At 35.4% G+C, this 72,089-nt stretch overlaps 1 protein-coding gene, 1 non-coding gene and 2 pseudogenes across 2 annotated transcripts; all 4 read right to left on the reverse strand.

Annotated features, from left to right (window-relative positions):
- Window positions 1-12,170: 12,170 nt before the first annotated feature.
- Window positions 12,171-17,292, reverse strand: LOC114164659 (annotated as a pseudogene).
- A 13,534-nt stretch (window positions 17,293-30,826) lies between these two features.
- Window positions 30,827-31,453, reverse strand: LOC114163465. Its single transcript, XM_028047775.1, has one exon. It carries the CDS (start codon window positions 31,451-31,453, stop codon window positions 30,827-30,829), a length of 627 nt encoding a protein of 208 aa, XP_027903576.1.
- Window positions 31,454-38,493: 7,040 nt separating this feature from the next.
- On the reverse strand, window positions 38,494-38,600 carry LOC114164909. Its single transcript, XR_003599644.1, has one exon. It is a non-coding gene; the product is annotated as a small nucleolar RNA R71 (small nucleolar RNA).
- A 17,779-nt stretch (window positions 38,601-56,379) lies between these two features.
- Window positions 56,380-58,577, reverse strand: LOC114162336 (annotated as a pseudogene).
- Window positions 58,578-72,089: the final 13,512 nt, after the last annotated feature.

Genomic DNA, 72,089 nt, shown 5'->3' on the forward strand with positions numbered 1-72,089 from the left:
CAAGTCGATATACATTGATTGATGGCAATTTATTTAGGTATGGGTTTTCTCGACCTTTGTTAATTTGTGTAGATATGAAGGAAGCATCTCGAATTATGACCGAGCTCCACGAGGCATATGTGGAAGTCATATCGGTGGAAGAGCATTAATGTTGAGAATTATGTGTGGGGGGTTTTTCTGGACCACTATGAAGCATGATTGCATGGAGTATGTAAGGAAATGTGAGTCATGTCAGAAGCATGCAGACTGGAACAATGCTCCACCTGAGGTGTTGCATTCTATTAATGCATTGTGGCCGTTTCACACTTGGGGAATAGACATTTTAGGCCTGTTCCCTAAAGGAGTGAGACAACTAAAATTTTTTATTGTCGTTGTTGAATACTTTACAAAGTGGATTGAAGTTGAGCCTGTAGCTGTGATTTCTGGTAGTTGAGTTCGGGAATTTATCTGGAAGAATATAATATGTAGATTCGGTGTTCCGCACCGGATTATCTCGGATAATGGGACTCAATTTACATGCTCACAAGTAAGGCAGTTATGTGAAGAAGTTGGAGTTAAACAGGTCTTTTCCCCTGTGGAGCATCCTCAAACGAATGGTCAGGTAGAGGCAGCTAATAAAGTGATACTTAGGTGTGTTAAACGAAGATTGGCGGCAACCAAAGGGGAATGGCCAAATGAGATACACCGAGTACTATGAGCATATCATACCACACCTCAGTCATCTACCTGAGAGACTCCTTTTAGTTTTGTATATGGCACTGATGCTATGATACTTGTGGAGGTTGTAGAAAATACTGGAAGAGTAAGGTCATTCGCCGAAGAGGTTTCTGAAGTAGGGCTTCGTGCAAACCTTGACGTCATAGAAGAAGTTAGGGAATTAGCTCGGATTTCGGGAGAGGCAATAAAAAGGAGATTAGAAAGAAGGTACAAGACTAAGGTGATACCTAGAAGATTCCAGACAGAAGATTTAGTATTAAGAAAGGCCCAATTAATTCAGATAGATAGCAAATTGGCACCAAAATGGAGAGGTCCTTATCGCATTACGGAGGTGCTAGGAGAAGGAGCTTACAAATTGGAAACATTAGATGGTAAGGAGATACCACGAACATGGAATGTAGCGAATTTACGTTTTTATTTTAGTTAGGAAGATAACCTTGTTTTGTAAATTATTTTTATATTTTAGCTGAGTTGCTTGATGTATAAAAAGAGCCTTCGTGTTCTATTCCAAGCCGAGTTGCTTGATGTATAAAAGAGCCTTTGTGTTCTATTCCAAGCCGAGTTGCTTGATGTATAAAAGAGCCTTTGTGTTCTATTCCAAGCCGAGTTGCTTGATGTATAAAAAGAGCCTTCGTGTTCTATTCCAAGCCGAGTTGCTTGATGTATAAAAGAGCCTTCGTGTTCTATTCCAAGCCGAGTTGCTTGATGTATAAAAGAGCCTTCGTGTTCTATTCCAAGCCGAGGAGCTTGATGTATAAAAAGAGCCTTCGTGTTCTATTCCAAGCCGAGTTGCTTGATGTATAAAAGAGCCTTCGTGTTCTATTCCGAACCAAGTTGCTTGATGTATAAAAAGATCCTTTGTGTTCTATTCCAAGCTGCTTGATGTATAAAAGAGCCTTTGAGTTCTATTCTAAGCCAAGGAGGTTGATGTATAAATAGAGCCTTCGTGTTCTATCCCAAGCCGAGTTGCTTGATGTATAAAAGAGCCTTTGTGTTCTATTCCAAGTCGAGTTGCTTGATGTATAAAAGAGCCTTTGAGTTCTATTCCAAGTCGAGGTGCTTGATGTATAAAAAGAGCCTTCGTGTTCTATTCCAAGCCGAGTTGCTTGATGTATAAAAGAGTCTTTGTGTTCTATTCCAAGCCGAGTTGCTTGATGTATAAAATAGCCTTTGAGTTCTATTCCAAGCCAAGTTAATTAAACATTAAAAAAAACTGAGAGCTCGATGAAAAACCGAGGTACGAAAGTTAGGTGGTGTGGGTAGGAAAGCTAGTTGGTGTTAATTAAACATTAGAAAAACTGAGAGCTCGGTGAAAAACTGAGGTAGGAAAGCTAGGCGGTGTTAATTACATTACAAAACTGAGAGCTCGGTGAAAAACCGAGGTAGGAAAGCTAGTTGGTGTTAATTAAACATTACAAAACTGAGAACTCGGTGAAAAAACCGAGGTAGGAAAGTTGGGTGGTGTTAGTTAAACATTACAAAACTGAGAGCTCGGTGAAAAACTGTGGTAGGAAAGCTAATTGGTGTTAATTAAACATTAAAAAATTGAGAGCTCGGTGAAAAACCGAGGTAGGAAGGGTAGGTGGTGTTTAAAACTGAGAGCTTGGCGAACAAGAAATACTAATAGTAGGAAACATTAGAATTTTATAAAAACTTTGAAAGTATTCTTAGCATAGGGAAAATGTTAACATAAATGATAAGATAGGAAATAGTAAAATGTTAAAAGTGAGGCACAATAGATAGTACAAAACAGAATGCCAGACTACAAAAAGGGACCTAAAAAATTAAAAAGATTCTAGTCGTTGGTTTCAACAAGCTGCCCGTCGACAACGAATTTGGAGATGTCTGCTTGGGATAAATCTGCATCGGGGCAGAGAATACGAACTTGATCAAGTGCGAGTTGAAATCCATATTTAATGAAGAACTGATTTGGTCTTTAAGAAGTTCTGAGCTTTTAAGGAGATATTTCTCTTTAAGGATCCAGGCTTGTTTCTCGGTTTCCAGTTTTGTCAGTTGGTCGTTTAAGTCCGATAGTAGTTCATCTTTCTTCTTTACCGGAGTTGCTAGCTCGGCGACTTCGGCAATTAGGCGAGAGTTTTCGGTCTGAGAAAAGACCAAAGATTGCTCTTTCTGTTCTAGGTCTGGGGTCTTCTGAGCAGACAGGTTGGTGAACTGGTCCATCAGCATAAAGCTGGACACTTCAACTTTATGGAGATTTGCTAGAATACTTTCGTGAAGAGTCTTGAGGTCTTGAGTCTTTAAGAGGTTGGCATCATGGCGGAGAAAGTTGTGTTTGCGGCCGTGCTGGGAATGGTGGAATTGTGGATGCCAGAAACTTATTTCAGTATCATCCACTGTTTGCTGAGGGGCAAGTTGAACCTGGGAAGTTGAGTGTTACGAGGTGGCTTCAATTATCTTCTTACCTCGAGGTTTGAATTTTCTAGTAAGGGGCTCGGGATTGGGCTCCGATATTTTTTCATGGAGATCGGCACGAGGAGGAGGTGCAGAGGGGCTAGCACCAACTATTGTAGTTTTTTGTTTTATAAGTTGTCGAGCTCGTTTTAGCATATCCTTTTGAGACATTGCCATTAGGCTTTCTGCAAAAGACGATAATTTGGATAAATAAAGAGGAATAACAAATACAGAGTAATAAAGAAGATAATAGTAAAAGTAAGTACCGATGTGGAATTTTAGATCCACCACTCGGAATTCCAGCTCTAATAATTTTCGAGTATCAAAAATAACATCCATTTGTTCCAGCATCAAGCAGTCTTTTTTCTCGGAAGGGTCCAGGTCTTCTAATTGTCGGGGAATTTGTAGGTTAGTAAACTAACACTGATATAAGGGGAATCCTTCTAAGAGGGAAGGGTTGTGTTCAAGGGCTACTATTTTTATGAAAATACCTTTAAAGCCTTTGTAGGACGAGTTGTATAAAGTCAATAGACCTCGGCCACTGACTCCACTAAGGGATGCCCACAGTTGTTTATGTGGGGCTCTTAATTCGAAAAGGTAAAGAAACATATTGGTTGACGGAGTGATGCCGAAGTGGGTGCATAAGATTTGGAAGGCATGTATGAAGGCCCAGCTATTAGGGTGTAATTGACATGGGGAAACTTTTAAAATGGTAAGGAGTTCTTTTTCAAAGGTATTAAAAGGGAGCCTTAAACCTAATTTTGTGAATAAAGTAACATACATATAGGTGAACTTCTGAGGGGGGACAGGGAATAAGGTACCGTCTCTACAAATAGGTTTATCACTATCACAAGTAGTAACGGCTACATCAGTCTCATTGCTTTTACACAAAGTTTGATGGCGTCTAAAGGCTCTGATCCTAGTTAAGGTGGTCATAGACGAGGTTTCCTTTCGTAAAGCAAGAGGAGCCCAAGAGTAGAGGGAGTTATAGTAGATACTCATAGTGGCCAGTTGCAATGTGGTAGGAGGGATTTAAACAGAATAAATTAAGGATAATCAGGGGAAGAGGAAATGGCAATCGCAATGCTAAACAGAGTGCAGAAACAAAGACAATGCATAAGAGGCAGTCATTGGGGACATTGGGATAAGCATAAAAATGGGAAAATCGAAGGATGTGATCGAAAAAAGGGAAAGAAGAAGAATACCTGGAGGAAGGAAGCAACAGACGAGAAAAAATGGAGGAGGCAGAAGAAGCATGGAAAGTGAGAAGTTGAGTGGTTATTTAGGGTTGTGCATTTGAGAAGGTCAAGAGGGAAGGGAGTTATGCTGATTGAAATTTAAAAAAAAAAAGATTGTTTGATGGATTACACGTGGCCGCAAATGTCTGAAAGGTAATTATGGTTTCATGGAAAGTGGTGAGGGACAGTTACTGAAAAGACAACTCCTACTTTCCTCGTTCTTGAGAAGAGGAAATGCATAAGTTGGAGAGCTATGTATCTGTCTGGGAATAGCATTTCGTCATTATGCCGAGGCATCGAGAAAGTAACTTTAGTCATGGGACGAGGTGATGGTTAAAGGGGTTCGGTATAAAGGCGAGATGACGAATACATGAGGAGATCGATGCGAGTCTGAGGCGTTTGTAGAAAATTGAAAGATAATTAGTGTCCGATATTTGGGGGATTTGATTTTTAGAATATTTAGGAGGTTATTTTTTAAATATATTGAGTGGTTTTCAGGGGGGAGGTTTTAGTTATTATTTTGGGAGATATTTTAGGGAAAAAGATAATTTTATTTTGTTATGTATCTACAAAATCCAATATTTGTAACTGATTATTCTACAAATACAAATTTTTCTCCCATGGTCAAGGGACAAATGGTTTTTGACCTAACCACTAATTACACAATTATGTAGTATACACGAGTCTCTTGGGAAACGATATCCCAGTTTTACCGGTTACTACTTGCGCGACTTGGTACACTTGCCAAAGTCTTAACATACACACATAAGTTTTTTCTGAAAATTAGGACTTTCTCAACACTTCACATTTCTCTCATTCTTATCCTCAATTTACAACATTTACAGACATACACCATTCTAATAAGCAACCCAATGTGCCATATTCGTTATTATGACATCAAATTTCATTATCCTTTTCTATTCTTACAAGCATAAAGAATTAAAACTTCAATCATGTTTCCAAATAACTCATTAATCCAACATGTTTCAAATCATATATTTTCACTAAAAAAACCCTAAACCACTGTAATACTTAGAAAATCCACAATTTCACAAAATTAAAAGTCTTAATTAACTTCACATTTTGAACTAGAATACTCTTCAGAATAATTTATTATCTTTCTCATATTTAAGTCAACATGCAAATAAAATATTCATACCCAAATATTTAAACAACAATATGACTTTAAATTTTGAAAACAATTTAGCTCCCCTTACCTAAATGGGGGTATTCACTAAAATTTTGTGTTGGGCATCGCAAATTTCTCCAAAAATTTGCCCTATACACAATTAAACCTTAAAATAATAAATTTTATGACTCTATGGTCAACACTAGATGAAATTTTATCTAGATTACAAGTAAGAAAGCACATGCAACCCTAGAATGTTGCATGCATTATAAAAACTAAAAGCAACCCCAAAGAAAGATTTCACTCACCTTATGTTAATCGTTCATAGTAGATCAAATGACTTGTCACAAAGATTACTTTTATTGTTTCTAAAATTTATAGATGACAAAAAAATTTGAAATTTTTAGAAGAAGAGAAGATAAGACATATGAAGGGGATGGATTGAAGGTGAAGAACATGTTTTGTGTTGTGAGGGATAAATCACTTTGCCCCTAACTCAATTTCCTTTTTAAAAAGACTAACATACCCTTAGTTATTAGTTTTAACATATATGTATATATACTTATGCTTTTTTTGTTGGGTCCTCACATTCTCCCTCACTAGAAGAATTTTCGTCCTCGAAAATTAGCTTACCTAGACAAACTCTAAGATATAATTATTGTTGACATGTGAAGCCAAGGTGGTATGCCTCTTGAATATTTGATGAAACCCTTTTGAACTACCTTGAAGTCATTATCATTGGAATGAAGCCTACATTGATGAAGATAAGGAGATTTGATGGTATTCATGGTGATTAAGGTTGGAATGTGTGCTTTCCACATGGTTACATCATTAAGAAAGTGTATTTGAAGTTTGTACTTCATATTGTAGACCTTGTAGCATTAATTTGATGTATTTGGTCTTTGGTGTGTCTTTTAATTTGTTGAATGGTTTTTCAACAGGTTAAAATATCTCTTTTAATCTGTTGAATGGTTTTTAATCGACTGATTTCACTTAAGTCAAGTGAAATCAACAGATTGATTTGGAAATCAACTTGTTGAATTTCGTAACAGTTTGACTATAAGAGTTGTGATTTTCGAAAGAAAGGTATTCTGATCATTTTTTAGCACACAATTATTTTGGCAACTTGTGGAAACTCTCTCTTTCATGATCATTCAGACTACAAAGTTGAAGATTGATCTTGGATCAATTCTTGGAGCTTTTGGCTTGTGTTTGAAGCTTGGAGAAAGTGGTTTGTGGTAGGCTAGGTTGTGCTACCACTGAGGTTTGATCTTTCTCAAGCTTTGTGTGTGTGCCTGGTGGTTTTCCAAGTCTCCAAGAGGGTTCTTGCTTTGTTGGTGTGATTCTTGTGTGATTCAAGAGTCTTGTTTGTTGTTTTTGCATATTTTGAAAGTGTAAGGGTGGATACTTTATAAATCTTTTGAAATAGCGCAAACTCAAGCTCAGGTTGCCTTGACAAACTGGATGTAGTTCAGGTTTGAGTGAACTAGTATAAAAATCTTGTGATTCAATCTTTTCTCTAACCCTTCTCTCTTGCATAATCATTTAAAGTTTAAAGAACTTGAGCTTTAATCATCATTTTCGTGTATCCTGCATGTTTTCATGACATTTGTAGCATTGAGCATGTTTGCATAATTAATTAGAACCTATCTTGATCATTCTTATGCACTGTTCCTGGTTTAAAACACGAATCTGCATTTCTGCATTTTTCCTAGTATTTTACTCAACTGTTTTTCTGTTTCAATCGGTTGATTATTCCAAAACAGAATATGTTTAGTAAAATCAATCAATTAACTCTATTTTTGACCGATTGAAAGTATACAGTCGAGTAGCTTTTGCATCCTAACTTGGTGATCTAAATATTCAATTAAAGGTGATTTTTAGCTTTTAAAGATAGCCTAAATTTTTAACTAGCCAATTCAATCCCCCTTCTTGACATTTCAACCATTTCAAAACTAACAATTATCTTATTCTCTTCTTTATCTCTATGGTAAAATCACTAGATACAATATCCTAAACTTGTTAATGGTATAACTCTTAGAAAACATGTTCACCAATAAAAGGATTTAAAAGGTTTTATTTCTTAATATATAAAAGGTTTCCTACATACATAAAGATGTTTTCAACTAGTCTTAATTCATCCTACCTTTTTGCTTAGTCTATTGTATTAACTCTAGTTTATGATGCATGGATATGATTACTATAATATAACTTTGTAGGAGGAACCTTGTACTATAAATATCAATTTTCTACCAACAACTTTAAAGAAAATACATTTTTAATGGAATTTCAATTTCAATTTTTGAAAAAACAATTAATCGGGCTTTTTGTTTATTTATTTACTTTGTACACTCCCAAATGTAATAACCCCACACCCCTTTATATTAAGTTTTATTTTACCTTATGTACCCACATTTTCACTAAGCACACACCCTCACTCCTTTAATTTCTTTTTTTAGACTATGATGCGTTTCCTTTATGCACCACACGTTTCTCTATGTGCATCCTATTTTCATGTGAGTAATTTTTCTCATTGCACCCACATACTCACTTATACATTCCCATTTTCTATTTCCAATTTTACATTTTTTTAATTAAATATCACATTTCAATCATATCATTTTCAAAAATAATAATAAATATTTTAAATTGAAATAAAAATTAAAATAATTTTCATAAATGATAAAAATAAGAATAAATAAAATTTAAAATTATTTTCTTTATTTTATCTTTTAGTGTCTAATCGACCGTTTGCGTAGCACGACACTTCTTTTTAAATACAAAAATTATAAAATTAATTTTGATGTTTAATCGACTGTTCGCGTCGCACGACACTTCTTTTTAAAATACAAAAATTATAAAATTAATTTTGGTGTTTAATCGACCGTCCGCGTCGCACGACACTTCTTTTTAAAATACAAAAATTATAAAAATAATTTTGGTGTTTAATCGACTGTCCGCGTCGCATGACACTCCTTTTTAAAATACAAAATTATTAAAATGATTTTGGTGTCTAATCGACCGCTCGCGTCGCACGACATTACTTTTCAAAAGTATAAAAAAATCATAGAAATATTTTGGTGTCTAATCGACCGAACGCGTCACATGACATTTATTTTCAAAAATATCAAAAGACAATTTTAAGAATTAAATATTCTAATCAAGTTTTATCAAGAACTATGTGATCCTTGATTCTCCATTGTGAATGGAGATACGTAGGAGCAAGGCAAGTCCTTGTCAGGTTCACTTCCCAAAGATTAAAAGGTTTTCCAAATCATTTTCAAATAGTTTTATAAAGAACTACGTAGCCCTGATTTTTCATTTTTAATGAGAATACGTAGGACCAAGGTTTTAATCCTTGTCGGGTCCCTTTCACTCCAAAAATAATTTTGTTCAATATTTTCTTATTTATGGAAAAAATAAATATTTAAAATAAACACACCATTCTTGTTGGTTTTGGTTTTTCTCAAAGCAAGTGTTTCCCTCTTTGTTGATACTTAAATCTTATGTAGGTTGTCTTTATGTTCTCCTCTATTTAGATTACACAATTTTCATTGGCTCCTATTCTAGTTGCAATATGTAATATCTAGACTAAACTCATGTCCTCAAACAACTTAGTGATCTTGAATACTTTTTAAATATTGAAGTAAAAGATCTCTCAAATGCTTATTTTTTCCCAAACGAAATATATACTTGACAAAACAGGAATGTCAATAGCTAAAAGATAAAGAAATCTTCACTCATCTTCAAAGAGAATTAAAACTTTCTAAGTTTGAGCTTGGATACATAGGCGAATGTGTTTTAAATCAATCAATTGTTAGTAGTTTACAATATATAAGACTAACTAGATCTAAAAGTAGATATAGTGATAAAGTTTGTCAATTATCTAATAAAATAATTTCTATAAATTTCAAATAAACCCATTTGTATCGTTTGTTTAATTTTAAATAATTAGCATTCAACTTCATCCATTTTTAATTAAAGGTTTAAATATGTTTTTTATCGCCTAACTTTAAGTTAAAATTGAAATTAGTCCATCTTAAAAAATGTGACTCAATTTAGTCTTTTGGTTTTAAAAATGCGTGGATTTAGTTATTTTAACTAAATTTAAGTTTATTAGACGTTTCAAACATGTTTCATTATTGCATTTGAATTGTTTATACCATTTGACACATTTTCGTTTTAATGTTAACTAAGAAATATGTTTGAAACGTTAAATAAACTTAATAAAATTTTATTAAAAATTTTAGATCCACGCATTTCTAAAATTAAGAAACTAAATTTGGTCAAAATTTTGAAGATGGATTAATTTAAATTTAAGGGACCAAAAACATATTTAGTCCTTAATTAAATAATGTAACTTCTAATTTTATTTATAATAATAGCATTTTGTAAAATATTCTATTCGTTTTTATAATTTTTTTATTTAAATTTTATACTTTTAAAAGAACAAGAAAAAAATATTTCTTTATTATTAATATTAATATAAAAGAAACAGATATTATTTATCAAAATATAAAGAAAAAATATATTTAAAAACTAAAAATGGTTTACTTATATTTTATTGAAAGAATGGAAAATATATTAATGTTCTTACAAGTGAGAAGACCTAAGGCCACATATTCTCCTTCTCGGTCTTCAAATTTTGGTTTCGAAAATTGAAATACTTGAATTGAGGTACCTACAAATATACTTCGATGATAAGTTAGTGTGTGCAAATAATAATTATTATGGAATAAATAATAATATCCAATCATATGATAAAGAATAGTTTCTTCTTAAGCGTACTTGCTTATTTATATTAGGCTTAAATATATATTTGATCCTATTTTTGTTGATTTTATTCAATTTGGTCTCTATTTTCGTTTTATGTTCAATTAGATCCTCATTTTTGTCAAATTGTGGTCAATTTGGTCCTTCTCACTAACGGTGTTTAAATAGTTAACGTTTTTGAACAGTACATACCACGTGTCAGCTCCTGATTTTTTTGATTTTTTTTTTGATTTTTTTGATTTTTTTTTAATTTTTTTTAATTTCAAAAAAATGGTCCACGTGTCAAGTCATAATTGTGCCATGTGTCAGTTTGTGGCAGTATTATTTTTTTTGTTCAATTTAGTCCCTATATTCGTTATTTTTGTTCAATTTAGTCCCTATATTCGTTATTTTTGTTCAATTTAGTCTGACACTAAATTTAATATCTTTTATACAAATTATATTAATATCTTTTCTAAAATTGATCTTTAAATTTATTATTTTTTAAATTCAATTATAAATTATTAAATTTAATTATAAATTGAATAAATTCTTATATTTAATTTCTAAATAGAATATAATTATTTAAAATATTATGAAAATATAATTATTAATTTTTTTTCTAATATTTATATTCTAAAATATTTTTAAAATTGATATATAAAAATATTTTAAATATTCAAAATATTTTAGAAAAATAAACTAATATTTGTAAAATTAACATTTACATATAAAAAATTTTAGATTTTAATATCTAAAATGCAATAAAAATATTAAATACTTTAAATTTAAATGTAAATTTTACAAATGTTAATATATATTTTTAAAATTTTAATAATTATATTGTAATAATATTTAAATAATTATATTTTAATAATATTTAAATAATTATATTTTAATATTATTTAAATAATTATATTCTATTTAACAATTGAATCTAAGAATTATATTCAATTAATAATTAAATATTATAATTTAGAATTAAATTTAAAAAATAAGTAATAATAATGTCAATTTTAAAAATTAAATGGTTCTATTTTCACAAAATTTGGGACTAAATTAAACAAAAATAACGAATATAGGGACTGAATTGAACAAAAATAACGAATATAGGGACTAAATTGAACAAAAAAAATAATACTATCAGAAATTGACACGTGGCACTAGCATTGACACGTGGCACAATTGTGACTTGACACGTGGACACTTTTTTTGAAATTAAAAAAATTAAAAGAAATTTTAAAAAAATTTAAAAAAATTTTAAAAAAATTAAAAAAAACCAGGAGCTGACACGTGGTATGTACTTTTCAAAAACGTTAACTATTTAAACACCATTAGTGAAAAGGACCAAATTGACCACAATTTGACGAAAATGAAGACCTAATTGAACATAAAACGAAAATAGGGACCAAATTGAATAAAATCAACAAAAATAGGGACCAAATGTATATTTAAGCCTTTATATTATTTTTAATGGATCTAAACTCAAATAAACGTCATGATAATTAATTTTAGATATATATTATCATTTGATTAAAACTAATACTTATTGGTCTTCTTAATATTTCTTGTCTTTTACTTCAAAACAAGATTAACATGTTTCAAGTTTACTAATTCATTTACATCCAGCCTAACATTCTCCGCTTATGAACCCTGTATTATTATTAATACTATAAAATCTATTATAAACACACTTTCAATGAGATCAAAATGCATCATAAGAATTCAATAACCCGAACACGTATTACTCTTTAAATTCTTAAATCAATATTAACATTGAACAAGTTTCGCCAATTTGAGTTTTGTTAATCACAGCCAGTTAGAGATTAAGTAATTAAAAAATTATAAAAAATGTGTTTTGATAATTATTGACTTTTAGTAAAAGCCAAATATAATAATTATTAATATTATAAATTAAGGTATAAGGGTAAAAAAGGGAACTATGTATATATATTTTAAACTTTAAAATCCGCTTCGCCAAAGCAAACATGCGATGCGAGGCAAAATATCGTAGAAAGGCATTACAAACAAAGCCATAATTTGGCAACACTGCTTCCTACTCTGTACATCAAAATATTTAAACTGTAAAATGTACATCCACCAAGTGGAGACAAAATATGTAATATGATATGCTTCAAACACCAAAGAGCTTCCCACGAATTTAACACTTCCTCTCCTCCTCCTACTACTTCAATCTTCGTCCATCATATCTGCACCACACCTGCTGCTGCATATAAGTACATAATTCTTAGTTTTCAACAAAGGAAAACACATGTAATCGCATTCATTTGCTATCATTCAACAATATATTCTCTAAATTAGCATGCACTCAATCTGATTTGTGTAATTAACCATGTTATACCCTTTTCACAGGGATATTATCCTTTTCATTGAATTATAATTTAATTTAACAATAATAAATGCTGGATAACAAAACCACTTATAGTATCAAATGATATTACTTAGAAGTAAAGATTATATACTCTTCTGTATCATGTAATTTGTATCATTTCAATTTGGTATCAATTTTGAAGGTACCAAAAACTTATTTAAGCTATGTTTTATGTTTTTAGTCCCTGAATTTGGACATGAGATTGAAATTCGTCTTTAATACCAAAAACTTATTTAACGGGTAAATTTTATTTGACATATCAAAAATGTTTACAAATAGAAAATAAAGTAAGAACATGTCAAATGATATAAACAACTCAAATGTTAACATCAAACGCATTTGACACGTCAAAAAAGTTTAACATAATTGGCTTAGAAGAACTATATTCATTAATTTTTTAAAGTTTAGAAACCAAAATATATCAAAATTTCGAAGAGAAACGAATTTCAATTTAGCATCAAAGTTCAGGAACTAAAAGCTAACTTAAACCTTATTTACTCCTTACTTGACAAACAATATTAGGTCGTTACTTTTAAGTAAACAAGTATTTTAAGGATTTCAGATCTATATTAATCCCAATCTATTCTTGATTTCTAAATGACATGATTTCAAGAATATGAGCACTTTCTCTTCTAAGAAATGGAAGGAGTCTGCGTGACCGTATCCAAGCAATCGTACGAGAAAAACGAGAGACAACACTAAGGACCTTCCTATAACGATAAGTTTATATGAACACTCAACCTTAAATACTTGTTTTATCTAGCCTTGGTGTGTTTATTCAAACCCTAAGATATGTATGATGAGATAACTTCTAATGTCAGATCTCCTAGAGGCAAGACTAAGGACATCCCTGAAAGATTAAGTTTATTCAACCTTGAATCCTTGTTTTATCTAGTTTGGTTGTGCTTACCAAGGACATTAAAAGAATATATCCTCACAAGCATTTTTTTTTTCTTCGGATAACCTGGCTTAGATTGAGAAACCAAGGAAGAAACTAACTCTAAACTTGAACGTAGGACATAAATATTTTAATACAAGGGTGTCTTCTTTAAAAGTACAAGAGTATCTGAATTGTACTTTTAGGTTCAGGTATTAGGTATCAGTGAGTACAAAATGATGGAAAATTAATATTTTTAATACACAGAAAGCCGCCAATGATTATTTATAACTGCAGAGTACCTATCAAGATGAAATAGAAGTTTTTCAATGTTGCTATATGACTAAAGTGAGTTGTGAAAGTGAGGCTGAAGCCTAAAGAGCACTGGACTATCTAGTGAAAACTTCAATTAAAAGTGAGACAAGGGCTTCAGGCTACATAGAGCATCAAGGTTACAGTCTCAAACCCATAGCATACCTACCCTCGTATAATAAACTGATAAACCAAATGGATTTACTATTCTCTTTAAATCAACACTCAACCTTTACCTCGTTTGGGCAGTTAAAACAGAGTTCTTTGAACTAGCCATGTCATCATCGTTATCAGAATCAAAATCTTCACCACTCCATATGCGACGTTTTGGTCTTATATCCATGTGCTCCTCTTCCTAAAACCATTTACAGATTAAAATCAAACAAGAAAGAAGAAAATGGAAGAGTAACTATATGGATAACTAATTAGAGTAACAACCTCTTCAGGAACTTGTATAATTGATGGTGTTGTTTGAAAAGGCACACTGCGTGCATGGGGAAGCCTGGAAAGTTGTTCCAGTAATGCATTCCTGGAAAATCAATTAAAACAAAACCTTAATGTTAGCTCCAAGGAAGTCCTGGCAATAATCACAAGATGCTGAAGCAGTACATGGCTAGATTAGCAAGAACAGAAAATATCTCATAAACATTTAATTTAACTATTACTGTGCATACCTAGCTAAAACTTAAACATGGTAAAATATAATTCTTTTTTTTTTTAATCTCTAGGGTGCTAGCATCTACTACAAGGGAGGGGGATTTGAAGTGGGATCCCCAACCATTGATGGGAAGCTGGTTTTCACCTTGGCTATTTGCTCAATTGGCTTTGGCAGTGAGCTACTCCCATAACAAACTCAGTATAATAGTGCAATCTAAAGGTGGAAAGCTCGTGTCAGGTTTCCTGGTTGACATGAAGAGGCATTTGGGCATAGATGATAATCTAAAATTGTAACTTGTAACAACTTCCCAATGATAACCAACTCCCAAAACAAAAACAGAGAGACTTGTTTTGTCACTATATGCATGAGAAAAAGGATGGTATAATCCTGCTCAAGTTCAGTACTAGCCTCCCTGGCCTAGGCACAAAGGAGAGACAGTTTGCTACAGTGGCTTTAGATATTTGACGTCTAGAAGAACAATCCAAGAACAGAAAGGGCATCTTCCAGGTCTAAACTATAACTTGTTCAGACGAATGCAATTATTTATATGATTCTGAAAAGTTGAAGCATGATACTTGCAGAAATGATGTGACTTAGCAACTAAAAAATATAGTGCATCTGACTAATTAGATTTACAAGCATTAACTAATATTCATGGCCAGATCTTTTCCTCAATCAAAAAGAAAAAAGAACTGAAATCAGAATCATGAATGGTGATACAAGAGAAAAAGCAATAATTAATGTAAACTCACCGCATTTTTTCCAGATCCCTGGGTGTGTTTAAGTTTTCCATGTTGGATGGCTCAGGATGAAGAGTATAGTCTGGACCAAAATATTCATAATATTCATTGTAAGGCAACTTTGGATTAGGCTCCACTCCTACTGCCACTGCGGTCTACAACAAAGAAAGTGCAAAATGGTAATAAAAAAACTATTAGGCCATAACTAAAACCATCTACAATTCCATCCAAGTAGGTACAGAAAGGGACCTCATAACACCAACAACGGGCAACATTCCGAACTGTATATCCTCCCCCACCCAACACCATTAGAGGAACATTGAATGATCTGAGGAAACGAAGGCAATCTGCATGACCCTTCACAGTCAAGTTGAAGCAACCCAACCGGTCACCAGACAAGGAGTCAGCTCCACACTGAAGAACAACTGCATCCGGTTGATAAACATCCATGACTTTTTGAATGACGGGACGAAACAGAGAACGGAAAGTCTCATCATCCAATCCATCATTGAGTGGGACATTTAGAGAATAATTCTTTCCAGCACCCACCCCAATGTCTTTAATGTGCCCAGTTCCTGGGAAAAAATCCCCAAACTTGTGAAATGACACTGTCATGACTCTATCAGTAGTGTAAAATGCCTCCTCGACCCCATCTCCATGGTGAACATCAATATCAATATACAGCACACGCTGACCATCACCAATGAACAGATAGCATGAAGAATATAGTCAGAAAAGGAACAAAGGAAAATTAACTCTAATAAAGTTGACAAAGCAAACACTAACAAGTAACAGAGAAGCCGTTTGTGTAAAAGTAAAATCATAATTTTGGTTTTCACATTCACAAGAACTACAAAAAATTTAAAGGATAAAATATGATTATAGTTCCACAGAATATCTGAAAATTCAGCTTTTAGTCCCCACATTCACTAAAATTGATATTTTAGGAAAATTGATTTTGAATGAAATTGAATTTGATTAAAATTGATTGGAGTTAAAAGGATTATATCTATTATTTTTAATTTAAAGATTGTATCAAAGTTCAGCACGAATTCCAATTTTGACTAACAGCATATTTAACCCAATCCAACTGCTGCCTACTGTCGCAACATCTCATAATCACCCTAGACCCAGAATCAATTCCTCAACGAGGAGCTAGGCATGCCAAAACTCACCGAATCACAATAACTAATGTTTCAATGTGATTCTAAACAATCTAAGACGAAACCAAACACGCACCTAGACTCTCTTCAAGTACTAAAAAGGTGTCTATTTTGAAAATATAAACGGGGTATTCGTGTGTTGGATTGGTTGGGGTTCACAGTAAAATTAAATTCATATCGATCCTATTTAATTGCGTTGGTTTGCTCCGAAAACAGATAATAAAAAAAATACCCTATGAACTTTGAGAAGTTCAAGAATGCCAAGAACAATGTCGTTGACGTAGCAGAAGCCGGAGGCCTCAGCCTTCTTGGCGTGGTGCAGGCCGCCGGCCCAGTTGATGGCGATGTCAGCCAATGGAGCCGCCGGCAGATGCGCGACAGAAGTCGAAGAGGCCGTCGAAAACGGGGCAGTCCTCCCCGACGTTGAAGCGCTTGAGCTGGCGGTAGTGGGAGTGAGAGTTCTCGGATAGGATTTGCGGCGAAACGGAAGACAGGAACTCGACGTAGTCATCGGAGTGGAAGCGACCGATGTCTGCTTCCGCCGCCGGAAAAGGACGATTGACCTGCATCCGGCGGTGGAGACCGTAGTGGACGATGAGGTTGTGGGCCATGCGAATGCGGTGCGGCTTCATTGGATGTCCTTGACCGTAGTAGTAGTCGCCGATGCAGGGTTCGTAGAAATACGTGACTCTCCGCTTCATGGCGTCCGTACCCACCGACGGTAACGACGCGCCACTCTCCGTCTCTGCTCTCTCCCCTCTCGCCATATCTCTCTGCTCCGACCAACAAAAAAACCCTTCTTCTGTGTTCCCTCTACTACAACATCAACACTCTCCCTTCCACCTTTCAAATTTTATAGGGTACGCACGCACCATTTGATTATTCTGTCATTGCAATTCCAAATCAAAAGTAATCAATTTTGCATAGCTTGTAATAGAATTCATGCTTAATTTTAAAGAATATATTTATTTTTAGATACACATATTAAATATTTGGAATATAATTTCACCGTGTTAATTTTTAATATAATAGAAATCGTAATGAATACTAATATTAATAATATTTTTTATATATTTAATAAATAAATACTATTATGAGTTTAATATATTTTTGGTTAAATCATTCTTTTGGTCATTGGTATTCAAATTTTTTTCTATCTCACATTAGTCCTTGATTTTTTTAAAATGATTCAATTTGGTCAGTTAGTTTGATCAAATGGTGTTAAAATCAATTCATACGTCAATTTTTGGTTTTTTTAATTTTTTTAATTTTTTTTAAGTTTTTTTATTTTTTATTTTTTTACATGTGTCACTTCAGAATTGTGTCACGTGTCAAAATGATTCAATTTGATTCCTAAATTTGTTTTTAATTTTAATTTAGTCCCAATTTCTCTAGCAATATTGTCACTTCTTAAATTGAGACTCAATTTATTTTTTTGTATAAATCTTATGATGATATTCTTACTAAAATTGACATTTTTATTAAATATTTGTAGAAATATTTTTAAACAAATTTTTTATTTTTAGTTTTATTATTAAACAAAGTTAAACCCCAAACCCAATTTCAATAATTAACCATTTTGTCATCATATATAAAGACATTATATCATACAAACTTAGTGAAGATTAAAAATAAAATAATTTGTCACAAATAAGTTTAGGAACTAAATTTCAAGTTCAAAACAAAACCAAGTTTAAAGTTTTGTATATAATTTAAAGTTAATTTAAAAATATTTCTAGAAATATTTAATAAAAACATTAATTTTAGTAAGAATATCACCATAAGATTTATACAAAAATTAAATTAAGTCTCAATTTAAGGAGGGACAATATTGTTTTATTTTTACAAAAATTTGGACTAAATTAAAACTAAGAACAAATATAAAGACCAAATTGAATCATTTTGACACATGGCACAACTGTGAATTAACATGTGTAAAAAATAAAAAATTCAAAAAAACAGAAATTGACATGTGGCATTTACTTTAACACCGTTTGATCAAACTAACGGCAAAAACCAAATTGAATCATTTTTAATAAAACAAGGACCAAATTGAGACAGAAAAAAACTTGAGGACTAAATTGGCACTACTTGACAAATACAAGGACCAAAAGAGTAATTTAACATATATTTTCTTATCTAAATTATGATGGAAAACTACATTTCATTATTGTTCCAAAATTTAATAAACTTTAAAATAGATGTTGTCCTCAATATCTAATTGTGTTACAATTTTTTTGACATGACAATAAGGTGATAGAGAGTGTTGCTTATACATAATTTTGAAAATTTTGTCTAGTGTAGGATTGCTTCCACCTTTCTTCTGTTTCTCCAAATTTCTCCTTTCCAATCCATCTCTCTCATCATTCATTCCAAATCTCATCATCCACCTTCATCTTCCATACACGTCAACACCCACATAGACCATATTCTTCAACACCTCTACCATTTCCATCATCTTCCCTCTCTTTGTTTCATCACTAATTGATGGCAAACCCCATAGCTGTGACCAAGAACATACAAAAAGATTGGGCTTCATATGTGGAAGGTGGGCCCAAGCTCTTATCCTCTTGGGCCATCAATGAGTTTTTGTTCTTAGTAGGTAGGTTTCTTTTAACCTTGTATTAGTATAGGATTTTCTTTTGGGCCTTGTGCTTGTAGTGTAGGGTTTTGAGCCTAAAGGAGATGAGCCTTAAAGAGACACATGTGTCTAAGATTTTTACCTTAGCTTGTGGTGCATGCCTTCTAGAAGAAAGCTTTTCTTATTTGCACATTGGTTTATGGACGTCTTTGGTGGAGAAGTGGAAGGAGATCCATGGAGAATGCTTAGGATGAGTTGAAATGCAGCGAAATTTGAGAAGAAGGTGAAGTGAACTCTCGAAAATGGAGGATTGATGAAGATGAAGAGAAGAATTGGAGCTATGATATGGAAGGTGGCTAGAGGAGATGTTGGAGAAGGATAGCCAAGTGTGCTCTCAAATAAAAGTAGAAGGAGTGGAATGCTCTCAACAACTATGCTTCTACTTTGCAAATTCAAGAGTAACCCTTACATGTGCATAGGAAGCTATCATTTATAGTAGATTAGCTTCCTTAATGCAATTCAAATTAAGCACAAATGTAATGGAGAGGTAGCTTGGAGAGCAAGCTGAATTCTCAGCCATGTGATGTAGGGAGTGATGCAAGACGACGCCAAGTGTCCTTGTCACACACTTCTTGCCACCTTCACACTTTCCTTGCTTTGGTCATGCTTAGCTTGCTTGTCTCCATGTGCAACACATGCCTAAGTATTCTCGGCCAAAAGAGAAATTGGTTCGACCTAATTGATGCACCATGTAATCACAAGTGTTCTAGCTTATTTTACTGAAAGCAAATCCTAAACAATGGCCCAATTTAAATCTAGACTACTTCCTCCATGCATCAACTCATATTTTAGAGATTTCTTTAGCCCATGTGAATAAAGTGAAAAGCCCATGATTGACTTGATCATCTTGTGAGAGGCCCATTTGTATCTTCTTCATCATGCTTCTAGTGATTGGGCCTCTAGATGGGCTTGGGCTTGTTAATGCATTTGGGCTTAGGCTCTTTGGGATCACATCATTGGTGGAGAGAGTTCTAAAAGTTTGTTGGGCCTCTAGGAGGAGTGGTCTCCAAGGTTGTTAAACTTGAGAATTTACGTAAACTCGTAAGAGCCTAGTAAACTCGAATCGTAAACTCGTAAGAGTTTACTTTAAATTAAAAAAAAATTATAAATTTATAAATAACATAAAAATGTATTATTATATGATATTATAAATAACTTTTTATATTTTTTATTGTAATATTATTATTATTATTAGCTTATCATATTATAACTTAAATATTTTTTATATTTTTTTGTACTATACTATGCAGCCACGACTAGCATGACTTACGGTCCTAGCCCCCAACTTATAGTCCTACATAGAGGGAGTCATTGGTTAACTATACAAAAAGAATCTACATACACAGGGACTAAAGGGACATACTGGTAAATGCTGCCTATTCTAAACTTAGGAAATAATAATTGAATTTACAGAATCCAGTCATAAGTCTGCCTTGGTCAGGCCCATACAAGCCAAATAGAGGCTCAGCCGATGAGCCAAGTAATCTGTGATTAATGTTATATAAATACAAGTGGACTTAAATAATTAAAGGTACACAATTCATTAATTCTCTAATATGTGATTTGACTTTTGAGAGCTCTCACTGACTTGATTGTCAAAGTCTTTTCCACAAGTAACTTCAAAAACATCCAATTTGGCAACATTGCAAGAAGACATATGCAACATAACCAAGGAGTACCCATCTTAGGAAATCAAAGATTGGGTAAGACATAATTTGTGCTCACTGATATTTTGTTATTGTTTCCACAGAAACAATTGGCGCCCACCGTGGGGCACGAGTTAGTATCTTACCAAAACAATTCGAGAACCTGTGAAGATGGTTTCAACATGTAGCAGAGCTGGTGTCTCAAAGGAGTTGGAAACAAGGCCTAAGGAGGTTGTGACAAACTAGTTGGACTTGGCTTCCACCCTGGAAGGGCAGACCAAAATGCAACATGAGTTCACTAACTTCAAGAAGCGCAACACTAATGAAATGGAGGTGTTGAGACAGGAGAATGCGCAACTTAAAAGGAGGATATGTAAGACCCGAGAAATTTGAATAATTAATTAAATAATTATTTAATAAATGCGGGTAGTATGAGCCTTTAAAGCATTTAATGCGGATTGCTATCATGTGGAAAAGTACTAGCTCAATTGGTGAGAGTACTTTGATTGTGTGAGGAGACTTGGGTTCAAGTCCTAAGTATGCCAATTGTGTATTATTTATTTGTTTTTATTTTTTTTAAATATATGTTGAGCATGATTATGAAATGATGTAATCATTTAATTATATTAGTCATCATGAAACATGAATTGGTTAAATGGTTGAACATTGATTTGGCATTTGTATGGTTATGGGTTCAAGCCTTGGAGAACCCAAATTAAACTTTATTTTTGCTATTTTGGGTTTTGGCTTGAATTTGAAGGGTTAAGGGAAGCCTAGATGCATGGGCAGCCAAGGGAGGCTGAAAAAATCAGACCATAAGGAATCAATGAATGATAATAAACATTGCCATTAAACCTTAAATTCGTTTTTGATAATTATCTAGCTTTAAGGCACCTTTAAAAGGCCAATGTGAGGTAAGAAGAAGAGTTTTGGCAAGTTGTGAGTGTACTCAGAAAACAGAACACGAATTTTGAGAGTAGTAAGGTTGGAGTGAAGCTTTAAAGCTGAATTGGGAGAGAAAGCCAAAGGGAGATCATTGAGGATCAAGAGAGAATTCACAACAATTCCAAAATTAAGCCAAGGGAACCAGGTTAGGGGAGCTGAACCACGTCCTATATGAGTTTTTATGCGTAATTGTATGATTATAGAATGTGTATGTTTGGTTTTTGTTAAAATTGCATTGAAATCTGAATTTCTGGAATTTTCTCTAGAAATCGCTTGGCGGGCTGCTCATAGCCGCCAAGCGGCACATGCCAGTTTAGTAAGTTTCTTGGTTCCCTAAGGAACCGCCTGGCGGTGAATCCCTGTACCGCCAGGTGCCACGATCCTCCAACCCAGTTTCTGGGTTTTGTGATGAACTGCCTGGCGGTGATGAGCACCCGTCAGGCGACGTGAACCTGTTCATTTGATTTTGATATTTTTACGTGTGCTTGAGTGATTCTGATTGAGGAAATGGGAAGTCCTTATTGGTTCTGAGTGTTTGGGCATCATACATAATTGAATTACATGTGAGTGATGGTCAAATGGGACGAAAATTGAATTAATATTATTTGGGGTTGAGATTGTTATCGTGACACTAAGTTAAACGAAATAATGTAAGGGGTTTTCGTATAGTGGGAGCCATAGGAACGAACCATGATCTTAAACTTGTGAGTGTAGCCTTTGAATCGAAAAAATCAATGGAAAACATAGTAGTTGGGGATTGGTTAAAGCTCGCAGGTGCAGAGAAGAAGGTTAGGATTCCTAGAACAGCAAGAACCGCTTGGCGGCACATTGGTTACCGCCAGGCGCCATATCAGAGATGTGAGGGGTGCTCTGGTTCACCAAAAATGCTGTTTTTCGTACTTTTCGTGCAACAGGAACCGCCCAGTGGTAGTACAGTCCCGCCAGGCGCCACATCCTCACTTTTGGGCACTAGGCGCCACCATTTTTCTAGTTTGCGCAGTTTTCATAAAACTGCAGTTCCCGGTTCGTTAACCGTCCGATATAGGTGAAATTTTGACAGGTGGTCCATAACATGTGGTTCTTCACTTTGAACGGTGGAGATTGGATTTGGAGGTCAGTAGCTAGATATATAGATTTCTTAATATTGGTGATTTTGGAGTGTGTAAAATACATGAACAAGCTCTAGATAAGTTCAAGTAACTTCTAACGAAGCATGATTGGGTTATGTGGTAAGTATCTATCAATTTGAATATTCCTTTGGATTAGTCACATGTGGAGAATTAGTTTGGTGAAGGCATGGGTGGCAATATTAACTTGCATTGGTGCATAAGATCATGTGCTTAAAATTGTTAGAGTGTTGCTGCTTATATTTTGTTTGAGCATGCTTGGGATGGTCTATATGACTAGGGCATGAATGCACATGTGAGATGCTATGAGGCCTAGAACATTATAGATGGCAATGCTTTTCATTAGGGGTACTCTAGAATGAGAGCAAATGAGAGCAACCTGTGTGAAGTGTGCTTGAACCTGAACTAAAACCAGTAATGTGCAAGAACTGGTGTAGCGACTGGCGGTACGTGTCCCCCGCCAGGCAATTTGGAGGCGGTAGCGACTAGCGGTATGTGTCCCCCACCAGGCAATCTAGAAGCGGCAGCGCCTAGCGGTACGCGTCCCCCGCCAGGCGATTTTGCTGTAGCAGATTGGTGTTATACTTGCTATGATGTGCGTGATCTACAAGGCTTCTAGGATATCTTAAAGGTCGGCTTGCTGGTGTTCCTTGAGTTGAGCTCGAAACGTATCCCTTGAGTTGAGCTCGGGATAGGGGTTAAGCACGTGGCATTCCTCGAGTTGAGCTCGGAATGGCATCCCTCGAGTTGAGCTCGGGATGGCGAATGAACCCTTGAGTTGAGCTCGGGTTGGCGAGTGTTGCCGGTGTGAGTGTGCTAGTTGTGGCTAGTACGGATGGGTCCAGATAGATTGCCCTCCTCAGTAGTTGACTGACGAGTTTGGTAGTCTTGGGACGTTACGAATTATGTTCGTATATGGGAACTCCACCTGGCGTTACGGTGTATGATCCGTAGCATGGTTACCCGCACGTGCTTTATCGGTTGTGGCCGATAGGTATGGCAGCAAGACACCTTGAGGTACCCACTAGAAGATGTAGAAAACGAATAACATGGTGGTGGCCATGTGATGTGATATCAAATGATGGAATTCCTTTGGTGTGATTGTGTGATTGGTATATTTGTGTCATATATATATATATATATATATATATATATATATATATATATATATATATATATATATATATATATATATATATATATATAGATATGTTTGTTTTGTTAGCTCATGCCATCTGCTTTTGTTTGGCGATGATCGCGTACGCGGTACACGGGAGCATATAGTGTTGCAGGTGGATCTGGTGAGGCTTAGCAGCGGAGTGGGGAAAACTCATGGGAACAATTTTATAGAGTTTTATCACTTATGGTTTTGGAATAAAGATGTAATCTATTATGAGACTATTTTGGTATTTTATTGAATTTTGAGAAGATTTGAACTTAGAGTTATATTTATTATGAAATAAATTCTTTGAAATTCTCACATTTTTGGGAAATGGATTTATAATAAATGTGATTTTATTTTCTTATTTTATATTATTTTTTTAAACCCGTAATATCCGACAGGGATGTTATAGGATAGAGGCAGATGCCACCCAAAAGGGCAAAGAAAAGGAGGACTCCAACACCCTTGCATGTCAGCCAACTAAGAAAGAAAGCGAATACAACCCTACCCCCTACACTATCACCACGACCCACCACACAACCACCCTCCCCACCCACCATTCACCCACCCTCCCCACTACCTATATCCCTCCACATCATCACACCACAACCTTCCCAACCATCATCCAACACCCCATACCGATACATCCACACAAACGTCTCCATCCTTTCATTGATGGCATCATAGTGATGAAGGCTTGGTCCCTACTAATGATGATGGCCCATGGCACATGCTTAGAAGAAAGGGAGTTCCTTGGTCCCTTCCTTTGCTTTTATTTTCTTTAGTTGGAATTCCATTAAGTTGACTTGGTTGACTATTTTTAAGTTGACTTCTTGACCTTGACTTTGGGTTGACTTGTTGACTCAAAAGATTAGCTTATCCTAAAGCCAACATGCTAAACTAGCTTTATTTGTTTTGTAGGATAATCAAGGAGGTGGTGCACAAAGTAGACAATGGGCATATGAAGACAAGGCCATGCGGAGGAGAGAGAGATGGCAAAGCTTTCTAGAAACATCTAGAAAGGATGACCACATATCTTGGCTACCAAGAAGTCTAGAAACATCTAGAAGGAGCATCCACCTTGCCTTGGCCAAGAAGGATTCTAGAATGTGTCCATGTGCTCGTTTGTTGACCTACTTTCTAGACTCTAGGTTTTTGCATTGTAATCCTTTTTAGCTTATTTGTTTTTGCTAAGAGGCCCCTAGACACTTCTATTTAAGGGGACCTCTAACACTTGTACAAGGGTTGGACATTTTGGAGAAATTAAACACCTTTGTGTATAAACCATTGTGAGAGTCTTCCTCCCTAGGGAGTGAATGCTTTTAAGCCTTATATTGAATCTTTATTCAAGTGGCGGCACACATCCACTCATCTTCAAGGTTGCCATAGCTTCTTCTAGCCTAGTCTTGCAGTACCGTGCTTCTCACATTTTTATCATTCCTTTTCTTTCCATTTTATGCTTTCTTCTTCCTTTGTGTGTGATGAGTCATTATTTTCTTCCATTCCACTAGCCTTTGTGTACCCATTAGACAATTGATTAGTGCTTAATTGTTCCTCATTAGAGTGTTTTTCATCTGTTGGGCTTTATTGGGCCACTGTTCCGAATTTGGACTAATTTCACATTATTTGGCCTAATTTTTGTTTTTAATTATTTTTAGGTATTTGGGTGAAGCAATTTTGGAGCTTGGACATTAATATTTAGTTGAAGAGACTTTTCACATCATTTCCATGTCATTTCCACGTCAGCAAAGTCAATGGGTCAACATTTGAGGCCCAGAGTGGCATTTTTGTAATTCTGCGGCTCATAATGGCAGTTTTGTAATTCTGAATGGCAGGGGGTGAAAGGACTGCGCAAATTAGGTCTGCATGGGAAGGGAGCCGCCACTTCATCATCTACATTCTCTCCAACTCCATTTTTTCCGTGCTCCAAGCTTCCATGGATGCCTCCCCTTGCGGTTTTTATCATTTTTGGGTTATTTTTACCGTTTTTATGCACATTTGACAACACCCATTGAGGGTTTTGCGTTTTGATTTCATTTTCTACATTGGGCAGCTCGATTTGTGATTTCATTGAGTTGAAACAATACCCATTCATGGGGTTTTCGCATTTATATATGATAGCACCGTTTGGCATTCCATTTAAGCTTTGAAATCTCTATTTTTGCTCTTAATTTGCGTTTTCAGATTTGATAAGTTAGGTTTCTTGGTTCTGTTTTGTGATTGCAGTTTTGAAATGTTTAATTGTTCATTCTCTATGTCTAGCTAAGTTTTTTTCGTATTGGTTCCTTGAAGAAACTAATTTGAAACCATGAGGTTGATGTTTTGCAGTGCACTCCAATTCCTATTTTCTCTTCATTGTATTCAATTTCGTAGCTTTGAATGAAATGGAATTTGTGATGCTTAATCGTGGGTTCATGTTTTGCACAATTTCAGAATCCTTATCATGCTTAATGAGCTCGGATTTTGGCCACAGTTGCTTAATCTGTGTATGTGTGTGTGAAATTGAAAGAAGGATGTGTGCTATGCTTAATGGCATAATGAAGCTGTGTTAATTTTCGCATAGTTGATTAATTTAGATTTCATGAGAGTAAATTGGATAAGAGAATTGATTTAGTTACCTGTGATTGGTGGATTTTCAGTGGAATCAAGGAACCAGTACATTTTGAATCCTGTGTTTAATTCAGTTTTGATGTTTTTATTAGAATTTAGCAAAGTTGTGTGAATCTGCCAAACCCCCCCCTGTGTTTTATTGTTGTGTTCATCTGGAAACTTGGCTTTGAATGAAAATATTGGTCGTTGGGAGACGACTTGGTTCACTTTCATATACTATATTTAATATGTTTTAATTTGGTGGGGTAAGACCTCTATCAAATTTGGCGCCGTTGCCGGGGACCAATCGTTTCGTTCAAAGAAAAATTTTCAGTGTGTTTGTGTTCTGTGTTTTGGTGTGTGTGTGTAGTTCAAGTGTGGTTGAGTTGGTATATGTTCATTGTGATGTTAATGTTGTGTTAAGTTCAGTGCCTGTTTCCATTCCTGTGTGTTTCTGTGTAGTGTAGTGAATAATGTCATTTGTAGTAGTGAATAGTGTATGAATAGTGTCCGAATCTGGCATTTAACTTCTGGATTTTTGTTCTGGTAGCTACGGTGCTTGTTTTGACTTGAAATTTTTTCCCCCACTTCTAAGACATTGAACTTGATAGGAAAAATAGCTGGAGCAGTTGGTATGGTCTGAGTTAAGAGATTCAAAAAAATTTTGGACTGATTTTTAGTGAAACTTCAGAAGACCATAACTTTTGCTCTGGTTATCAGAATCACTATTATTTTATATGCATTTGGGGTGAAATTTGATTTCCCACCTTGTCAAAACCCGCTCCATTGGTTTGCAAACTCAGATTCTCCAAAAAATGCCATTTTCTACATTTCAGCAATCTTTTTTGTGATTTTTCTTCATTTTTTCCACTTTTGAAAAATTTTTAAAAATACTTGTGCTTTGAGTTTGGATCTGATTTTTTTTGTGCTTCTGTTTGACCACTCAAAGGAATATCCTACCAATTTTCAAGTCATTTGGAGGTCGTTTGAGTATACTTGTAGTTATACCCTTTGTTATGCCAATATCACCACAATTAATGCTTTTTGGTGCATGACTAGGGGAAACCCAAGTGAATTACAACCATTTGACCCTGAGATTGATAGGACATTCCACAGAGGAAGCAGGCATCTTAGGAATCCATCTTTGCATGCTGAATATTCAGTGACATTTCCTGATTCTTCTGATTCTCATCACATTCTTGACACTCCTCATTCTTTACATTCTGAGCATACTGTTTATTCTGAGCATTTTGATTTTCATACTGATAACATGGCTCAACCTCCTCCACCTCATGAGAGAACCATGAGTGAGCTCACTGCACCAAAGTTCACTTATGATAGTTTATGCATACAATACCCTGAGGAGGAGGTTCCATATGTGCTGAAAACTGGTTTAATACACTTGTTGCCAAAGTTTCATGGTCTTGCAGGTGAGGACCCGTGCAAACACTTGAAGCAGTTTCATGTCGTCTGTTCTGTGACGCCCCGACTACTATACTAAATAATTATTATTTGATAAAAAGATATGGAATTAATTGTTTTTTTTTAGAGATTATCCTTGAGAGAACATTAATAATAACATAACTTCATATTCATATATGTAGTTTGCATCTATGTAATTGTTCATGAAATATTACAAAATATATATTTGTTAAATATTAAGAGTCCTACATCAGAATAGAAGATTTTCTATATTTTTAATATCTCCTAAAGATATTAATAGAAATTATCCGTAAGTCAATCTTCAGAAGATCCTCCAATAATATCCCGAACAACTCTCACTGAGCAGGTTCCTCTTCTGCTCATGCAACAGGTACATATGAAAGAAAAATATGAAAGGAGTGAGGTCTTTATAAGCCTTAAATATCAATCTTAATAAACTCAACAAACAATGCAGACACCGGGGGCCTAGATTTGGACCTATAACCACCAAACTTGATCTTGTTTTACCAGACATATGGATCCATATTTCACTTCTGATGATCCAATCTGAACATCAAAAGTTACTTTGGGAAGTGATTAGGTAGTTGAGTATTTCTCATAAAACATTGGTACAATCATAATTATTTCTTTCTCGAGAATATTAGCCATTCATCGGCTCACAAAAGAGATATATACTCACTACCTAACCTTGGCGATGCCGAGCAGGTATCAGATAGTCCCAAGTTTGGCCTATGAATATCCTAGTCCAGTGCGCTATTCTGAACTATCCATATATTCACCTACTTGGTAAAACTTCCTTAGACCCCACCATGGTCCCTGCCTTTCATCCCGCAGTGTACCAAACTGTGACTTCCCAAATACAACCACTTTGACACTGGTTTAATCTCTACTTATTGAAACCAGACTTAACTCTTACTCAACTGACATACTCTTGAATATTTTCAAAGGTCATAAAATGTGATGACTATCAAATCATGTCATTGCATAAACTATACACAAGAATATAAAACAAAATAAAATGTACATGTAATTTTCTTATATTCAAGCTCACTGAATAAAATAATATTTACTTTCACTTCACATTTTTTTAATTATAAAATAATGATAAAATAAGAATCAAAGCAAGAACTTTAAATAAATAATTAGATAAAGATTAGAACGTTATAAGTAAATATAATAACAAAATATAAATTAAACAGGACCCGTGCGTCACTGGAGATAAAAATAAAATAAAATAAATACATAGGACCAGTGCGTAACTGGAGATAAATAAAATAAAATAAATAAATGGGACTAGTGCGTAACTGGAGATAAATAAAATAAAATAAATAAATAGGACCAGTGCGTAACTGGAGATAAATAAAATAAAATAAAATAAATAGGACCAGTGCGTAACTGGAGATAAATAAAATAAAATAAATAAATAGGACCAGTGCGTAACTAGAGATAAATAAAATAAAATAAATAAATAGGACCAGTGCGTAACTGGAGATAAATAAAATAAAATAAATAAATAGGACCAGTGCGTAACTGGAGATAAATAAAATAAAATAAATAAATAGGACCAGTGCGTAACTAGAGATAAATAAAATAAAATATGTAAATAGGACCAGTGCGTAATTGGAGATAAATAAAATAAAATAAATAAATAGGACTAGTGCATAACTGGAGGTAAATAAAATAAAATAAATAAATAGGATCAGTGCGTAACTAGAGATAAATAAAATAAAATGAATAAATAGGACCAGTGCGTAACTGGAAATAAATAAAATAAAATAAATAAATAAATAGGATCAGTGAATAACCAAAGATTAAATAAAATAAATAAACAGGATCAATGCATATTTGGAGATTAAATAAAATAAATAAATAAACAGGATCAGTGTATAATTGGAGATGAAATAAAATAAATATAAGAGGATAATAAATGAAAATAAGTTAAAATGAAAGTAAATAGAATAATATATGAGTAGAAATAAATAAAAGATTAATATAAAACCCACGAGCTTATCAAGATTAATATATAAAAGCTTAACCTCACTCCCCCCTTACCTTATTGATTGAAGAACACACTAATAATAGTTGTAGAAGACTAGGATCTCTTTGAATCTTTGCTCTAAATTTTCTTTCCTATTTTTCTCTTTCCCTCTCTTCTTTCTCTTTCTCTTTCTCTCTCTTCTTTCTCTCTCTCCTTTCTTTCTCTTTCTTTCTTCCTTCCTTTCTTTCTTTCTTTCTTTCTCACTTTCTCACCTCCCTTTACGTAACATTCATATGTATATATATATATAAGCAAGCCATGTGCTTATTTAGATTTTTCTTTCAAAACTATCATTACTTACATTAATAAAGAGATAATGCTTATCTCTTCATCCTATCTTCTTTTTATTTTTTTTAATTTTTTTTTCTTCTTCTTATCTTTTCTTCTTATCTTCTTATTTCTTTTCTTCTTATCTTTTCTCATAATCTTATCTTCTTCTTCTTCTTCTTCTTCTTTTTTTTTCTTTTTTTTTCTATATTATTTTTTTTTCTCTTTTAAAAATTCTTCATATATATATATATATATATATATATATATATATATATATATATATATATATATATATATATTTACACACACCTATTTAATTAAAATATTTTTACCTAATATATACATACATATATATATATATATAATATTTGTTTTGTTTTATTCTTATTGTTATTTTCAATAAGTAAAAACTACATCATGATAAAATATATTTTTAATGTTTAAACTAAAATATAAAGCATTAGTAAAAAAAAATAGAATTTTTCTAAGTGTTTTATTTAAAATAAATAATACAGTATATTAAAAATAGGGATGTTACATTTCTCCCCTCCTTTTAGGAATTTCGTCCCCGAAATTCACGTTGTTGTAAAAAGATGGGGATACATCTCTCTCATATTACTTTCTAATTCCCAAGTTGCATCACCTTCATCTTGTTGATTCCACAATACCTTTACCAAAGGTATGTCCTTTCCTCGAAGTTGTTTAATCCTTCGATCTCCAATCCTTACAGGAAGCACATCATAAGTAAGGTTTTCTCGTATTTGTACTATATCAGGTTCTATCACATGAAAAGGGTCATGAATATATTTACGAAGTTGAGACACATGAAAAACATTATGAAGTTTTGAAAGGTTTGGAGGTAAAGCAATTTGGTATGCGACAGAACCAATTCTTTTAAGGATTTGATAAGGACCTATGAATTTTGGTGTAAGTTTCCTAGATTTGATAGCTCTACCAACCCCAGTTACAGGTGTAACTTTCAAGAAAACATGATCTCCTTCTTCAAACTCAAGGGGTTTCCTTCGTTTATCATAGTAACTTTTCTGCCTATCTTGAGAAGTTTTCATCTTTTCCCTGATCATTTTAATCTTCTCAATTGCTTGTTGAATTACCTCTGGACCCAAAACTAAGGAATTTCCATTCTCATACCAACACAACGGGGTTCTACACCTTCTCCCATATAGAGCCTCATATGGAGCCATTCCTATGCTTGAGTGGAAACTGTTGTTATTAGTGAACTCTATAAGTGGTAGAAATTTCTCCCAACTTTCAGTTTGTTCTAAAACACAGGCTCTCAACAAGTCTTCTAAAGATTGGATAGTCCTTTCTGATTGTCCATCAGTTTGAGGGTGATAAGCTGAACTAAGCCTAACTTTTGTTCCCAAGGCTTTTTGTAAGCTATCCCAAAATCGAGGGTCTCTATCAGAAATTATACTAAAAGGTACTCCATGTAGTTTGATAATTTCTTTTATGTACAAATGAGCTAACTTTTCTAAGGAAAATCTAATGTTAATAGGTAGAAAGTGAGCAGATTTTGTTAATCTATCTACAATGACCCAAATTGCATCATGACCTGACACAGTCTTTGGTAAACCTGTCACAAAATCCATGGATATGCTTTCCCATTTCCATTCCGGTACATCTAAGGATTGTAGTTCCCCATAAGGCTTTCTATGTTCAACTTTTGTTTTCTGACACACTAGACAACGTGCAACAAACTCCACCACTTCTTTCTTCATCCCAGACCACCAAAACATTTTCTTTAAGTCTTGATACATCTTTGTAGTACCCGGATGAATACTTAAGCTACTCTTATGAGCTTCCTCCATTATCAACTTTCTCAACTCTTCTTTTGCAGGTATGCAAATTCTATCTCTAAACTTGATGATTCCATTTGAATCTTTGTGGAATTCAGATTCCTTTCCTTCAACTTTTGCTATCAATTTTTCTTGCAAAAATTGATCTCTTTCTTGAGCTCTCTTTATTTCTTCTAAGAATTCACTTGATATTTTTAACATTCCTAAGCATATGCTATTGGGTCTAAGTTTTACAGCTAAGTTCAAGTCTCTGAATGATTCTATCAAATCCAATTCTTTCACCATCATCATGGATGCATGTATAGACTTTCGACTTAAAGCATCAGCAACAACATTTGCTTTCCCAGGGTGATATTGCAGCTCAAAGTCATAATCCTTAAGAAATTCCATCCATCTACGTTGTCTCATATTTAGTTCTTTCTGATAAAAAAGGTACTTCAAACTTTTATAGTCACTAAAAACTTCAAACCTTGCCCCATACAAGTAATGTCTCCATATTTTCAATGCAAACACCACTGCAGCTAATTCCAAATCATGTGTAGGATAATTAAGCTCATGTTGCTTCAGTTGTCGTGAAGCATAAACTGCAACTTTTCTTTCTTGCATCAACACACATCCTAATCCTTGTCCGCATGCATCACAATATACCTCAAAATTTTTTGTAGGGTCAGGAAGGATTAAAACAGGTGCAGATGTTAATTTTTTCTTCAACTCTTGAAAACTAAACTCACATGCTTCATTCCATTCGAAAGGTTGTCCTTTACGTGTTAACTTAGTCAAAGGCAATGCTAATTTAGAAAATCCTTCAATGAATTTTCTATAGTAGCCTGCTAATCCTAAGAAACTACGTATTTCTGTGATATTCTTTGGTTGTTCCCAAAGCAATACCGCTTGAACCTTTGAGGGGTCAACTGCAATGCCATTTTGTGATATCACATGACCCAAAAATTGAACTTCTCTTAACCAGAATTCACACTTTGACCATTTTCCATACAATTGTCTCTCTCTTAGAATTTGTAACACAATCCTCAAATGTCTCTCATGTTCTTCATGATTTTTGGAATAAATTAAAATGTCGTAAATGAAAACAACCACAAATTTATCCAAAAATTCATGAAAAATACGGTTCATATAATCCATAAAAATGGCAGGAGCATTGGTCACACCAAAAGGCATTACCAAGTACTCATAATGACCGTATCTTGTCCTAAATGCTGTCTTTTGAATATCTTCCGCCTTGACTCGAATCTGATGATAGCCAGATTTTAAGTCAATTTTGGAATATACCACAGCTCCTCTCAATTGATCCATCAAATCATCAATCCTTGGTAGAGGGTATTTATTCTTAATGGTGATTTTGTTAAGCTGACGATAATCCACACACAACCTCATAGTGCCATCCTTTTTCTTAACTAACAATACTGGCGCACCCCAGGGAGAAACACTAGGTCTGATGAATTGTTTATCCAACAATTCTTCTATTTGTTTTTTCAACTCTGCTAACTCTAGAGGTGACATCCTATAAGGGGCTATAGACACAGGTCTTGATCCTGGTACCAAGTCTATAGTGAATTCTATTTCTCTTTGTGGAGGTAACCCAGGAACATCTTCAGGGAAAACATCAAGATACTCACAAACAACAGGAAACTTATTAATGTCTGGAATTTCCTTGACTTTTAAAGAAGTTAAGATCATGTATACTTGAGATCCTTTTGGGATTTCATTGTGGTTGGTAGTACTCTCTTTTAATTCTTTTGAGTCAAAAACTTCACCTATGTGTGATTCAAAAATTAAAGTCTTATCGTGACAGTTTAGGAGAACATGGTTGGAAGATAACCAGTCCATTCCAAGAACAATATCCAAATGAGACAAGGGTAGACATATAAGATTTACAGAAAATTTTCTATTCCCTATAGAAATATGACAATTTGTGCATGTAAGTGAAGTGGTGACTGGAACATTGGTAGGAGTAGATACAGTTAAGTCATATGGCAAATAAGAGACATGTAACTTTAAATGTTGGACACATTCATGTGATATGAAAGAATGAGTAGCACCTGAATCATATAGTACATTAACGAGGTGACCATTTATGATGCATTTACCTTGGATTAGATCTTCAGATTGAACAGCTTCAGTACCATTCATCGTGAAGACTCTCCCGGTTGTCTTTGGTCTTCCAAGTTGATTATTTCCTTTGTTGTTGCTTCCCCCACTTCCTTGCTCCTTAATTAACTCTTTGCATTCATTACGATAATGACCCAACTTCCCACAATTGAAGCAAGTTATAGTCCTTATGGTGCAATTTCTTGACAGATGAGGTCCTCCACAGTGGAAACATTTGATAGGGTTGGTTATGCCTGAATTATTGGCAGGAGAGAAATGTCTTTGTCCTGAAGAATTCCATGAAGCATGAGATGGACGTTGGTAGGGTTTCTTATTATTAAAATCATTTCTTTTGTGCCTCAAAGGCCCTCCTTGTCTCCACTGAGTTTGTCTTGCCTTAGTATCATCCTCATAAATCCTACAACGATTTACAAGAGTGGGAAAGGAAGAAATCTCTAAATAACCAACTGCTTGTTTAATATCAGGTCTCAGTCCACTTTCAAACTTAGAACAACGGGAACGTTCATCAACTCTATCATGAAAGTAAGGATAAAACTTTGACAGCTCATCAAACTTTGCTGCATATTCTCCTACAGACATGATTCCTTGACGAAGATTAAGGAATTCAACTTCTTTCCTCCTTCGAAGATCCTCTGGAAAATATTTTTCCAGAAACTTTTGTTTGAAGGTTTCCCAAGTAATTTGTCTCCCTTCATCCTCCAATTGTTGTTTTGTAAATCTCCACCAATTTTCAGCTTCTTCAACGAGCATAAATGTAGCAAATGTGACTCTATTTGCATCTGCACACGTCATTGCGATGAAAATTTTCTCAATTTCTGCTATCCATGACTGAGCACCTTCAGGATTAAATCCCCCTTTAAATTTTTGTGGATTATTCCTGCGAAAGGTTTCTAATCCTTGATTTTCCATGGGTTCAACATTTTGTTTTTGGCTCATATTTTCCAGGACAATTGTCATTCTTTCCAACAACTCATTGGTAATGTTTGGTCCATTATCCATCTTTTCCTGAAAGAATGAACAATTTCCTTAGTTTTCTTTAGATTTTTTTTTTAACTATTGTTAAAACTTATCTTTACTACAAGTATTAATTGTTGTTATTACTTACTTTTATTAGTCTACTTATCTTGCATTTCTCTTTTACAAGAAAAATGTAAGAACAAACAACTTGCACCTCTACTTACTAGTAGAGACTACAAACATGGAAGACACCATACCTAAGGTCTTGACAGAAAGAACTGCTCTGATACCACTCAATGTGACGCCCCGACTACTATACTAAATAATTATTATTTGATAAAAAGATATGGAATTAATTGTTTTTTTTTTAGAGATTATCCTTGAGAGAACATTAATAATAACATAACTTCATATTCATATATGTAGTTTGCATCTATGTAATTGTTCATGAAATATTACAAAATATATATTTGTTAAATATTAAGAGTCCTACATCAGAATAGAAGATTTTCTATATTTTTAATATCTCCTAAAGATATTAATAGAAATTATCCGTAAGTCAATCTTCAGAAGATCCTCCAATAATATCCCGAACAACTCTCACTGAGCAGGTTCCTCTTCTGCTCATGCAACAGGTACATATGAAAGAAAAATATGAAAGGAGTGAGGTCTTTATAAGCCTTAAATATCAATCTTAATAAACTCAACAAACAATGCAGACACCGGGGGCCTAGATTTGGACCTATAACCACCAAACTTGATCTTGTTTTACCAGACATATGGATCCATATTTCACTTTTGATGATCCAATCTGAACATCAAAAGTTACTTTGGGAAGTGATTAGGTAGTTGAGTATTTCTCATAAAACATTGGTACAATCATAATTATTTCTTTCTCGAGAATATTAGCCATTCATCGGCTCACAAAAGAGATATATACTCACTACCTAACCTTGGCGATGCCGAGCAGGTATCGGATAGTCCCAAGTTTGGCCTATGAATATCCTAGTCCAGTGCGCTATTCTGAACTATCCAGATATTCACCTACTTGGTAAAACTTCCTTAGACCCCACCATGGTCCCTGCCTTTCATCCCGCAGTGTACCAAACTGTGACTTCCCAAATACAACCACTTTGACACTGGTTTAATCTCTACTTATTGAAACCAGACTTAACTCTTACTCAACTGACATACTCTTGAATATTTTCAAAGGTCATAAAATGTGATGACTATCAAATCATGTCATTGCATAAACTATACACAAGAATATAAAACAAAATAAAATGTACATGTAATTTTCTTATATTCAAGCTCACTGAATAAAATAATATTTACTTTCACTTCACATTTTTTTAATTATAAAATAATGATAAAATAAGAATCAAAGCAAGAACTTTAAATAAATAATTAGATAAAGATTAGAACGTTATAAGTAAATATAATAACAAAATATAAATTAAACAGGACCCGTGCGTCACTAGAGATAAAAATAAAATAAAATAAATACATAGGACCAGTGCGTAACTGGAGATAAATAAAATAAAATAAATAAATGGGACTAGTGCGTAACTGGAGATAAATAAAATAAAATAAATAAATAGGACCAGTGCGTAACTGGAGATAAATAAAATAAAATAAATAAATAGGACCAGTGTGTAACTGGAGATAAATAAAATAAAATAAATAAATAGGACCAGTGCGTAACTAGAGATAAATAAAATAAAATAAATAAATAGGACCAGTGCGTAACTGGAGATAAATAAAATAAAATAAATAAATAGGACCAGTGCGTAACTGGAGATAAATAAAATAAAATAAATAAATAGGACCAGTGCGTAACTAGAGATAAATAAAATAAAATATGTAAATAGGACCAGTGCGTAACTGAAGATAAATAAAATAAAATAAATAAATAGGACCAGTGCATAACTGGAGGTAAATAAAATAAAATAAATAAATAGGATCAGTGCGTAACTAGAGATAAATAAAATAAAATGAATAAATAGGACCAGTGCGTAACTGGAGATAAATAAAATAAAATAAATAAATAAATAGGATCAGTGAATAACCAAAGATTAAATAAAATAAATGAACAGGATCAATGCATATTTGGAGATTAAATAAAATAAATAAATAAACAGGATCAGTGTATAATTGGAGATGAAATAAAATAAATATAAGAGGATAATAAATGAAAATAAGTTAAAATGAAAGTAAATAGAATAATATATGAGTAGAAATAAATAAAAGATTAATATAAAACCCACGAGCTTATCAAGATTAATATATAAAAGCTTAACCTCACTCCCCCCCTTACCTTATTGATTGAAGAACACACTAATAATAGTTGTAGAAGACTAGGATCTCTTTGAATCTTTGCTCTAAATTTTCTTTCCTATTTTTCTCTTTCCCTCTCTTCTTTCTCTTTCTCTTTCTCTCTCTTCTTTCTCTCTCTCCTTTCTTTCTCTTTCTTCCTTCCTTTCTTTCTTTCTTTCTTTCTCACTTTCTCACCTCCCTTTACGTAACATTCATATGTATATATATATATATATAAGCAAGCCATGTGCTTATTTAGATTTTTCTTTCAAAACTATCATTACTTACATTAATAAAGAGATAATGCTTATCTCTTCATCTTATCTTCTTTTTATTTATTTTTTTAATTTTTTTTTCTTCTTCTTATCTTTTCTTCTTATCTTCTTATTTCTTTTCTTCTTATCTTTTCTCATAATCTTATCTTCTTCTTCTTCTTCTTCTTCTTCTTCTTTTTTTTCTTTTTTTTTCTATATTATTTTTTTTTTCTCTTTTAAAAATTCTTCATATATATATATATATATATATATATATATATATATATATATATATTTTTTTTTTTTTTACACACACCTATTTAATTAAAATATTTTTACCTAATATATACATACACACACATATATATATATATATATATATATATATATATATATATATATATATATATATATAATATTTGTTTTGTTTTATTCTTATTGTTATTTTCAATAAGTAAAAACTACATCATGATAAAATATATTTTTAATGTTTAAACTAAAATATAAAGCATTAGTAAAAAATAAATAGAATTTTTCTAAGTGTTTTATTTAAAATAAATAATACAGTATATTAAAAATAGGGATGTTACATGTTCCACCATGAAGCCTGCAGATGTACATGAGGACCATGTATACTTGAAGGCTTTCCCTCATTCTTTGGAGGGGAATGCGAAAGACTGGCTGTACTACCTAGCACCTAGGTCCATCACAAGCTGGGATGACCTGAAGAGATTGTTCCTTGCCAAGTTCTTTCCTGCTTCAAGGACAACAGCCATAAGGAAGGAGATTTCTGGCATCAAGCAGCAATCTGGGGAGACCCTTTATGAGTACTGGGAGAGGTTCAAGAATTTCTGTTCAAGCTGCCCACACCATCAGATCTCTGAACACCTTCTTCTATAGTATTTTTATGAATGCTTGCACCACATGGATCGAAATATGATTGATGCCGCAAGTGGTGGTGCCATTGGTAACATAACCCCAGCTGCAGCCAGACAACTGATAGAGAACATGGCTTCAAATTCTCAACAATTTGGCACAAAGAGTGATGCCATAGTTGTTAGAGGTGTTCATGATGTAGGAGCAGCCGAGTACACGAAGAAGTTGGAGAGTAAGATTGATGCTATTACCACACTGGTCAACCAACTTGCTTCCAATCAGAGAGCTCCAGCTGCAAGAGTTTGTGGCGTTTGTACATCTGTTGATCATTTTACAGACTCTTACCCAGCATTCCAACAACAAGCTTCTTCTTCTACACCAGTGGATACCCCTCAGGTCTATGCAGCAAATATTTTCAACAACAATAGGTCCCAACAACAACAACAAAACCACAATGATTTGTCAACCAACAGATATAATCCAGGATGGAGGAATCACCCTAATTTGAGATGGGGAAACCAGGGTAACCAGCAGCCCCAACAATTTCAAAATGTGCAACCACCTCCACAACAAAGAGTTGCACCTGCACCACAACCTACTCCTATTCCACCTGTACCCACACCAGCTCCTGCTGTAGCACCTGCACCTTCTTCTTCTACTTCGTTGTAGGAGTTAGTAAGGATGATGACCCTTCAAAATATGCAATTCCAGCAGGAGACTAGGGCCTCAATCCAGAGTTTGACAAATCAAATGGGGTAGATGGCCACTCAGCTAAACCAGGCACAAGCTCAGAATTCTAACAAGCTTCCATCACAGACGGTGGAAAATCCTAGGAATGTGAGTGCCACTACTTTGAGATCTGGGAAGAACATTGAAGTTCCCACTTCCGAGCCTACACCTCCAAAGGAAGCCGACCCTGCCACACTTCAGAGAAAGCGTGATGCGCATGCAACTGGTCCTTCCACATCTGGTGTGACTTCTACACCTTCCACCTCTACTGCTGCACCTTCCGTACCTTTTCCTTTCCCTCCAAGAGCCATTCCAAGCAAAAAGATGGAAGAGGTTGACAGGGAGATCTTAGAAACTTTCAGGAAGGTGGAGGTGAACATACCTCTGTTGGATGCCATTAAACAGATTCCCAGATATGCAAAGTTCTTGAAGGAGCTATGCACGCACAAAAGGAGGCTAAAGGGAAACGAAAAGATCAGCATGGGCAGAAACGTGTCAGCATTGATAGGTAAATCTATTTCTCAGATTCTTGAGAAGTGCAAGGACCCAGGTACATTTTGTGTACCTTGCATCATAGGTAACAATAAATTTGAAAATGCAATGCTTGATCTTGGTGCTTCAATAAATGTAATACCTCTATCTATTTTTAAATCTCTTTCTCTTGGACCCCTGTAACCTACGGGTGTGGTGATTCAGTTGGCAAATAGAAGTGTTGCCCCACCCCGCAGGTTTGATTGATGATGTTTTGGTTCGTGTTGGTGAATTGATTTTCCCTGCTGATTTTTACATTCTTGACATGGAAGAGGGATTTTCACATGGTTCTGCACCAATCATTTTAGGCATACCATTTTTGAAAACTGCACGAACCAAAATTGATGTCCATGCAGGTACTTTGTCCATGGAGTTTGATGATATTGTTGTGCGATTTAACATTCTGGATGCCATGAAACATCCTTCTGAGGATCATTCTGTTTTTCACGTGGATATTATTGATGATGCTGTTGATGGATTGATTTCTGATTTCCACTCTTTGCATGCATATAAACATTCATCCGTGTCTGAGTTATCTGAATTTGCATGCATTGATGTTCTTGATTCTGATTCTGATTCTGATGATGCTGAATATGATGTGGATAATGTTGAATCTAATGAGTTTGACTCTCTGGATGTTGTACCTATTGACTTTGATGTTATACAATCAGGTTGCACTAACCATGTTGCAGGAAGTACATATGCATCTGATTGTTACGCTCAGGTACAAGCTGTGGAACTCATTTCTCCTTCCCTTCTGGTTCCTGATATTCAGCCAGCATCCAGTACTCCAGAGTTGAAACCACTGCTAGACAACCTCAAGTATGTCTACTTAGAGGAGGAGGACAAACTGCCTATCATCATTTCCACCTCTCTCACTGCTGAACAAGAGCAAAGGTTGTTGCACGTTCTTAAAAAGCATAAGAAGGCAATTGGATGGACATTGGCTGACATCTCTGGTATTAGCCCATCAACATGAATGCACGGGATATTGTTGGAAGATGGAGCAAAGCCAGTGAGACAGCCACAGAGGCGACTCAACCCTGTCATCTCGGATGTTGTAAAGAAGGAGGTGACCAAGCTTCTACAAGCTGGGATCATCTACCCCATTTCTGACAGTCAGTGGGTTAGTCCCATCCATGTTGTTCCAAAGAAGACTGGCCTCACTGTAGTCAAGAATGAAAAAGAGGAGTTGATTCCAACAAGAGTGCAAAACAGTTGGAGGGTTTGCATTGACTACAGAAGGCTAAATCAAGAAACCAGAAAAGACCACTTCCCCCTGCCTTTTATTGATTAGATGCTTGAGCGCTTGGCAGGTAAGTCCCATTATTGCTTTCTTGATGGGTTTTCTGGTTACTTTCAAATTCACATTGCACCTGAGGACCAAGAGAAAACCACATTCACCTGCCCTTTTGGCACTTTTGCCTATAGGAGGATGCCGTTTGGCCTATGCAATGCCCCTGGCACATTCCAGCGGTGCATGCTTAGCATTTTTAGTGATTTTCTTGAAAAATGCATAGAGGTTTTTATGGACGACTTTACTGTATATGGGTCCTCATTTGATGCATGTTTGGATAGTTTGGACAGAGTTTTAAACAAGTGCATCCAATCTAACCTTGTTCTCAATTTTGAGAAATGTCATTTCATGGTAGAACAAGGCATAGTATTGGGGCACATAATTTCAAAAAAGGGCATTGAAGTTGACCCTGCCAAGATCTCAATTATTTCACAATTGCCTTACCCCTCTTCTGTGTGAGAGGTTCGTTCTTTTCTTGGCCATGCAAGGTTTTACATGCGCTTCATTCAAGATTTCAGCAAAAAGGCCCTCCCACTGTCCAACCTACTGCAAAAGGATGTTGACTTCATCTTTGATGAAGGGTGCAAAGAGGCTTTTGATTGCCTCAAGAAGGCCCTGACCACAACTCCAATCATTCAGGCGCCCGACTGGACAGCCCCATTTGAGCTTATGTGTGACGCATCCAACTATGCATTAGGGGCTGTTCTAGCTCAAAGGATTGATAAGCAGCCGAGGGTAATCTACTACGCCTCCAGGACATTAGATGCTGCCCAAGCAAACTATACCACAAAAGAAAAGGAGCTCCTTGCGATAGTTTTTGCATTTGAAAAGTTTCGATCTTATCTGCTTGGTTCTCCTGTTGTTGTGTTTACTGACGATGCAACTCTTAAGTACCTGTTGAAGAAGACAGAATCAAAACCTTGGCTGATAAGATGGATGCTCTGGCTCCAAGAATTCGATTTGGAGATTTGTGATAGGAGCGGAGCACAAAACCTGGTTGCAGACCACCTAAGCAAGATTGAAAGGTCTACTGATGATGCTTCACCGATCCGGGATGACTTTCCTGATGAAAGTTTGTTGACACTCTCTACTTCTTCCTCACCTTGGTTTGCTAACATTGTTAATTATCTTGCTGCTTTTGTTTTTCCTCCCCTAGCATCCAGAGCTCAATGTGATAAACTCAAGAGCGATGCTAGGTATTACATTTGGGATGACCCCTATCTGTGGAAAATGTGCAGTGATTAGGTTACCAGGAGATGCATTCCGGACCATCTGCACCTGGTGGTCACCTTGGCACACAGAGGACAGCTCGCAAGGTGCTAGATTGCGGATTTTATTGGCCCACCATCTTCAAGGATGCGTGGAGGATATGTAGCACGTGTGAGGAATGCCAACGAGCAGGAGGAGCCATTTCTTGGAGAAAATAGATGCCTCAACAACCCATGCTATTTTGTGAGGTGTTTGATGTCTGGGGTATAGATTTCATGGGCCCTTTCCCTGTCTCTTTTGGTTTCACTTACATCTTGCTTGCTGTTGATTATGTTTCAAAATGGGTGGAAGCCAAAGCCACTAGAACTAATGATGCTCGAGTTGTTGTGGACTTTGTTAGGTCTCACATATTTTGCAGGTTTGGAGTTCCTCGAGCTATTGTTAGTGACCAGGGCACCCATTTTTGCAACAGATCCTTGGGGGTTTTGCTTCAAAAGTACGTGGTTGTGCATAAACTTTCTACACCATATCACCCCCAAACTAATGGGCAAGCCGAGATCTCAAACAGAGAAATCAAGAGGATCTTGGAGAAGATTGTGCAGCCCAACAGGAAGGATTGGAGCAATAGACTTGAGGACGCTCTATGGGCTCACAGGACTGCTTACAAGGCACCTATAGGGATGTCTCCTTATCGGGTTGTCTTTGGTAAGCCATGCCACCTTCTAGTGGAGATAGAGCATCGAGCCTACTGGGCTGTCAAGTCATGCAACTTCTCTCTTGATCAAGCTGGAGAGGAAAGGAAGCTGCAGTTGAATGAGTTGGATGAGATCCGTTTGGAGGCATATCAGAACTCTATGTTCTACAAGGAGAAGACCAAGAGATTCCATGATAGCTCCATTGCTAGAAAGGAGTTTGTTGTTGGTCAGCAAGTTTTATTGTATAACTCCAGACTTGGACTCATGGGGGGTAAGTTGAGATCAAAGTGGATTGGTTCTTTTATTGTCACTGATGTTTATCCTTATGGTGCAGTTGAAATCAAAAGCCAGTCCACAGATAAGAGCTTCAAAGTGAATGGGCATCGTCTTAAGCCATTCCTCAGCAATCCTGCCTTGGTGGATACTATTGTGGAGGAAACTTCCCTGCTTGACCCCACTACTGTTTCACCATGATTCAGGGAGTTTTCTTTCCCTTTCTTCTTTACTTGTATTGCACTTGTCTAGGTTTATCTGTTGTTGTTTCCTTTTGTTTGATTCCTTTTTGTTAATTTATGTTAGTTAGTGTTATGTTTTTGCTTTCTGTTTGGAACACTCACTTCACTTTTGGAGGATGAGTTGTTGGTTATTCTGTGAACTGATATCCTTGCTTTGTCTTTGCATGTCAAGTTGCTTTTGGAATTATTTTATCCTGTGTGAGAATTTGAGCCACTCTCTGTTCTTTGTTGTGTGATACCGCCTCTTGAATGCTTGCACAATGGCCTTGGCTTGACTCTTTCTGATACACATGCATGTTGGGATATGATTTAGGCAATTTTGTTTTGTGAGCCTATAGCCAGATGAGCCTACCTTGAACTGTTTCCGTTGATACCCCTTTTTGAGCTTGCATACCCTTTCATTGTTCTACAGTTCATTACAAGCCCTTAGCCTAAAAAACCATGATTATTCCTACCTTAGGAAATTTTGGAGCTTTGGAATTGTTTTGAGAATGGGTGCTCAATTAAGTGTGGTCGCGCACAACAAGTGTGGTTGTGTGCGCACTTGTTGTTGGTTCTTGGAATTGCTCATTTGTACACCAAAGTGGGGTTTCAAAATTGTTGTTTCTTTGCATGTTCTTTGTATAGAAAAAGAAAAAAAAGAGAGAAAACAAAAAGAAAAGAAAAGAGAATAAAGAAAAGAAATAAAAAGGAGTTTGGATTTGAGCATTGTGTGAGAACCGAAGTTGGAAGTGTTGGTGTTTGGGATTACTTTCATGATTGATTGAGACTTATTCCCCATTGATCCTCTATTTCCTTGGTTGATTAGCTACTTATCCATATGTTCCACACCTTGTCCTCAGCCCCATTACAACCTTGAAAAGTCCTTCTGATCTTGACCTGCATGTGTTTCTGGTTTGGTTGTTCGTTCTAGAGGCTTGCCAAGTCTGTTTGATGTTTGTTTTTCAGGGGTGCTTTGAGAGTAAACAGTAGCCTAGAGATTTGAGTGATACAGTGCATATTTCGTGAGGTTATGTTGCTTTCAATTCTCTCCTTGAGCTGAACTGAGTACTTGACATGTTTTGATTTGCTTGGATGATGTTCATGGATACCTTGCAGCTTTGAATCCTCTTGTGTTAGATGTGTTTCCATTTGTTTGTGTCAAGTCTGTTTGTCTTGTGTCTTTTTGTCTCTCTTGATATGTTTGTGTTGTCCTTGCTTTGCTTTACTCTTTAATTTTGCCCAGGAGTGCAAAAGGGTAAGTGTGGTCGATTTTGATGAGTCATTATTTTCTTCCATTCCACTAGCCTTTGTGTACCCATTAGACAGTTGATTAGTGCTTAATTATTCCTCATTAGAGTGTTTTTCATCTGTTGGGCTTTATTGGGCCACTGTTCCAAATTTGGACTAATTTCACATTATTTGGCCTAATTTTTGTTTTTAATTATTTTTAGGTATTTGGGTGAAGCAATTTTGGAGCTTGGACATTAATATTTAGTTGAAGAGACTTTCCACATCATTTCCATGTCATTTCCACGTCAGCAAAGTCAATGGGTCAACATTTAAGGCCCAGAGTGGCATTTTTGTAATTCTGCGGCTCATAATGGCAGTTTTGTAATTCTGAATGGCAGGGGGTGAAAGGACTACGCAAATTAGGTCTGCATGGAAGGGAGCCGCCACTTCATCATCTACATTCTCTCCAACTCCATTTTTTCCGTGCTCCAAGCTTCCATGGATGCCTCCCTTTGCGGTTTTTCACATTTTTGGGTTATTTTTACCGTTTTTATGCACATTTGACAGCACCCATTGAGGGTTTTGCATTTTGATTTCATTTTCTACATTGGGCAGCTCGATTTGTGATTTCATTGAGTTGAAACAATACCCATTCATGGGGTTTTCACATTTATATATGATAGCACCGTTTGGCATTCCATTTAAGCTTTGAAATCTCTATTTTTGCTTTTAATTTGCGTTTTCAGATTTGATAAGTTAGGTTTCTTGGTTTTGTTTTGTGATTGCAGTTTTGAAATGTTTAATTGTTCATTCTCTATGTCTAGCTAAGTTTTTTCGTATTGGTTCCTTAAAGAAACTGATTTGAAACCATGAGGTTGATGTTTTGCAGTGCACTCCAATTCCTATTTTCTCTTCATTGTATTCAATTTCGTAGCTTTGAATGAAATGGAATTTGTGATGCTTAATCGTTGGTTCATGTTTTGCACAATTTCAGAATCCTTGTCATGCTTAATGAGCTCGGGTTTTGGCCACAGTTGCTTAATCTGTGTGTGTGTGTGGAATTGAAAGAAGGATGTGTGCTATGCTTAATGGCATAATGAAGCTGTGTTAATTTTCGCATAGTTGATTAATTCATATTTCATGAGAGTAAATTGGATAAGAGAATTGATTTAGTTACCTTTGATTGGTGGATTTTCCGTGGAATCAAGGAACCAGTACATTTTGAATTATGTGTTTAATTCAGTTTTGGTGTTTTTATTAGAATGTAGCAAAGTTGTGTGAATCTGCCAAACCCCCCCCCCCCCTGTGTTTTATTGTTGTGTTCATCTGGAAACTTGGCTTTGAATGAAAATATTGGTCGTTGGGAGACGACTTGGTTCACTTTCATATACTATATTTAATATGTTTTAATTTGGTGGGGTACGACCTCTATCAGTGTGTGTGACTTGGGTTTTACTCTTTTTATGTGTTGTGCACTCTTATTTGTTTTGAATCAATCCATTCTTCTCTTCTCTAGAACCTTGGAAAGGAACCTTCACATCTAGATAGCTGGCTATCTTAATGTCCAATGGGGATTTCCTTGGTTTTCTTAATCAATCATCACCATATTCACTGATCTTCTAAAAGGAACAAGATAATCCTACATTATTTGGTATCTAGAGCTTAGGTTGTACTTGAATATGGTGTTTTCATGTTCCAACCTTGTCTTGTGTAGCTATCTTTGAATGGTCCACATAAAAACAATGTTGACAGCAACATGTGCATTTTTGAAAAAAATACTACAACTAGCTCAGTGGTCCAAAAGTAACATTCTCTATATCAAAAGAAAGCCCTGTGAGTCTTGTTTCTAACAATATTCATTAATCTTCTAAAATGAATAAGATAATCCTATATCACATAGATAACCCTCTCTTCAACCAATGGAAAGCCTTTACACTAGAACATTACGCCGAGGACACAGGCCCCGACGAGCATGTTAAGATATATGTCACCCACGTCGGTTTGTACATGAATGAAGATGTCGTCATGTGTAAGGCCTTCCCCACTACCCTAAAAGGACCAGTTATGGAATGGTTCACATCCCTACCCCCGTACTCCATCGACTGCTTCAACACTCTACCCCACCTTTTCACAACCCAGTTCGTCGGAAGCTGCCCTCACCAAGCCACCCCTCTATCCCTCCTCAACGCCAGGCAAGAAAAGGAAAAGACACTAAGAGCTTTCATCGATTGTTTCGAAAAGGTGGCCCTCCAAATGAAAAACCTAACGCAGGAAATGATGCTTCAGTGTATGGCTCTCGCACTGAAGCATGGAATATTCGTAGATAATGTTTGCCTCCGACCACCGACCATTATGCATGAACTCAAGCTACGTGCAACATATTATATATAGATGGAAGAAATGAAAATCTTGCGGACCAAATTTTGTACTAACTTCCATCCCGCAAATCAAAAAACTGACACGCTACCCCCAAAGGCAAACTCTAGGCCTAGGGAGCCTAGACCCCCCCCCCCCCCCCGATTTTCGAGATATGTCCCCTTAAGTGCCACACGATCTCGCATCTTTAACGAAGCCGCAAACAGTCCTTATCCCTCCACCTCGCAAAACCCTCAACCCGCCCAACACTAACAGGACCAAATATTACAAGTACAATCGCAATATACCACAACATGTGCACGAATACACAAAGATAACAAATATATTCAGGAAGGTAGTAGTCATGTTCACAAAGAAACAAGTGTGCAAATTATTACAAACTTGGGCTTAAAAGCTAGAATATCATCGAATTAAAACTAATTAACAACAGGATCAATCTCCACTTGCATAATGGCATCTTCCTTAGCTGTAGGACCCTTACGACTAATGGTCGACACCTCCTTGACCTTTTCCACACTCAGAATCCTTTTCATCTACCAATCGGTCATCAACGATGTCTGTGTTGACATCGTACTTTGAATCCGTGGCGTCTACCTCTTTGTAGAAGAAGGCCGCTTGCCTCAGACTCTTATTGAAGCCATTAATGTGTTCTTGGATGATGTAACTCTTTAAATCTTCAAGCTCACTCTGAATGCCGACATATTTCAAGTTCAACTCTTCATTATCTTCCTCCATCTCTTTAATCTTAACATTAATCTTTTTCTCCGAATCTAAACACCGAACTTTCCATGAACCAAGGTGTTTCCTCTCATACGCCCATTCTTCCCGCTCCTTTTCCTAGGCCACCTTCTCCTCTTCATGCTTAGTCGTTTGAATTTTTAGCTCTTCTTGAAGCTCTTCCACCTTGACCTTCCCTCCTTCTTTCAATTCCTTTTGCAAAAGGGTACCTACCCTACGACCCAAAATTAACGCCTTACTGTTAAATTGAAGCATGGTTTTAATCATTGCATTAGGTTCCATGTTAGCCATGGAAGAAATCACTGATTCTGGCAAGTGGATGTCAATATCACGGCACATAATTGTTTCGAGCAATTCTATCAGACAAGCCTCAGGCTTTTTTGTTCTAGATGTGGACTCCGGCCCTAACAGTGCGGCCCTAACCTTCTTCAACTCTTTTCCAACACCCATTTGAACGAGGATGAACGCTTTCCTTTTGGACCTGCCGTGAACTCGAACCTCAACCAAAGGCTCTTACAAGTTGGGAACTTCAGTGTTTCCCACAGTTTTTGCCGTTTTGACATACTCCTTGCGAAGTGTTTGGAACAAGTTCAGGTTCTTTTTCCCCAACTAAGCCATGTGACCAACAATACAAATATAAACGGTTACCTCTCTCACATTAAACAAAGTGTAAAAAAATGATACCTTCTAAATCAACAAGTGTATGCACTGATAAATAAACTCTAATTAAGTCCTTAGGACAGTTTATTGCTAAATTTTCCCCAAACTTCAGCAACTTGTCTATCCTCCACCGACAACTCCCCCTTCTTGATATCCTTATATCGTCGAGGATTGTCCATCCAACTAAATAGGAACTTGGTACTTCCATCTTCGTTGTAAAAATGCGATCGACCTACCTCTTTCACGACAAACTTTAAGAAGCCATCCTTGAAATGTTTAAAAGATTGTGAAAAAGCATCCAATATGCTTATGCTTGACCGACTCACCAACGACAACCAAGTAATTGGATTTTTTGGACAAGTGTCATAAAAATATAAGAAGCATTGAGGAGAAGGCCGGAGATATAACGAACGATGTAACACTCGAAACTCCTGAAGATAACCCTGGTTATTCGAATGTAAGGTAAGCGCAATGTTCAGTAACTGTAACACCCCCATTGTAAAATCGTCGAAGGGTATTCACATGTGAAATTACGAAAAATGGCACATGTATATGTAAAAGAATCCCTCTTCAGCATCTCCTTGGCCATGGGAAAGACATTCAACAACACTTACCCGCTCCAACGACTCAATATCTGGGGAAGTGCCCTTTTCAAAAACAGGGATACACTTCAACCATGAACTAAGTAACCGAGACCATTTGAAAAGGGAATATTGAGTTCCTACGTCTATGGCCACCCACTCGTATCCAGTCTTTACTGGCAAACTGTTTTCGGCTACCTCCTCAGGAGGATCCTTGATATCGCTGTCGTTAGGCGATCAAATTACCACTACTTTAGCAACTTCAGTATTGCCAGTTTGTAGTGAAGAAAATAGTTAGGGTTAAGATAACCCTGAGTCGTCTCACAACGAATACGGAATTGATCTCAAATATTTGATTCTCAAAAATGCAATTTAAAACTAGCAACTATAAAAATAGGGGGGTTTTGATATGCAAAGAAAATGACACGGAAGATTGTAAACACAGTAATAGTAAATAGGTCAATTCCACTGCTTTTTCTAAATCAGATTCTTCATTGGTTATCTAGAGATTATTGTTAAATTAATTATTGTTGTTGATTTACAAATAAATCAATGTAAAGACTCAATTCATTTGTTGGCATCCTCACTTTTAATCAAAGTACAGTCTCAATTAAAAGTGAGAATTGTTAGATTGTCCATAGTAAATTTAATCAAAGTACAGTCTCAATTAATTTTACTATGCCTAATCATGTCTATTCCTTTGTTTCTTTACCAAATAGAAAACTTAATTAATCAAAGTAAAGTCTAGACTAATTTTAGTTAAAGTAATTACCTCTAATCAAATTAAAGTCTCAATTATTGGCAAAAAACTTATTTAATCAAATGAAAGTTTCTAAACAAAATCAAAGTAAAGTCTCAATTTAATTTAAAAACCTTTTAACTCATATGATTAGCATGCATGTAGATTAAAAATCATTATTTTCTATTCGATTAAGAAGCAAAGGACATAGATAAGAAAAAACCACAACAATAATCAAAATAACAAAACATATAAATTCATCTAACCTCAGAATCCATTTAAGAAATTACAGTGGAATCAACCCTAAAAGCTTAGCCCTCCATGGCTTTGATGGAATACATGATGATATGAAAGAAAGAAAATAAAAGAAAGAATGAGAGATGTGGTGGAGACGGTATCTGCCAAAACCAGAGAGTTCTAAGTGTCTAAGCTGTAAAATAAAATTGTAAGTCGTCAGTCCCCTCTTCTGCTCCCTTAAGTCTCTTTATATAGGTTTCCACTGGACTTTGGGCTTTATCTGTCAGTTGCTAAAATCTTTTATTTTTATTTAATTAATTAGCAACTTAGTTCCTGTCCAATTTCCAATTCTGCCCCTCTCATTTAAGCATTTTTACAAAATTGACCAGAATTTGACCAGAGTTTGACCAGTTTGACCAGAGTTTACCAGAGTTGACCAGTTTTGACCATTTCAGTGTCCATTGAGAGACTGCCACGTGTCAGCTCTTTCAAATGAGATTTCTCTCTCCTTCCTTAGGGTTTGTTCCTCCTTTGACGGTTGAAACGTGATGGTGGCAGGCTTCTTCTTCTTCTCCGGCGACGCTGTTCATGGTGGCTGCGGCAAAGCTCGCGGTGGTTGCAGGTGCTGCTGCTGGCGTGTGAAGGTGCGCGCTGTTTGCGCTGGCGGATGCGCTGCGGAGAAGGTTCGCGCAGATGCAGATTCGTGGTGGTGGTGTTCTGGTTCGCGGAGGTGTGGCAGTTTCCATGGCTGATGCGTGAGGAAGAAGAACTCGCGGTCGTGATTCAATGGCTGGTGGCTGCTGTGATGGAGTTACAGATCTGGTGCGGATCTTGCTCGCGTTTGCGAAGCGATGCTACTGCGTGTGGACGGAGATGGCGTTGCGAACAGGTGCAGGGGCGAGAAGTTGCGCTGCTGGAAACGGTGGTGCGGCGGCGGCTGTGTGGACGTCTCCGCTGGTTTTGCTAAACTCGTGGTGGTCGTGGCTGAACGCTGGCGGGAAGAAGGAGATGGCGTCGCGATGCTGTTGCGGTGGTGCTGTTCCGATCTGTTCCTCGCTGCTAGTGGTGGCGTGCGAAGCTCGATGGAGATGGTGGTGGCGTGGTGGATGCTCGCGTTCGCTGCTGCCATGGAGAAGATGGTGCGTGAAGGCTGCTGTTGGACGCGAGAAGAAGATGGTGGCGCCGCCGCTGCTGCAGATTGGTGGTGGCCGGCGAGGTTGGCGGCGGCGGCTGCCGTGGAGGGTGGAAGGAGAGGAGAAAATTAGGGTTAGGGTTTTGGGAGATGAAGATGATGACGTGGCAGAATCTGATTGGTTAATTTGGTGAGGTGGGGATTGTGACACGTGGCGGCTTATGGTTGGCTAATCTTAAAAGGTGGGGATTGCCACATGGCATGATCTGGTTGAGTGGAGTTTAAGTGGTAGGAGGGGTGCAACTTAGTGAAAACTGGGGGTGCAGAACAGGTTTTTGTGGTCCACTTGAGGGAGGAGTGTGTAAATAAAATCTGGGGGTGCATTTAGCTCCTGATTTATTCTTTTTCAGAATTTCTTGATTTTGGACTTATTTTGTAACTTTGAATATTTCAAAATCACATTATTAATTGACCAAAAATAAATTCCAGCTGCATTAACAAACGTTAAAATATCCAATAATATTTTATGCAACTAAAATCAATTTTTACGCCACTTTTACCAAACTTACTCAATAAATACAATAATCACAAATCCTAATTAAATCAATCTTTAAGCACAGAAAATTCAATTAAATCCCCAAATTTAAATATTAAATGAGGGCAAAAATTTGAACTCATCACACACCCACACTTATCCTTTTGCACTCCTGGGCAAAATTGAACAATTTCAAAACTTTTTTTCTGAGGTCTTTTATCCCATATTTTCAGTGGATTAAAGAAATGAATACCAATGGGAACAGATCAATCTTCTAGAAATCATGTTGTCATGCACAAACAAATGGACAAAATTCTGTTTTTCACACATGAGTTAATCTTTTGAGTTTACAAGATAATCAAATATGAAAGAGAAACACTCAAGTTAAATATATATTTTCTCAGCAAGATTCGCTCAAGTGTTTTGGCTTGTGTTTTCACTCAAAATACCTATGCAAGTAAACACTCTCAATGCTTAGCAAGACTCTAATATTCACAGCTTTCAGAAAACATGCATTCAAAAATCATGAGGACTTTTCACAGGTTATAATGAGGCCAAGGCAAAGGTAGGAAAAACTTTAGGATTTGTGTGTTTTTGAAATAGTAAGGAAGAAAAAGTTATGGAGCATAGTTTCAAAAACAATCCTTTTTTTCCTTTTTTTTTTTATCCTTTGTTGCTCTTTTTCAGACAGCAATCATTTTTCATTACAACACTCTGTCATCAACAATTATTTTCCTTTTGCCATTTTTACAACTTTGTGGGGGAAATACACACCCCCACACTTTATTCCTCAACCAATCTCAACATAATCCACTAGCTCCTTCTTTCTCCCTAAGGTAAGGAAAAACATGGTCTTTTTCTTTTTAAGGTTTAGCAATATGCTCAAAACAAGAAAAAGAGGTTTAAGCTCAAGGGGCTACCAATGGATCAATGTCATGGTTAGCTTATTTGGCCAAGTAGCTAAAAACAAGAAATGCCTCAGTCATATCAAATCATGCATGTTCACCTAAGATGCAAAACAACAGAATCAAGCTAAACATTTGAGTATCAACAAGACATGAGCAAATCACACAAGAAAAATAGGAATGACACACGGTAGTTCATCCTTACAATAAAGCTCAAAACTCACAAGGTCGAAAAACTCTTTCACAAAAGATTTATTCCAGAAACTCTCAAATCAACTCAATCAGTAAATCACAGACAACAATCCACTCATAGCACATGACTTTTATTTTCCCAGAATTATGACCGTTCCAATTAGTAAATCAAATCCAAAAATCCAATGTCAATATGTTTTATTGAAAACAGAAACTTTTTTTTTAAATAAAAACAAGCAGAAAACAAAATTAGAAAAGGAAAAACAAAACAAATAGAAAACGAAAACAGAAAAGGGGGAAAATCTCCCCACACCCCCACACTTTATCCATGCATTGTCCTCAATGTATTCTATATGTATAAAATGCAAAGAAAAAGTATGAAGTGTACTTACCTCCTCAAGGTGGAAGGTATGAGGGAGAAGTCAAGTTCATCCCATCCATCGTCTTATTCAGCATATCTTGATTTTCATTGAATATCCGAAGACGATGCCCATTAACTTTAAAAGTTCTTGCTGAAGATTCTTCCTTGATCTCCACTGCTCCATAAGGGAAGACTTCTGTAACAATGTATGGTCCTTCCCAAGTAGAACGCAACTTACCACTCATGTGACCAAGCTTGGATTTGTATAGTAACACCTTCTGGCCTACCTTGAAATCCTTTCTAGCCACAAGCTTTTGGTCATGGAACTTCTTGGTTTTCTCTTTGTAGAACTTTGAATTTTCATAGGCTGCAAGCCTAATCTCCTCTAGTTCTTGCAACTGAAGCTTTCGCTCATTTCCTGCTTCTTCCAAATCCAAGTTGCATGCTTTCACGGCCCAATAGGCCCGATGTTCAATCTCCACAGGTAGATGACAAGCCTTTCCAAAAATCACCATGAAAGGTGACATACCTATAGGTGTTTTGTAGGCTGTCCTGTGTGCCCAAAGTGCATCATCCAATCTTGTGGCCCAATCCTTTCGACTAGGCTTCACTACTTTCTCTAGTATCTTTTTAATCTCTCTGTTAGAGATCTCTGCTTGCCCATTAGTTTGGGGGTGATATGGTGTAGCAATGCGATGTGTCACCCCATACTTCTTCAACATGTTCTCAAGTAGCCTATTACAGAAATGAGTCCCCTGATCACTGATGATGGCTCGTGGTATCCCAAATCTGCAGAAAATGTTAGACCTGACAAAACTCATAACAACTCGAGAATCATTAGTCCTTGTAGCTATGGCTTCCACCCATTTGGAGACATAGTCTACAGCAAGCAAAATATAAGAAAACCCAAAAGAAGGAGGAAAAGGACCCATAAAATCAATACCCCAAATATCAAATACCTCACAATATAGCATGGGTTGTTGAGGCATTTCATCCCTTCTTGTAATGGATCTGGCTGCCCTTTGGCACTGCTCACAATTTTCATATACCCTCTGTGCATCTTTAAAAATGGTAGGCCAATATAATCCACAATCCAACACCTTCCTACCTGTTCTTTGTGTGCCATAATGTCCACCAAAAGGAGACGAATGACAGAACTCAAGCACATGAGGTATCTCGATATCTGGAACACACCTCCTTATGACTTGATCACTACCGATGCGCCATAAGATTGGGTCTTCCCAAATGTAGTATTTTGCCTCACTTTTTAGCTTGATTCTTTCATATTTGGAGAAGGAAGGAGGAATAGCAGAAACAACCAAATAATTAACAATGTCAGCAAACCAAGGTTCAGGAAACATACCTTTCACAGCAGTCAATGCTCGGAGGACTTCATCAGGAAAGTCATCCTTAATAGGAATGTTATCTTCTCCATTTTCAATCCTGCTAAGATGATCAGCTACTAAGTTATGTGCTCCACTTCTGTCTAGAATCTCAATGTCAAACTCTTGGAGCAGTAGCATCCATCTGATCAACCTTGGTTTCGAATCTGCTTTCTTCAGAAGGAATTTTAATGCTGCATGATCAGTATAAACAATTACCTTGGAACCAAGTATATACGGTCTGAATTTGTCCAAGGCAAACACAACAGCCAATAATTCCTTCTCAGTCGTGGTGTAGTTGGCATGCGCTGTGTCCAATGTTCTGGAAGCATAATATATCACATGTGATAGCTTCCCATCTTTTTGTGCAAGCACCGCTCCTACTGCAAAGTTTGATGCATCACACATCAACTCGAACGGTAATGTCCAGTCAGGAGGCTGGATGATAGGAGTGGTGGTAAGGGCCTTTTTCAATGTATCAAACGCATCTTTGCACCTCTCTCCAAAGTCAAATACTACATCCTTTTGCAACAAGTTGGAGAGAGGGTTGGCTATCTTGCTGAAGTCCTTGATAAACCTCCTGTAAAATCCTGCATGTCCAAGAAAAGATCGAACCTCTTTCACAGAAGAGGGGTAAGGCAATTGTGAAATAATATCTATTTTAGCAGGATCTACAGATATACCATTCTTGGAAACAACGTGACCTAAAACTATACCTTGTTCCACCATAAAATGACATTTTTCAAAATTTAGAACAAGGTTAGTTTCTTCACATCTCTCCAAGACTCTAGCAAGATTAGACAAGCAATGATCAAAAGATGAACCATATACACTAAAATCATCCATAAAAACCTCAATGCAATGCTCCAACAAATCTGTAAAAATACTCATCATACATCGCTGAAATGTTCCAGGAGCATTGCAAAGGCCAAATGGCATTTTCCTATAAGCATATGTACCGAATGGACAAGTAAAAGTAGTCTTATGTTGATCCTCTGGGGCAATACAAATCTGAAAATACCCAGAGAATCCATCAAGAAAACAGTAATGAGACTTACCTGCCAATCGATCTAACATCTGGTCCATGAATGGTAAAGGAAAGTGGTCCTTCCTGGTGGCCTGGTTAAGTCTTCTATAATCAATACAGACCCTCCAGCTATTCTGAATACGAGTAGGAATCAACTCGTTCTTCTCATTCTTGACCACGGTGATCCCAGATTTCTTGGGGACCACATGTACAGGACTCACCCAAGTGCTGTCAGAAATGGGATATATAATACCTGCTTGTAGCAACTTGGTGACTTCTTTCTTCACAACCTCCATCAGTTGAGGATTCAGTCTCCTCTGAGGTTGCCTCACTGGCTTAGCATCCTCCTCCAAGAGTATTCTGTGCATGCAGAAAGAAGGACTAATACCAGGAATATCTGCCAAAGTCCAGCCTATTGCTCGCTTGTGATCTTTGATAACCTGCAATAGCTTTTGTTCCTGCTCGTCAGTAAGCAAGGCAGATATAATAACAGGGAGTTTCCCATCCCTCTCAAGATAAACATATTTCAAATGAGATGGTAAAGGTTTCAACTCCAAAGTGGGTGGCTGTTCCACAGATGGCAACATTTTATTGCCTAAGGTAATTTCAGCCACCTCAGCATCACACTTGGACGCTACAGAGGTATCAAATAGTGACACCGCGTCCTCAACATCACCTGTTTTACAATTTTCTCTTTCGTCTAAAATTGAGCCCGAAATATTCGAAAAAGAAAAATCCAAAGAAGAAGAAAAACCAGATAAAACGTCCAAAAGTCCAAAAGCATAATTGTTCACTACATTACTCAATAAATCAATACAAAACAAAGAATGGTCTTCAATTGGGTGCTTCATGGCTTCTAGCACGTTGAACTGCACCTTCTCATCTCCTATCTCCATAGTCAAGGATCCTGCATGCACGTCTATCTTGGTACGTGCTGTCATCATGAATGGTCTTCCCAAGATGATTGTGGTTGAACTCATTCCTTCATCATCCTTCATGTCTAAGATATAGAAATCTGCAGGAAAAATTAACTTGTCCACACGGACAAGCACATCTTCTAGCACACCTGCAGGGTTAACTGTGCTACGGTTGGCCAATTGAATGACCACACCAGTAGACTTAAGAGGTCCAAGATGAAGTGAAGTAAAAACAGATAAAGGCATTACATTAATAGAAGCTCCTAAATCTAACATAGCATTGTCAAACTTAGTACTTCCTATAATGCAGGGAACAGAAAACTACCTGGATCCTTACACTTTTGCGGCATTCTGACTGCAGGCTTCTTGATTAAGCTAGAGACGTTTCTTCCCATGTTCACTACCTCTTTGTCCATAATACGCCTTTTATGTGTACATAATTCTTTGAGAAACTTGGCGTATTTAGGAATTTGTCTCACAGCATCCAACAAAGGAATGTTTATCTCCACTTTCTTGAAAGTATTCAGGATTTCTTTGTCTAACTCCTCCATCTTTTTAGTTTTTGGTTTCAAACGGTTTGGATAGGGAGGAGGAGGAGAATAAGGAGAAGGATTTTCAGAGGAAGTATTAGGGGATACCAACCTGGAGTTATCACTGGGTGCAGGCATCTCAGATGTTGCTTGTGTTGCTTCATCTGATCTTCCTCTTTCATCATTAGGTACAACTTCATTGTCCTTATCTTCATCTTCTTGGGCATCCCCAAGACCTTGTATTTGCTTACCCGATCTTAAAGTAATAGCACTTACATTTCGCGGGTTGATTACAGTTTGTGCAGGCAAATTGCTTGAGCCTTGTTGAGACTTCATCTGATTTAACTCATTTGCCATTTGTCCAATCTGATTTTGCAAATTCTGATTGGTTGCTTCCATCGTCTGTTTCAACTCATTGATTTGTCCCTTCATCATGTCAGCCATCATTTTCATCATTGCCTCCATGTTTGAATCACCAAAGGATGCCGCTGGTTGTGGTTGTTGCCTCTGTTGAGGTGGAACATAGACTTGTTGGTGTTGAGGCTGTTGATTTCCCCATTTCTGGCTAGGATATTCCTTCCAATCTGGGTTGTACTTGTTGGAGGACAAATCATGGTTGTATTGCTGCCAAGGTGGCCTATTATTGCCATAGATGTTTGCAGCATATGCCTGAGGTTGTTCATTATCTAACGTCCCTGTCTCTTTTAACATAGAACAAGCCTCTGTAGGATGATTAGTAGAAGCACAAATTCCACATAAAGTAGAAGGGTTAGGCTTTTTCTGTAAGTCTGTCAAGGTCCTTACCATGGCTGCTAAGTCATCCAACTTCCCTTCTAATTTCTTGTGATCTGCAACATATGAAGCTTCTACTCCATGGGTTCCCTTCAATAGAGTTATAGAATTACTCCTTGTGGAAAATTGTTGATGGTTCGACGCCATAGTTTCAATCAATTGTCTTGCATTTGTTGGTGTTTTGTCTACCAATGACCCTCCACTTACAGCATTTATCATTTGTCTATCCATGATACTCAATCCCTCATAAAAGTATTGAATGAGGAGATGCTCGTTTATTTGGTGATGAGGACATGAAGCACACAACTTTTTGAATCTTTCCCAATACTCGTGAAGACTTTCTCTTTCTTGTTGCCTTATCCCATAAATATCTTTGCGAATAGCAGTAACTCTAGATGCTGGAAAAAACTTTTCCAGAAATAATCTTTTCAGAGTCTCCCAGGTATTGATGGATCCTGGCGGAAGGCAGTATAACCAATTCTTAGCGGCATCTTGCAATGAGAATGGAAAAGCCTTAAGCTTGATATGTTCCTCTGTCACTGTTGTAGGTCTCATGGATGAACAAACAACATGAAATTCCTTCAAATGATGGTACGGGTCTTCTCCTGCTAATCCATGGAATTTGGGTAAAAGATGGATTAACCCAGACTTAAGCTCACATTCTCCATCTGGATATTGGATGCACATGTTTTGTGTAATTGCTGCATCCGGTGAAGCCAACTCTCTTATTGTTCTTTCTTCCATTCTATCTTCATGAATTTCTGGTTCAGGTGATGGATCAGAAGATATGTTAATCACCGGAGGTGATTCTAGTGGTACACTTTCAGTGGTAGGTTCAGATGATGATGGTGCTCCTTCAGTAGAACACCTGAGATCAAGTCTCCTACGTGATTTACGCAAGTTCCTTTCAAGTTCTGAATCAAGTTGATAAAATTGACCCGGATTGGCCCGAGTCATGCACTATGCAAGTCCACCTGAAAGTGTTTCCCTGCGTGTTTTTTTTTCTTCCTATTCTTGTTTTGGAGAAATATTTCAAGAAAGAAATGAGTTAAGATTTCGTTGGGTCTACTCCTAGGAAAGAGAGGTGCGTCACAGTGGACAACTTAAATACCAAGTCTTTCCTAGACAGAGTTTTCCAAACTAGTCTCAAAAAATTTCTTAAAAGAAATTCTTAATCAAAACAAAAATAGAACTTTGCTTGGAATATATTAACAGAAAACTAGATTCTACAAAATAACAAACTATATCAAACGTATATGCGTAAAATAAATAATAAATAAAAATAAAAAATAAAAAATAAAATAAAATAAAATAAAATAAAATAAATAAAATAAATAAAAACAGAATCAAAATAAAAGAAATACTAACCGTATTCCCCGGCAACGGCGCCAAATTTGATATCGCTGTCGTTAGGCGATCAAATTACCACTACTTTAGCAACTTCAGTATTGCCAGTTTGTAGTGAAGAAAATAGTTAGGGTTAAGATAACCCTGAGTCGTCTCACAACGAATACGGAATTGATCTCAAATATTTGATTCTCAAAAATGCAATTTAAAACTAGCAACTATAAAAATAGGGGGGTTTTGATATGCAAAGAAAATGACACGGAAGATTGTAAACACAGTAATAGTAAATAGGTCAATTCCACTGCTTTTTCTAAATCAGATTCTTCATTGGTTATCTAGAGATTATTGTTAAATTAATTATTGTTGTTGATTTACAAATAAATCAATGTAAAGACTCAATTCATTTGTTGGCATCCTCACTTTTAATCAAAGTACAGTCTCAATTAAAAGTGAGAATTGTTAGATTGTCCATAGTAAATTTAATCAAAGTACAGTCTCAATTAATTTTACTATGCCTAATCATGTCTATTCCTTTGTTTCTTTACCAAATAGAAAACTTAATTAATCAAAGTAAAGTCTTGACTAATTTTAGTTAAAGTAATTACCTCTAATCAAATTAAAGTCTCAATTATTGGCAAAAAACTTATTTAATCAAATGAAAGTTTCTAAACAAAATCAAAGTAAAGTCTCAATTTAATTTAAAAACCTTTTAACTCATATGATTAGCATGCATGTAGATTAAAAATCATTATTTTCTATTCGATTAAGAAGCAAAGGACATAGATAAGCAAAAACCACAACAATAATCAAAATAACAAAACATATAAATTCATCTAACCTCAGAATCCATTTAAGAAATTACAGTGGAATCAACCCTAAAAGCTTAGCCCTCCATGGCTTTGATGGAATACATGATGATATGAAAGAAAGAAAATAAAAGAAAGAATGAGAGATGTGGTGGAGACGGTATCTGCCAAAACCAGAGAGTTCTAAGTGTCTAAGCTGTAAAATAAAATTGTAAGTCGTCAGTCCCCTCTTTTGCTCCCTTAAGTCTCTTTATATAGGCTTCCACTGGACTTTGGGCTTTATCTGTCAGTTGCTAAAATCTTTTATTTTTATTTAATTAATTAGCAACTTAATTCCTTTCCAATTTCCAATTCTGCCCCTCTCATTTAAGCATTTTTACAAAATTGACCAGAATTTGACCAGAGTTTGACCAGTTTGACCAGAGTTTACCAGAGTTGACCAATTTTGACCATTTCAGTGTCCATTGAGAGACTGCCACGTGTCAGCTCTTCCAAATCAGATTTCTCTCTCCTTCCTTAGGGTTTGTTCCTCCTTTGACGGCTGAAACGTGATGGTGGCAGGCTTCTTCTTCTTCTCCGGCGACGCTGTTCATGGTGGCTGCGGCAAAGCTCGCGGTGGTTGCAGGTGCTGCTGCTGGCGTGTGAAGGTGCGCGCTGTTTGCGCTGGCGGATGCGCTGCGGAGAAGGTTCGCGCAGATGCAGATTCGTGGTGGTGGTGTTCTGGTTCGCGGAGGTGTGGCAGTTTCCATGGCTGATGCGTGAGGAAGAAGAACTCGCGGTCGTGATTCAATGGCTGGTGGCTGCTGTGATGGAGTTACAGATCTGGTGCGGATCTTGCTCGCGTTTGCGAAGCGATGCTACTGCGTGTGGACGGAGATGGCGTTGCGAACAGGTGCAGGGGCGAGAAGTTGCGCTGCTGGAAACGGTGGTGCGGCGGCGGCTGTGTGGACGTCTCCGCTGGTTTTGCTAAACTCGTGGTGGTCGTGGCTGAACGCTGGCGGGAAGAAGGAGATGGCGTCGCGATGCTGTTGCGGTGGTGCTGTTCCGATCTATTCCTCGCTGCTAGTGGTGGCGTGCGAAGCTCGATGGAGATGGTGGTGGCGTGGTGGATGCTCGCGTTCGCTGCTGCCATGGAGAAGATGGTGCGTGAAGGCTGCTGTTGGACGCGAGAAGAAGATGGTGGCGCCGCCGCTGCTGCAGATTGGTGGTGGCCGGCGAGGTTGGCGGCGGCGGCTGCCGTGGAGGGTGGAAGGAGAGGAGAAAATTAGGGTTAGGGTTTTGGGAGATGAAGATGATGACGTGGCAGAATCTGATTGGTTAATTTGGTGAGGTGGGGATTATGACACGTGGCGGCTTATGGTTGGCTAATCTTAAAAGGTGGGGATTGCCACATGGCATGATCTGGTTGAGTGGAGTTTAAGTGGTAGGAGGGGTGCAACTTAGTGAAAACTGGGGGTGCAGAACAGGTTTTTGTGGTCCACTTGAGGGAGGAGTGTGTAAATAAAATCTGGGGGTGCATTTAGCTCCTGATTTATTCTTTTCAGAATTTCTTGATTTTGGACTTATTTTGTAACTTTGAATATTTCAAAATCACATTATTAATTGACCAAAAATAAATTCCAGCTGCATTAACAAACGTTAAAATATCCAATAATATTTTATGCAACTAAAATCAATTTTTACGCCACTTTTACCAAACTTACTCAATAAATACAATAATCACAAATCCTAATTAAATCAATCTTTAAGCACAGAAAATTCAATTAAATCCCCAAATTTAAATATTAAATGAGGGCAAAAATTTGAACTCATCAATCCTCCATAGTTTCAGGAACAACCTCCATTTGAACTCCACCCTTGCCAAACAAATAACCACTACAATCATTCCCTAATTCTCCACTCCTACTACTTGACCCTAATGTAGAAGAAATATCACTATCACTAGACATACCTTATGTGAAGGAAAGTTGATGGAACACAGAAAGAATATATCGGACAACACTCAATCGTAAGTGATGCAGATTTCTCAAAAGCAAGCAAATGAGATAGTGTACACAAATTCTGTTCCAAGCCCTTATTTATAAGACGAAACCAAAACCCCAAAAAGTTTTCCCACTCAAACACTTGAAAAAGGAGGCATCACAATTAATGATGAGTATACAACTTCTCTTGATGCAACCCTTGACATCCTAAGTCTCTTCATCCTAAGTCTCTTCACTTGCAATGTCACCTCTAACAAGTCTTAGCAACGTTTCCACTTCTCAAGACTGTGGGACTACCATACCCTAAGGGAATACTATGGAAAGAGGGATTTTTCTTGCAAAAACATTAATAGCAAAACAGCATAGAAATTTTTGGCATGACGCGTCCTGCCAAAGGCTTGGGGATGAATGTACTATACTATGCGACCAGGACCGGCATGACGTGTCCTGCCAAAGGCTGGGTGATGAATGTACTATACTACGCGTCCTGCCAAAAGATATTTTTGTCTCTGTATTGCAGGACACATAATGCTGCTATGTTACAGGACATATTTTGGCCATCATCAAAAAGGGGAAGATTGTTGAAAGGGGGAGCTACTTCAACTCAAATGAAGATGGTTTTGATGATGTCCAAGGCTACACACCATGTGAATTACTAGTTTAGAATTAGTCTTTCTTTATTAGCTTGTGCAGTAGGGTTTTAGAGCAAAAATATCATATGTAAAACAAGCTTGCATTGAGTTGTATTAACCATCAAACTCTTGCATGTGCATTCATAAATCAATTAGCTACTTAACTAATAGATTAGCTGAGGGTACTGCACTAATGTAGTGAAAACACACTCACGATAATCTATTAGGTAAATTCCTAATCCATTAACGACTGCAGAGAACTCTGTATAAAACTAGTTTCTGAAATCAATTTTAAAGTGGAGAAAAATTACAGAATTCTTGAGAAACATTCTGAAAAACTGCCTTCTGAGATTTACAGAGTTCCTAAGCATTCTTGAGAGATCATTCAAGTTAGGATTCAAGAAGATTGATGGTGGATTCAACCTTGATGGGTCAAGCTTGGATCTAGGAGTCAAGTGACAAATCTGCACAACTACTAGGTGTATTCGTTTCTTCATTCTTTCTTATTGTATTTCTGTTCATAGTGGATTCATTGTGTAAAGTGAAGTGCTAGGTGCAATTGTGTGGATGCATTGCATCTAGGGGGAGTTCTTGATTTGTAGATCAAGCTCCTTAGTCTTTAGGGTCTTGAATTATATAGATGCTCCTGTAATTCTTAAATCTCTATTGAGTTAGTGGAATCCTCCTAAGTGGGTTTACTTAGGAGAAGACTAGACGTAGATTCATCTTGAATCGAACCAGTATAAATTGTTGTGTTCTTGGTTTCTCTCTTCTTTTACATCTTTATTGATTGCTTTACACAGTCCATTAACACAAAACTGTAAAATTGGTTAATTGGGTCATAAGGGTTAAAGAAACTTTCAAGATTCAATTTAACTAAGTGAAAGACTCAATAACCAGTTCAGATCCCCTTCTTGGTTAAGATATTTCAGATAGATCTGATTCAACAATTGGCACCAAAGCTAGTTAATCGCACGATAATTGATTAGAAAGATCCTGATATGTCTAATACATCTCAAATCTTTGTTGAAGGGGCATCTATCAACAGACCCCTTCTATTTGTTGGTGAAAACTACCCTTTTTGGAAAATTAGAATGAAAATTTTTCTTGAATCAGTGGACAAAGGGATATGAGAATGGACCTTTTAAACCAATTAAAGTAGTGGAAGGAGAAACTGTCCCCAAAGAATTCTCACAATGGACCCCTGATGAGAATAAGAGGGCACACTATGATGTTAGAGCCAAAAATATTATATCCTCTACACTAACTTTGGATGAATTTTACAGGGTATCTGTGTGTGAATCAGCCAAAGAGATGTGAGATGTTTTGGAGGTCACCTATGAGGGCACGAATGGGGTAAAAAGAGCAAGGAAGAACACTCTCATTCAGGAGTATGAGATGTTCGGGATGAAGGCTAGGGAAAACATATGTGATGTACATATGATATTTAATATTTAATATAAAACATAAGTCATAAACTTATATAACAAAAAACAAAAAGTGATGGACTTTAAGAACTAAAGTTTTGAGGCCTAAAAGGCCTAGTAGAAACCTTACCCTAATTTAAAATTTATCTTCCCTCAATCCCACCCTCATCAACGCTGCAACAGAAGCATAAGCTCGCAGACCACGACAACAAGTCACAGAAATGCGAGCACACACGAAGGTGACTACCTACAAACGCGACTGCACCAGTGACCACCAAAGACAAGGCAAAGGCGACAAAAGACAAGGCAACGACAGCCAGAAGGAACATCAATATGAACCATAACATGAGTAAAAATGAGTTCATTTTGGGTTTAAAGAAAAGATCCTCTTGGCTCACTAACTCAGTTGTAGACTTGCGATTTCAACCGAGTTCACCAAGTTTATAGCGAGTTTACCGAGTTTGCTTCAAAAGCGTGTTTGCTTCCAAGTCAACTCGCCCAGGATGAGTGAAAACGCAAACTCGGACAAGTTAATGAGTTAATTGGCGAGTTTGATAACCATGATGGTCTCCAAGTTTCTCTTTCTTCTCTTTTGTGAGACACATGCTCTTGCCACTTGCCAAGATACCATTGGTACATGTGTCTCCTTTGGTCTCCAAGTTAGTAGAATTAGGATTTTTGCTCTCCATTTTGTGAGACATCTCTAGGGTTTCTTAGGCTATAAATATAGGTGTCTCCCCCATGTAAAAACCACCTTTGAATTAGGTATTGTTATGTTGCCAAATTTGTGCCATACTACTTTATTAGGTCACCAAAGGCTAGATCACCCATTACAGGTTTCCTCTAGCCACCCTTCCTCTTGAGTTGGCCAAACCTCTCTTAAGAATACTCAAATGCCACACCATTTACACCACAAGCAGATAAAAATCGAGCCAATATCCCACCACATCCATAGCTTTCACACGTCACTCATCCTTGGGCTCACCCACCTTACTTGATTCATATAACTTGGAGGAGGATCCTTTCATCACTAACACAACATCCACTCCGTTTTTCCTTTCCTTTTCTCTGTGCTTATCTCCAAAAACACCCAACACCTCCGATTTCGCCTTCCAATTTTTTTTTTGTTTTTATATTTAAACTTGTGACAAATTTGTTATCACTAGTCAACAACAAATGTGATACTAATGTTGAAGGTTACTTCCCTTGAGTTATGCTAGGCAGGTGCACCCATTGGATTTTTAATATGAAAAAAGAAGGATCAGGATCATGAACATGAAAAATGTTTGTTACTTTTATTTTAATTTATTGAAGTGGCTAAAAGAGAAAACAAATTATCTTTTAAGATGTAAAAATGAATATTGACTTACTAATTTTCTCCATCTATATTGCATATTCTAATTCTTTATAATTTACATATTTAGGGATCATATTTAGGTTCAAGTATAAACATAGAAAAGTATAAAAGATGAATTAAGGGAGGGGAAGGAGAAATTAGAGGTATTGGGTATTTTTTGGAGATAAGCACACATATAAGGAAGGAGAAATAGAAGAAATACAAAATAGGAGGGATGATGCTTAAGTGTAGAGTGCGTGTGGAGGGTGCTTGCAAGGTTAAGGCGGATGATGAGAAATATGGGGAAAAAGAAAAAGGATGGAAGCATCCATGCATGAAGAAAAATATTTAAAGTCACGCATAAATAGTATAAACATCAGCATGGAACATTGTTTGTCGCATTAAAAAAACTTAACATTGTTGAATGACAAGGACTACATCCATTCATTTTTAAAGTTTAGGGATCAAACTACATCAAAGTTTGGGACAATGATGAAATCCAATTTCATGTCACAATTTATGGACTACAAAGATATTTAATCCTATTATTATTCTTCAATCCATTTTTTAAATTCTTAAATACCACAATATGTATCTATTATACTACTAAGAAAAGAAATTACAATGAAATTTATCCTTCTAACCATATCTATTACACTCACATTCATATAAGATTTTTATTTTTTTAGTTATTAATGCTAGGAAAAATTTTTCTCTTTACCCATGTTTATTATATTAATGATTGAAAAAAAATGGTTTTGTTGTCATTATAAGTTCAATTATTTGGTTTACTATGTGTGTGTGTTTTTGTAAAATTTTTAAAGTCTCTTTTGCTACCAATGAAGACATGTTCTTGTGCTAGCATTTCTTACTCTGCAAATCTTCATTGTGTGAAAGATGGAGACAAGAGAGATGGTGGTGTCAGTTCAACCATTAAAGAAGTGCAAGGTTAACCTTTGAACAATACCAAGCACATGGCTACATTGTTCTTTTCTTTTGTTGAAAAGAGTGTTTGTCTTCTAATTGAAGAAGTTGATCAAAAGCAAGAACAATGTTTTCTTGTTTGTTTGATACTGAAGCAAAAGGTCATAGGTTAAAATAAATAGTAAGAGTTTAAGGTTTAGAATTTGTTGAGATTCATTCAAAAGTTGTTTTTTTATTCAAAAGTGTTTTCAATTTGTGATCAAGAATCATGCATCTTTTTTTGTCTATTGTCATTGTTTTTTATGCTTTCAATTTGAACTTTTGATTGAAGAAGTTGACAAAAGGAGGACATTGTTTGTTTTTGAGAATAAAGCAAAAGGTCATAAACTAAAGCAAGTGGTAAGAATTTAGGATTTAGGGTTTGTTTGTTAGGGGTTTTTACGACAATTTTTCAAAAATTGCTTTGCTTTTTGCTTAAGAATTTGTTTCTTTTTTGCATAGAAGAATTTGGTTTTTCATTAAAAAATGTATGTCTTTTTTAGATAATCAACATTTATAGTGCTTATGATGCAATCTTTTATATTTTTATTCAATTATCTAAACAAAACAAGGACAACTTTTGTAAGTTTGAGACTGAAGTAAAGGTAAAATTTTAGTGTCTTTATATGACTAAAGAAAAGGTAAGAGATAAAGTACTAACTTACTTTTAACAGAATTTGTGATTCTTGTATTGTTTTGTACTTTGATGGTTTTAGATTTTTTTAATGTAGGTTTATTTTGTCTTAGATATGTATCAGTCAAATAGTTACATTGATATTGTTGCCTTTACTTAAACTTTTCTAGTGGCATCTATCTTAATTGTCTTTTGTGATCTTGAGAGTAAATCAAATGTAAGATCTTAGGGTCGTTGTAAGATTAAATAAAAATGTAAAAGCTAAGATGCAAACTATCTCTCAAGCTAAGATGCAAATCAAATGTGTTCTTTCAGAATTTTGAATGATTTTGATCTTTTTATTTCTGGTTTATTTTGTTTTAAATATATATTAGTAATCTATTTACAATGTTGTTACCTTTACTTGGACTTTTGTAGTGGTGTCTATATTAGCCTACTTTTTGTGAGTTGAGACAGAACTATATGTAAGAACTTAGGATTTTCGTAAAACTAAAATGAAAGGTAAGAGCAAATATACACCAACTATCTTTCAATATAATTTTTGTTTCCTACATTATTTTTGCATATTTTGTGGTCAACCATAATTAAAAGTTATGCTTCTTTAAAAACGACTCTCTTTTTTGACTTTCCTGCTCGCACTGTGTTTTCGCTTTTAACGTAACTTTTTTCTCTTCTTCTTTCTCATTTCCTCTCTCTACATGTCGCTCTTTTAATCTCGTCACTCATCGCACCTTTAAGCTTGTTAGTCGTCATACCACCAGGGCTTTCGGGTCGTCTTGTCGCCAAGGTTGTTTCTTTTTTGTGTGGGCTCGCTCTGCATTTATAGGGAGTGGATTCCTCCGTCACTAGTCTTTATGGCATCATTGTTAAAGCTCATAGCCATTGACACATTCAAAGTCGTCGCCACTGGTCATTCTCGCACTAAGTGTCGTCATTGTTGGTCACTCATCAAACTACCAAGGTTGAAAAGAACTATTAAACGATGTCATCATTGGTCGCCACTTGATACCAAATGACGACAATTTATTTCTTATGGTTAATTGTTTGAACTTATCATAATGACTGACAATGGCAGATCATGGCCAATAATTTTAGAAGAGCCAAAATAATACACTTAAAATTTATATATTTAATAATTGTTACTAATACATTAAGGTTCCTACTAACGGTACTACTTAAAAATAATTAATACACATTTATATTTTCAAAATTTCATAGTTAACTGTGATATTAAAATTTCTAACCTAATAATCATTAATGAATATTTACTTTATTTGGAAAGCAAAAATGACCATAAGTATTGTACAACTATGTTTATTATTTATTTGATGCTCACTAATAAAAATTTAAAAATTTAAAAAATAATAAAATAATTGTTTTAATGTTGTTAAAAATTAAAATATGATTAAACGTAAAAGAGTTTAAATTAATAGAAAAATCAACAAAAAATAGTGTTTAATGTCTAAAATATTTACAAAAAAATAATTAAAATATGAATTGAATATTAAAATAAGTATATTTTAATGTTGCTAGAAATTTCAAAGAGATTTTTTTCTTTTTGCAAAAATTAAAGACCTACCTTCAAACCTTTTTCAAGCTTTCACTAAGAGATTTTTCAAGTGTTAAATAGATATTTTTTCTTGCTTTTTAGCAAAGGTCATAGAAATTTCAAAGTGCTTATTTTTTGTGTGAGAGAAATATTGCTTAGAAATTCAAAAGGTATTTTTGTCTTTATAAAGCCTGTTATATGAATTTATAACATTGTTAATTAATAGAGTTAATTATTCCAGTTTTTAATGTAAAAATGATGAAATCAAGGATTATTAATTATTTCCTAACTAGTGTCCCGCGTTAGCATCCTCCATATGATAAATATTAAAATATAATTTAGTATGAATATTTCTATAAAAGAAATCACACATGTATAAAATTGTCTCTACTTCTTTCATATTTTTGAACTCATCGATAATTAAATTATAACTAAAATTTTCAGCTATTTCTTTTTCAATGTAAATAATCATATTTTTGGCAAGAAATTCATCTCCACAGATAACTTTTCTTTTATTACTTTTAAAAAATGAATCTATTATTTGATTATTCATGAATATACTTTAAAAAAAGATAAAAAATAAATTTATCATATAATCTAATAAAAAAATAGACGACACATAATACATTACTTTTTCTTCTCTATTCATAAAGAATGAATATATAAAGATTCATGAGATAAAAAAATAATGCTAACTATTAAAGTCATATTTCATTATCCTATCAAGTGAGATACGACTTAGTTGCCTATTTTCTTTCAATAATGGAAAACAACATATGGAAAATGAAAGAACAAAAATAACGAGTTTGTGTCTAACTTATTTTTTTTTTCTTTAAAAACAAAAAGAAAACATGTGAGAGTGAGAGATGAGTACAATTGGTGAAAAACTCAAAAGACAATGTAAAAAAATTAAAAACAATTCTTAATAAATATTTTTATTATTTCCTATATTTGATTTTATGTTTTATTATTTATTAAAATTAAATGTTGGGCTTTATAAGAGAAATAAAAAGATACGTACTTTAATTTCCATCCATTCTCAATATATACTACTTACATATAATTTGAAATTTTCAAAAAATGTTAAAAATTTTCTATATACATATTTAATAAATTTAAAAAATTTTGGGGAGCCATGACCCCCTTAAGATTCGTCATTGACGACTGAATTAACGACGGTTCTAGGACCATCTTTGAAACTCCCTTTTAACCGTTGTTAAAAGCCCCATTTACCTTTATTAAGACTTGTGTTGGTGTTTATGTGAACCTATTTTTGTGACTTTGATATTGAAGCAAATGTAAAAGCTTAGGGTCTTGGTAAGATCGATACAAAAGGTAACAACAAACGTACTAATTATCTTTCACTACAAATTGTGATTCTTACATTCTTTTGGGATCAAATAAATCTAAATTTTTTAATAGGTTTTTTATGTTTTAAAAATATCTCATATCTATATATATATATATATATATATATATATATATATATATATATATATATATATATATATTTATATTGTTGTTATTTTTACTTGAACTTTTGTGCTGGTATTTATATTAATTTGCCTTTGTGAATTTAAAACTAAAGAATTTGTAAGAATTTAAGATATTTACAAGATGGAAATAAAGGTAAGAGAAAACAAATTAAACTATCTACAAATAGAGTTTGTGATTCTCACTTTATTTGGGGATTGAACAGTTCTAAATTTATTTTATTTAGGTTTATTTTTACTTTAAAAATATAAGTAATACATCTATGATGTGTTTTGTCTTTACTTAGACTTTAGTAATGTTTATATTAACTTGATTTTTTTTAAGTTTGAGAATAATACAAATATAATAATTTATGATTTTTGTTATACCGAAACAAAATGTAAGTTAACAAATTAATTATATTTTAATATTATTTATCATTTTTATCTATCAAGAAAATATAAATATGTGCAATACATAGATATTGTATATTTGCATATAAGAGTAAAAATAATTAAAAATCATCAAACCCATAAAAAAACTTGGTATTTATTAATCATTCAACCATACAAATCAATCTTAATACAATATAATATGGACAATATCTATTTGTACATCATGAGAGAGACTTTATTTTGAAAGCTTTATTTCTCACATTCTTAATTGCCATTTTGTCTTTTCATCCTCACAAGTTTTGCATTTATTTGAAAATCAAAGTTTTTGTAACAAAATGTGACCACTGCAAAATCTATTAACTTGAGCAATAGTGATAATGTTTCTAGTTTTCTTCACCAATTTAACTCTTTTGAATAATACAGTTGATTTTGAGATCAAAATCTAGCCCCCGTAGCAGAACATGTCATATTTGCATCGTGCACCTTTTGGATTACAACTTCTAAATCATTCATTTATACACAATTTATTTTTTAACCTTTTCTTTATCCGATTGTTGTAACCGATATTGCAATAAGACGATGAATCCAAAGAATATAAAACATTGTTCTTAGAATTGTCATCCTAGTTTATTCTGAAAAGTTATGGAAAACTGTAAAGATTAAGCATAGTTTGCGAAATCGAATTTTGAGTTTAGGAGTAGATTATGTATAGGAAATATGTTACTCTACAATGGTCGTTCTAAAACGATATTTTTAGTTCAACATACAAAAGAGATGTAATTTTTTCAAAATATTTATCTTTCTCAAAACCAAGATGTTGTAGAAATGAACAAAAATATTTTTTGAAATTTTTGGTCCAGCAAAGATTAATCATTGTTCTCACAAATTTTCATTCCCAATGAAAACTTGAGATTTACGTAGTTCTAGATATAAAACTACTTAAAAATAATTTTGAATTATTTATTTATTTATTTTATGTAAATTCAATAAAAACTGATCTTGTTCCTACGTATTTTTATTTAGATAAAAGAATTAAAAGATCACGATATTTAAAAGAAATATTGCTTTGCTTTTTCTTAACCTTGTATATTTTTGTTATATTTTTGGAAAAGGAACAGGACAATATGAGGGCTCGACAAACGCCAAAGTAAAAAACTAGTTTATTTTTTAATTTTTTTAAATATTTTTAATATTTTTAGAAAAATGGTGAATGTAAAAAAATGGAGTGCCAAAACTTATAAAAAGTGAAATAAATGTTGTAAAGAGTAAAACAGTAGCCCAAAACCTTCAAAAGTAAAGGAAAAAAAGAAATGAGGGTTTGTGAGTGAAATGTGGATGTAATGGAATAATAAAAAGGACAATAATACTTTAACCAACTTTTTTTTATCCATTTTTAACTCACCACTTCAATCATCATTAGATTATCACATCACATCACTAAAAAAAAATTAAAATAAATGATCTAATGGTGATTGAAGTAGTAGATTAAAAGTGGATTAAAAAAAATAAGTTAAAATATCATTTTTCTAATATGGGAGTGCATGGCTAAAATGATAGTTGTAAAGAAGTAAATCATAGTACAACCGAAACCAAAAGAAAGTGGTTGTGCAATGAATGAAAATGGGGTGCAACAAGTCAGAGAATCCAGCTCATGA

This window comes from Vigna unguiculata, chromosome 9 (assembly GCF_004118075.2).
Source record: "Vigna unguiculata cultivar IT97K-499-35 chromosome 9, ASM411807v1, whole genome shotgun sequence".
In the NCBI taxonomy this organism is placed as follows: Eukaryota; Viridiplantae; Streptophyta; class Magnoliopsida; order Fabales; family Fabaceae; genus Vigna; species Vigna unguiculata.

Bases quoted from the DNA above. Each gene is read 5' to 3' on its own strand.
- LOC114163465 (XM_028047775.1), bottom strand. From the start codon at position 31,453: ATGGCTCCATATGAGGCTCTATATGGGAGAAGGTGTAGAACCCCGTTG.